General features: G+C 33.7%; 2 protein-coding genes and 2 pseudogenes across 2 annotated transcripts; 3 read left to right on the top strand and 1 right to left on the bottom strand.

Annotated features, from left to right (window-relative positions):
- The first annotated feature begins 5546 nt into the window (after window positions 1-5546).
- LOC120191611 lies at window positions 5547-8094 on the top strand. Its single transcript, XM_039194531.1, has 3 exons — window positions 5547-6712; window positions 6758-7354; window positions 7417-8094. Exons 1-3 carry the CDS (start codon window positions 6461-6463, stop codon window positions 8092-8094), a joined length of 1527 nt encoding a protein of 508 aa, XP_039050462.1. The 5' UTR covers window positions 5547-6460.
- Window positions 8095-9182: 1088 nt separating this feature from the next.
- Window positions 9183-11232, top strand: LOC120191470 (annotated as a pseudogene).
- Window positions 11233-30654: 19422 nt separating this feature from the next.
- Window positions 30655-34129, top strand: LOC120191482 (annotated as a pseudogene).
- A 151-nt stretch (window positions 34130-34280) lies between these two features.
- Window positions 34281-35749, bottom strand: LOC120191490 (histidine-containing phosphotransfer protein 1-like). Its single transcript, XM_039194429.1, has 6 exons — window positions 35621-35749; window positions 35393-35523; window positions 35237-35302; window positions 34682-34753; window positions 34576-34606; window positions 34281-34482 (listed from the first exon to the last, which is right to left on the bottom strand). Exons 1-6 carry the CDS (start codon window positions 35678-35680, stop codon window positions 34312-34314), a joined length of 531 nt encoding a protein of 176 aa, XP_039050360.1. The 5' UTR covers window positions 35681-35749; the 3' UTR covers window positions 34281-34311.
- Between the last annotated feature and the right edge of the window lie 36340 nt (window positions 35750-72089).

Below are 72089 nucleotides of genomic sequence, written 5' to 3'. Positions count from 1 at the left end.
TGCCATCTTGTCAAAGATTTATAGCTCTAGTCATTTAAAGAGTTTTTAATCCAGCTGATATTCAAAGAATTTCAAGTTGTAAATTCGATTCAATGCTCACCATCCTTAAAGTAACATGAATTTATTTAAATATCATTACAAAAACTGATGAGAGAGTTAAAAAAACATGTTCAAACAAGACGTTGCAACTGAAATAAAGCTCCATGATGAACAAAATGATCTCTTCCTAATTAGGATGCCCCATTACTCATCTAATGTAGCAACACCTGACCCAAACGGATGCTACATATTATTCTTTGATGCAGTGGCATTTAACTCGATCGGGTGTTACACATTGTGCTCTGGTACCCCACTCGAGCTCGTCATCCATTGTTTCCATTTGTTTGTTCATGAAGATGAGGAAGCGATATGAATTAATGATCTTGGTATTACTGTCACATAACCTTCCATAAATTATTTTCATGTTTGCATGTAAAATGCTTAAATAAACAAATGCGATGCAAATGCATGTATGCAAAAGGTGTCATTCCAGAGTGATCATCTTAAAATAAATTTCATTGAACACAAAGGTTTTTATACATCAAACAACTTTACACATAAGGAATAGCTTTAACTCATAACTTCTCTATCTCTCTCAAAAGTCAGGTTAACTTCCACTCATGTTTGAGTGTTGAGTTGTCCATCTGCCCTAGTTCTCTTGCAAAACCAGCTATATCAATCAACTTGTAAGCCAAATGACTTGCTTGGATCATAGTTTCTTTCATGACGTTGTCTTTTTCCTCCATCTTACGTGTCAATTCTTGGAGCTGTAAACAAAGTTGTTCATTTTTCCTCCTAAGAAAATCTTTGTTGTTATGAAATCTTTGGGTAATATTTTCAAAATTATCTACCATCTTCATCAATTTCTTTTTCCTTGCTCTAGTGGTTTCTAGCTCAGCATCAACCTCACGCTTGTGGTGCTGATATGAAGCCTCCATATTGGCTATTGACAAATTCAAAATCTGATTCTCAACTTGACATCTTTTCAAATCATTAACAGTTGTATCGCGCCTTTTTTCTGCAATATGTAAATCATAAGAGAACTTCTTGGCTCGACCTTCATGCACTTTGCAATTCTTTCTCCAGTGTTCAGCGTCTTTCTTCAGTTTAGTGACCCCTATTGTCCACTCTTTTGGGGTATTTCCAATACCAGCATTTTTAAAGGCTAGGCTTATCCTTTGAAAACCATCACGCATGGCTTCCATCACTCTATTCAATTTATTGTTTTCATTCCTCAAATGACAAATTTGAGTTTCAGTTTTTAGCAAATCTTCTTCCTCCTGGATGCCCCCGCTGATATCCTTACCTTTGAACACTTTTGGCTTCACCTTAACAGGACAATCAGTCACCAAACTCAGTCGACCTTTCATTTCAAACTCCAATACTCCACGATCTAGAAGAAGTTGGACTCGACGTTTGAAGGTCTCAATGGAATGTCCTTGAGCCCCGGCATGATACTCACAATGAACATTAACATCATACCAATTTGGATACAGAGACTGCAAAGGCTTCACATAATGCGGGGCCACCTCTCGGGCCTCTAAAAGTTTATCATACAACTCCTTGTATGATATAGGGATATAATCAAAACAAGAGCCACCTCTCGGCTTGGATTGAACTGGAGTATTCAGGTTTATTCCTCCTGACATTGTAAGTATACTCTCAAATGGCCATGAGTTCTGATTGCATTATTTCTTTTCATCTTTCTGGACTTCTGCAGTTGTCATCATTTCCTTGGGGTCTCCAGATAACTTGTTGATACGAATGGTGATTGTGCGTGATTTCTCATATTGATTAGGATTAGCTTGTTCTAAAGTAGCCCTTTGTGTACTTGACATCGTATGACTATTTTTGTCGAGCTTAAACAGAAGTCTATTTTCCTTTGGCCAAAGCAGTTATTCTATCCATTATCTTGGACATTTGCTCCTTTATCTCCCTTATCTCCTTTTTTTCTTCGTCGAACATACGATCCCCGAGCGCATAGCTCTCCATTATTCTCGAAGTTTCCTCAGGATGTCATTCCTTAGTTGTATTGTAGTTTACTTGATCATGAAACCCTTTGTCCATCATGAAAACCTTTTAATATGATGATCACTCGTAAATCAACACCTTGATTATGTCAATGAACATGTGATGCAAGCAAAAAGGAAAAAAACATATAAACTAGTTAGTACAAAAAATGATAATAAGATGACAAGAATTATTATAGAAGCCGATAGCAAAATAAATAAATTAATAAGCTAATGCAAAACGAGAATGTAAATGCTAATGCAAATGCAGAAGGTGTTAATTTCAAAAGTGATCACCATATAACAACCTTCATTTAGACAACAAGATTTCATTACACCATGTAGTCAAAATACAATTGCGACTCTTCATTACCCAAAGTTTTCGGTGTACTTTATCACCTTTGATGACGTCAGATGTCCTTAAATTAAATCATGAAATCTCCATTTTTACTTCTAATGCGAAGTGTCTTCATGTCTTTGTGAAGAGTCTTCTCGTCCTTGGTATGACTGTATCTATATCACGAGGGAACATCTTGGCCTTCGCTCCTTTGAAAGACTTTTTCAATCAATTTCAAATTTATTCATTCATTGGATGTCCTTCATGGATTGTTTGAACATCTTCGGATCTCCTGATTTTGACTACATGTTTAAGAATTTCTTTTTCATTGTGACTATCCTTCTTATTAGTCAATCACTTGTGAATTAACACCTTGATGACATGAAGATGCAAATGCAATAAATCCAAAATAAAATAGACATAAAACCAAAATGAGTTAGTACACATAATATAATCAATAAAATAATAAGTATCGTAGTCATTAAATAAAACCTACCCTCACATGCTGGCTACCCAATCATGCTTTAGTAGATCCTACCCAAACATGATTTCTACCCATATGTTTTGTTTATAGAACAACCTAACCTCGTGTCATCTAGTTCGCATGCTTACCCAAATTAAACCTAACCGTCTGATTTCTAATTCACATACATTTATTCGAGAAATTAAAATTTCACTAGAAAATGCTCAAATAAGCTTTTCCTTGTGTACTCTCCTCACAGTATCATATAGTCTGGGTAAGGTCGTATTTAGGTTCTAAGTTTACTACATGCTGGGTTTGGTTCTAAAGTAAGGGGTCCTCGAATTGTCATTTGTCGGTGCCCTTTAGGCTACCGAACCCTCAATCCTAGCCCATCTCAGGCTTTCGAATCGAGATCAATTTGAGGGGACACACTTCCTTATGTCATTGCGGAGGTGAAAACCTCACAAGGATCATAAGGTGTGAGCCCAATGAGCATTTCACTATCCCGCACGGAAGTGAAAACCACACAAGGGAGTAGTTACTTACTCCTACTTAAATAAGACGGAGTGGGGTTTTAGCTCATGTTATGCAAATGCAGTTGTGCAGTGTGTGAGGAAAAGCGAAAACAAAGCAAACAACACTGAACAGAAAACTTAAGACCCTGAAGAATTATTTAATTTGAAAACATTAGCAAACAAATCAGTACAACTATTTAGTGTTTAAACAAATTAAGAGTCAAAATGCAAACAAAACTTATTTAAAACCAAACAAGGGATCAAAAACCAAATTAGAACGAACTTGTAATTTTATTTGCAAAGATATTTTATTAATCGACTAATGGCCTGGCTCTCTAAAAAAAGTCCCCAGCGGAGTCGCCAAGCTGTCGAAACGGTCTTTTACCCGAGATTTTAAAACCCACACTAATTTTTAATTATTCTTTTCGGATTTTAAAAAAAACTCTAGTTTCGAAAAATTCGAGATTCCTTTTTAAAATAAAACGTACGGTTCGAAGAGTCGCCACCAATCTTTGATTAGGGTGTGATTGGGCACCCAAAAATAAATTTGTCATTTTAATAAAATATTAATTTTAATTAAAAAGACAAACTTGGGGTCTACGTTACCAAAATTTGAGTTCGGGAGTCGGTTACGTGTGGGGAAGGACTAGCACCCCCACAACGCCCTAAATCGGTACAAGTTCGAGTCTAATTTAATTTAAGATTCCCTAAAATAACATATTTAGAAATTTTGGATGAAAGATAATAATATTAAACTATTTCCTATTGAGAAGAACTGATCTATCATACCTTGAAGCAATCGATTCTTTCTCCAATCGAAAAAAATATTAAAATTCCATTATAAATTTGAGTTTCTGATGTAGAGTGGAGGGTACGGCTCCCCCCGGAACCCAAAGACTTTGATTTCTTATAAGGTGTCGGCGAAGTCCTAAAAGCAACATCCGTCGATCCCTGGTCGGCATCGTTTATGGTTGAGACTAGGACGGTATCTGATTGTCTTTGAGCCCCCAACTTTCTTTCTTGATCAATGAAAACATCATTGGCAAATGCTTTTGCAGTTGTTCGTCTTTCATAAATCCAAGAATTTCACCTCTGACTATGAAATACGAATGCCCCCGACTGTCCCTGTTAATCATTACTCCGATCCCGAAGGGCCAACATAATAGGATCGAAATCCTGTGATGTTATCCCATGCTAATGTATACAAGTGTAGGCCTGCTTTAAGCACTCTAATTTCTTCAAAGTAACAGCGCCGGAGGAACGACCCGGCCAATTAAGGCCAGGAGTGCATCGCCGACAGTAGGGACGAGCAGATCGATGCTCATCGTGAGGCGGACCGGCCGACCCACCCCTAGGTCCAACTACGAGCTTTTTAACTACAACTTAAATATACGCTATTGGAGCTGGAATTACCGCGACTGCTAGCACCATACTTGCCCTCCAATGGATCATAGTTAAGGGATTTAGATTGTACTCATTCCAATTATCAGACTCGTAGAGCCCGGTATTGTTATTTATTGTCACTACCTCCCCGTGTCAGGATTGGTAATTTGCGCGCTTGTTGCCTTCCTTGGATGTGGTAATCGTTTCTCAGGCTCCCTCTCCAGAATCGAACCCTAATTCTCCGTCACCTGTCACCACCATAGTAGGCCATTATCCTACCATCGAAAGTTGATAGGGCAGAAATTTGAATGATGCGTCGCCGACACAAAGGTCGTGCGATCCGTCAAGTTATCATGAATCATCAGAGCAACGGGCAAAGCCCGCATTGACCTTTTATCTAATAAATGCATCCCTTCCAGAAGTCGGGGTTTGTTGCACGTATTAGCTCTAGAATTGCTACGGTTATCCGAGTAGCAAATACCATCAAACAAACTATAACTGATTTAATGAGCCATTCGCAGTTTCACAGCCTGAATTAGTTCATACTTACAAATGCATAGCTTAATCTTTGAGACAAGCATATGACTACTGGTAGGATCAACCAGGTAGTGTAATCACAAAATAATTTTAATTATTGTTTCTGATCGAACATTATTATTTTGAAAACCCTTTGAAAACACATACAAAAGTCAAACAAATTAAAAAAGCCTATCAAACAATTGATTTATTTTACCAATATTTAATGAGAATAAGGATATTCAATTAATTAAATATCTCGAGACGAACATTCAAGATTCTCTGGTCAAGACTTGAGAGTAAATTCTCTGGTCTCGGATAAAACAAGGGAAATTTTGGACAACTTTGCTACTGCATAGAAGAACATTCAAGATTCTGGCTCTCATGAACTGGAAAATGTCACTCACATACAGGCATCTGAAGTTCATTCTCCTGGTGCTTCTGTTGGTCATGATTCAAAAATAAAAGTAACTAGTGCAATTCCAGCATTTAATCGAATACAGACTGCTGATGTCAATGATGTTGCCAGAGTGATGAAGGAAATTTTCTCTGAAACCTGCTCATCAAAATCTAGAGCTGGTGAAACTGCTGGGAGTGAGGGAAGGAATACTCCTACTGCACCATTATCAAACAAGACACTGGATGAGTTAGATGAAAAAAGTCTAGATTGTAAATCAGCTGTCAGCACACCAGCTCATGAAAAAACTGCTCCAGCTTGTGATGTTCCAAAAGAAGAAAGTAAAAGGCTATCCATTTCTGAAGCTGATGCAAAAGCACCGGAAAACAATGCATCTCTTGTGGCTGAGGCCTCTGTTCAGAGAGCTGATTCTTTGAAACCTGAATGCAATACTGGCCTAGAGAGTGATGCAAGTTCAAGACAGGTTCGAGATAAAAATTTAATTACAGAGCGTAATATGGAGGTTGATAGTACATGCCCTCGGCATGATGGTGGCAAGAAAGATGTGTCTGAAAGAACTGCTTCTGGTAGTGATCAGACAGGTTCTAGATTTCAACCTGCCTCTCTCAGTCCAATGGAACTGCCTCGAACTACTGAGAGTGATATAACCAACATGGAAGCTGGTTTTAAAGAATTTCCTAAAGCTGATAATACCAGCGATAATTACAGAGTGCCCCCTCTGTTTCAGTTACAGTGGAGCCTTTTACTAATGATTCTGAAACCAAAAAAGAAAGTCCTGGTATGACTGAAGTGTATTCGGGGAATGAAGCAAACCCTTCTTTGAAAGGAAAGACTTCTTTGGAAATTCCAAATTCATCGCCGCTTGATATTAGTTCTCCTAAAGGCTGTGTCGCTTGTGATAGTTCTGGAGAGAATGCTATGGTTCTGTTGAGTTCAGATCACTCAGCTTCTAGAAGCATTCCTGATTCAACTGTTATTCCATCTGAAAACAGCACAGAACCTTCTGCAAGAGGATCTTTGGAATCTTCTATCAATGTTGAAAATGCTGAAGGTGCTCTGAATGTCGTCAGATTGCATGATGTTACTGACCATCCAGGAGAGTCTTTAGACTCTCTAGCTATATGTCCAATTAAGTCAGGCATGGAGGAGGAACCTGCTATGGTTGAAAATAATTTCGAGTTTGAAAGAGAGCCTTCTTTAAAATCATATCCTAAAGCTGCTGCCCTAGATGTTCAAAACCTCGGAGGTGATGCAATGTCCACAAAACCTGATGTTGATGATGTACTTCCCGTGACTTCAAATATTTCTCCAAATCCTGTTCATTCAGCCATGGTGGAAAATCCTGCTGTTACTGAGAACGAATTGGGAAGGGAATCAAAACCTTCTTTGGAAAAGTCTTTGCAGCCCTCTTTAGGAATCGAGAGTGCCGACGGCAATCATGTTGACCCTTTGGAAATAGAAGCATCTGCAGAGAAATATATTACAGCTGTGTCAAGCATGGAGCATGTTCCCGTATATCACATTAAAATGCATCTTGAAGTAGGAGTTGCAAGTAGTGAAGGTGATAATATTCAGGTTGAAAACACAAATGTTAACACCTTAGAAGCACAGACAACTTCGGCAGAAATTACCATCGAGGAGTCCATGATGGAAGATCAATCTCATGAGCTCTTGGTAATTAAGACGACAGAGCTGTCCATCTTGAGACTTCAACTGCTGAACCAAACTCCTCTGAGGCGAAGTCTTCTTTATTGCGATCTGATAATAAAGAACTTGTCTGGAGTTCTGATGTTGATCTTGTTGAGGCCTCCAATGTGGAATCAAATCCCGTAGGACCTTTGTCGTCATTAGTCGTCTCTGACGAATCTACCAATCCAGAGCTTATGCAGGTGTCTTCACTGCAATCTGGCAATTCTAATGATAAAGAGCTTGTTCTGAGGTCTGAGGTTGATCTCATCGAGGCCTGCAACGTAGAATCAAATCCCACAGAGGAAGGACCATCCTCATCACAAGTCATCTCCGATGAATCTGCCAATCCTGAAGTTGCACGTAACAATAATGTTGGAACTGAGCTCCAATCCGAAGATCATGCTGAGCCTTCTCAGCAGACTAAGTCTGAAACTGCTGATGTTTTCAATATGGAAGTCGACTCCACAGAAATAAAAGTTCCTCCACCCCAACCGGAAGATCATGACAAAGCTTCTCAGCAGCATAAGATTGGAAGTGCTGACCCCTCCAATATGGAAATAGACGCCACTAAAACCGAACTTCATTCACCCGGACCGGAGGATCATGACAAAGCTTCTCAGCAGAATAAGATTGGAAGTGCTGACCTCTCCAATATGGAAATAGACCCCACTAAAACCGAAGTTCATTCACCCCAACCGGAAGATGATGCTGAAGCTAATGCATAGATCATTTCGGATCAAGATAGATGTGTGTTAACAGGCATTATTCTTTCGATCCTCTTTTTGGTTGCCTCACCATATCATTATTTCATATTAGTAAATGCTTATCTCGTCGTAGATGTACGTAGCTGTACTTTTGCTCCATAAGCCTCGTCATTAGAAACATTTGGTTATTCAATTGCTTGCCAATAGTTGAATGAATTTTCATAGATGCTGAGCAGTATGATGAAGTAACTATCCGTTTTTCTTCCCCGTTCTCTGTAGGTGAACAGGGATCATATATCCAAGAAGAGATTCGACGTCGAGGATTGATCAAACGAATAACAAGGGACATCCATTTGAGCTCCGGCTTTTCTGAAATGGTAAAAGGTAGTTTCCAGGGCAGATATGGTTTACTTTCATTATTTCGTTTCTGTTGACCTAAATCTAAGGTGTATTTGATACTGCAGCAGCTTCTGAATCTGGTCCATCATATCTCCCTTGATCTATAATCTCCAAACTTCTTTTTTGGAGAACTCGATGTTTGTTATTGTTCAGAGTATTATAAGATAGTAAAATTTCAGCCTTATATCGATGGTCGTCGTTTTTTTATTTGACGGGCTCGGTTGAAGAGCTTACGTATGAAATCGATCATGTAACGTAAACTGTGATGTGATTGCTCAGCCAGAGTTGGCTGTTAAATATCTTAATTATTCAGCTGAATTGTTTTACCCAAATTAAACCGAAAATCAAATCAAATACATTCAATTCATACTCGAACCAAAACCAAATCAAACACCACGGTTTAATTCAAATTTAGGCAGCCTAGAATGCAAGAGGCATTGGTTGATTATGTTACTAGACTCGAACTCGAATACTTCATAAAAATGAAAAGTCGAACAATATATTTGCTCGATGTCTCAGGTTTTCTTTGTTATACTTTCTTCATCAAATGAACCATAATAAACACAGAAAAGAAACCTAAGCAAAGAAGAACCTTTGAGAAATCATTGTTTTGAGATTATTCTGATGAGAGAAAAAAAAAGAGCAAAGAAATAGAGTAGAAACCAACGGGGCTTCGGCCTACGGGGTTATAAAAGAAAGAGAAACCTAAAAGACATAATACTCTTCAATGAAAATAGAATTACAAATAAGTATCTGTCGTTCTTCTCTTTCAATTTTGAGCAAAACACATTGATTAAGGTAAACAGATTAACCCACAATACAATTTTCTTTGTTTCTTCCCCTTTAATTGTAGATAATTAAGAATTTTGAGAAAATAAAGGTTGGGCTTTTTTATTGGTGCAGAAAGAAGTGATCTTTTCTTCGTTGTTGGTGGCGTTGGAAATGGCGAACGTGGTTGATGCGGCGGGCGAACCGATCCCGACATCGTCGGTTCTGATGGCGGCGGCGAAGCACATGGAGATTAATTGTATGCCGGAAAACGTGGAGTTCCTCAAGTGTAAGAAGAAAGATCCTAACCCCGAGAAATGTCTCGATAAGGGCCGCCAAGCTACTCGCTGAGCCCTTGGACTGTAAGCATTTTGATTCTTCAACTTTTTACTAATTTTTCAATTCCTTTGGTTATTGTTGTTTTCCCTTCAGCTGGATTTTGCTTAGAACAATTTCTGATAATTTGGATTTTAGTTCATGAAAAATCTAGAATTGTTTGTGCTATCTTACTAAGACTTGGGTGCGTCACAGCTCGATTATAGTTAGATTATCCTAAGTATTTTCGTGTATGTGGAGGATCCTCGGAGGTCATCTTCATTGATGTACAACTAAGAAAATGATGGTTGCTGGATGTGTATATGGTAACATCGGACAATGGCAGTTCACCCTTTCTAGTTTGCACGAAGAACCATCAAGGAATTAGTTCGACTTCTCTGAGAAATTGGATAATAGACCCGTTCTCTCTTCCTCTCCATTCTCAGGAGCGAGGGAGTCTTGTTACATACTCTATGTCACGAGTTTTTCGGTTTATTGGTAGATAGTCAGTAGTAGAACCTGTAGATAGGTCGGTTCGGGGTCTTCTGTGTCAGTTTAATATCGTACCTCCTATTTAGTCAAAGGAGGGGCTAAGCGGATTACAGAGTAGCTCCGGAGCTGGAGCCTGGAAGGTCGAGGAGTGCTGGGTTATGTGATATTCCAGTGTTGGTTTCCAGGGAGCCTTTAGGCTTGTCGGGGCCGGTAAAATAAGTCGAACATCGGTACTTAGAAAAGTGAAGAGCCGGAGCAACTTAGGTTCTATAATAAAAAAATTTGGCTAAAAGAAATGGGGATCGGTCGCATCCCTGCCAACCAGCAACTGGAGAAATGAGTAGACGAGATATGACAGTGAAGACAAATAACTAAAATACGACATAAAACATATCAACGGCTGAAATACATGGAATTATTGGATTTAGAAATGAACCTCTACTGTGGCTCTTATTTGTTAACATCAATAAGCTTTTATTAGTTTTAGATGTGCTCGAAAGTGTAAATTTAGTTTTCATGTCATAGGATTGAGTAGTAGTTTAATATTTGTACCATTGCATTGGTGCAAATGAATAAAGTTGATTATAATGTTATCAGAAAACAGTCTAAAATGCCTAGATCCAAACTCGGGTTGCAGATTGGGTTTATTGAATCTACCTTGGCTTGTTTTCATATTTTCTGTATTGTTTTATCGATCTGCTTGAATCATGCATGGTGCTAAACACCCTTTTTTTCTTTCTGGAGCTGAACACCAGTAGAACACATGATTACAATCTGTATTACTTTATTGAAGAATCATTCTCCCGCATTCGACATAAGCATTTGAGCTCGAGTACTTTATAGAGAGAGAACGTATAATCTGGATAACATAGCTTTAGTACATTTCTTTTTCTTTCGACTTTACAGGCTTAAAGATCTTTATCAGAGATGCAAAGATCATGGAAGGTTATGTCGGGTGCATGTATTACCATACGAATGAGTTTGATCTATGTCGCAAACAGCAGCAAGCATTTGAGAAAGCTTGCCCTTTGGAGTGATTTCTGGTAAACAAAACATTTTTGAGATTTCCATGCTTGAAATAACGTAAAACCGAAAACCGTATCGCTTGTGGTTTTTGTTTTACTTGATTCCGTTCTGTTTCGGCTCAATTATTGTTTAAATGTAATCGGTTTGATTCAGTTCTTACTTCGTTTACCTATCTTCATCATTACCTCCTTTCGACTAATTTCATTGTCTTCTCTTCCATTCATCTTCAGAGAAAGGAAAAGGAGCAATGAATAATTATATTAAATGAAAAATAATTAGAATTTTAATAGATAAATACATCAGCATCGTCAGTTCAATTCGTGGGTCAATCATAAAATTTTGGATTAAAATATGTCAATATAGAAATCGAAGTGATGAGTACAGTTATTAATGTCCTTTTCGTTGAAGTTTTAATAAGATTCAAGATTCTTTGTACCAGTGGGAGGCCCCAGTTTTGAAAAACTGTACATTGACATTGTCAAAGTCTAAGCAAAATTATTGTACAAACTGGGAACTCCGACCACTGTTTTCCGCCGCTAAATGGCGAAGAGGCCGCCGTCTTATTTCCACTTCGAACCCACTTCTTTTGTAGTTTGGAAAGAAAAGGGTCTACTTATTGATTCCATTCTTTTACTAAAATAGAAAAAATTGTCTTTGTACTTCAATTTGTTAAAAATTAATTGTCATATTTTATGATTTTTACTTTTTATTATTATTAAAAAGCATTAAAACTTTGAGCTTTTAAGAAATGTTATTAAAAGATTTTAAAATCGAAATAACAGTTATTTTGTCCTTATTGAAATATTGTTACCAGTTTTTTTAAAATATTTTTTTTATTAATTTGGGATAAATATAAGTTAACACCTTTTTAAAAATAATTCTCAATTATTTGGCGCGTTGAACGCTTGTACTTTTAACATTTATGATGTTTGAATCTAATACCTTAAGAAATAATAATAATTTATTCACTATAAAAATCATTTGATTTGTGCTTTTTTTTATAAATTTTAATTATTTTATTTGAAATTTTAATGTAGTAAAAAATGAAAAAATAAATAACATTGGCATTTTCATAAAATAAAAAAAATTTGACGCTAACTTCATAGTGTTACGGTTAAAAGAATTGTTAGTTTTAAAGGTATGAGATTTGAGCACCAAAGATTATAAGTGTACTTTCATTATCAAATAATTGAGAATTTTTAGAACATATATTATATTGTAATAACCCTATAATAATAATAATAATAATAGTAATAATAATAAAAATAATAAAACAATGTTACTATTATGTCATATTTCAGTCCAACTGTCTTGGTGTTGGTCACCCATAGTCGGTATTTATTATTATTCATATATTTTATTATCGCGTATCTTTGTTTTTTTTTTATTTTTAAATTTTTAATAACTCAATATTTATAGTATATTTTTCTCTATTTTTATGGTACGTTTTTCTTTGCATTTATGATTGTTCACCTTGTTTCTTAGGGTTGGATTTGACATTGTCACAATTGATCAAGATAGTGCTTATTTATTATCATGTCGATCTTCCTTGTTTTGGACCATCTGATTGGATTTGGATATGCAATTTGTATACGTGAATAATTTTTTTCACGTCGTTCGACTTTAATTTATGGTTTGTTAGTGGTATTTCAATAGCTTGATCCCCTTTTGTGGTTTGTTTGCTGATGCGGTTAGATCTGTTCGTATCAACTTTTTATTCGAGCTTATTTGGTTAAGTTTTTTTAACTTTTTCCTTATATGGTCATTGTGTGATCCTATGTAACTAGTTTTCTTTGTGTCAATAATTATAGGAAAATATCCTTATTTCGTGTTTAGTTTACAATTGTAGTTTAAACATTCGTTGTAATTTTTTTTTAATAAAACTATCGGTTTCTATTTAAAAAAATTCAAGGATCAAATAAAAGACACAATTAAGATTTAGAAACTCATGTTGGAATGCAATAGTATTCAAATATCATACATGAATATTCAGTTCATATTATATTTTGATTAAATCCATCATCTTGTGGGAACACAACTTGATAGTTTCTAGTGGTATTTATCAAATCATTTATTTGACCTATGAAGCTTTGCATAAGATCATCAATGGTGGTTCAATGTTTCCATCAACCGGATTATTATTTAATAAAAAATATAAAATTATAAGTAAACTTGATGAATACCATTTACTTATTGACCACGCTTGCTGGTGCTTTCAAAATTTAATCTTAAATTAATCATTGCATTTTAGGCGGAGAATCCTATAAAAATCTACGCTAAATATTGTCTAATCTTGCAGGGATGGACAGGGGCGGGGCGGACCGGTTTTTTGGCTGTCTCGATTTCGACCTAAAAACATATTAGTTATACTTGATCTCCTTTCGTTTTGATGAATTTTAATTTCTTTCGTCTGAATCCGTTCCACATTTTAAATTAAAACTTTAGTTTCGATCTCGATCTGAATATATTAATAATTTACAATAATTAAAATAATTTATTTTATTATAATAATTTATTATATTTTAAATAGTTAAAATAATTGATATATTTTTAATAATTAAAGAACATATTTTAATAATATAAAAATAAAAATTCTTCAAATCTTTAATATATTATATATATAATGATAAATTAATAATTTATACCGGATCAGTCGGTGATTTTTCATTTTAAATCTAATCTCGTTCCATCCTGAAACTATAAATTATATAATATTTCCCACCTTATCTCAAATCCTAAAATTTTTAAAAAATCATTACTATAAAGTCCGATAAGTCGAGACCCATCAATTTCGTGTATTTTAACCATATCTGCATCTTTCCCCAATGCATTTCACACCTTTTTTTCTTCTTTTCTTCAGTACGATTTTTGTATGTTGGTGTAGTTTTGGTTAGGGTGAGTGTGTTTGATAAGTCAAATCAATTTTTTTATTTATTCAAGGTGACAAGTTTTATTTTATAGCTCAAATTTTATTTTTAGTTAAAATTTTATTTTTTTTAATTGAGTTGAGTTTATAAAATTTGAATCAAGTCGAGTTATTCGAGTTTATATTTAAATTTAATTGTAAATATTTATGATATTATGATACTATTTTATGCAATTTAAATGATTTTTTATAACTATATACAATACATATATATATTTCTTCATATTTTTTCATATGTAATATACATATATCATACAAAGTAGAGAGACTCGACTCAAACTTGAAAAATCATCTACTAATTATTAAAACAATTCGAGTTATTCAAGTTCTATTTTATACTCATATTTTTAGTAATTAAGTCCTCAACTTTATATTTTATTCAATTCGATTTTTTATTGTAATTTTTTATATAAAATTTTCCCTTCATGTTAATTCCTTTATACTCCCATCAATGTTTTTCTCCTAAACACATTCTTAAAAAAATAAAATTATATATGATATATTTATAATTTTAGATAACATTTAATTTATTAAATTATAAAAAAAATGCATATCTTAAAGATCATGATAGAGAAACCAATTATAAAATTTTGACCTTAGAAAAACAGACTATTGAAAGTGACCCAATAACCAACCGTACGCATTTACTAGGAGACTTAATTAAATTAGATAACTGCTTTAAATATGCATATCTTAAAGATACATGATTATTATATTATTAATTAAGTTTTAAATTTCATTTAAGTATATCTCAACAAACTATGTTTTTACTCATTTTATCTTTGGATTTAAGATATGTTGGTATACGACTCATGGAGTGGTCTCTATGGGAGGTATTATGTTCTTTTATGTGATCCGAGATCGAGTACTTTAGTTTGCAGGTGTAGATGAATTTATTTATATTTAAAATCGGACATAAATATTATTTTATAATTATATTTAAAAATTATTTTTTAAAATTTAAAAAAAATAAAAGATTTAATTTTAAACTTTTTAAATATATAACTAAATCTCAAACTTTGTTAAAGTACATAGACTAATGGCTTATTTTAACATGTACATATATATCGGTCGAATTCTATCATTAGTACCTATATTATGCATAAGTTATTGGTTTAGTCTCTAAATTCTAATTTGATCAATTTTAGTCACTACATTTTTTTTGAAATTTCATTGTTGATCCAAAAACAGTACATAGACAATATGGTTAAATTAGAGGGATAAAATTAGAAAATATGAAATAAACTTATAACATATGCGAAGTATATGACTAATAACATAATTTAACTTAACAAGTTTAATGGTTATGCTTGGATTAGTACTGATTTTTTTGTTGTCCTCCCGGTTCTCAAGGCTTCACCTAGACTAATCCGGACTGATTCAGGTCACACAGTTGGCTATGGTGGGTGAGTCTCCCAGCGAGAATTTTCTGCATACACAATGACTCGAACTCGAGACACGCTTAAGTGATATCAAGTTGCTTACCACTTAAACCAACCCGTTGGTCAATACTGATTTTTTTTTAATTTAAAAACCAGAGTATATGGACTAGATTTACAAATTTATGCTTAATACATGAATTAACAATATATTGGGTAAAGTACGTCAAAGGTCACCGAATTATGTTTAAATGATCATTGTGGCCATTGAACTTTTAAACATTACAAAATAGTTATTAAATTTATCGAATTGTTATAAAATGATCACCGCAATAAAAAGTGTAAAAAGTTTGATAAGTTTAAGGCTTAATACCCAAATAAGTGCCTAAACTATACCTTTTTTGCCCAAATTGGTGCCTACAATATTTTTTTGTCCATCCATATGCCTAACGTTACAAACGTGGCCACTTTAGGTGCTCGGGTCGTAATGGCCGTTAGTTTTCTCCGTTAAGTGATACGTGTCACAATCATGTAATTTTGAAATTTATTTTTTAAAAATATTAAAAATATTATTATATTTATAAAAAACCCAAATTTATTTTAAATTACAAAAAAGCTTCTAAATCCCCAAATCCTAACACTAACCCATCGCCGCCTTTTCCGGCCACGACCATTGGCGTAGTCCCTGTCATCATCCTAGTTATATGCCACGAAGTTGTCGCTGATTGGCCGTCGGAATCGCGTGGGATCGTGATTTTCATCCTAGGATTCGTGGGGTATAAAATATCGATTCATCTTCGATCGGTTATGATTTCATAGGGATTTTGGTCATCGGGGATAGGTGAGGTCGAGTGGAGCTTCATCGACGGCAAAAGGTTGCAATCAATGTGGGTTTAGGGGTTGAAATGAAGGTTTTTAAAGTTTTAGGGTTATTTCAAAATTTATGTGTTTTCTTTTTAAAAAATATATAGTTTTTAAATTTTATATAAAATTTTAAAATTATCATATTCTGACACATGTCACTTAATAGAGGAAATTAATGCCGTTGATGGGCCGAACATGTAAAGTGGTAACGTTTGTAACGTTAGTCACCTGGATGGGCAAAAAAATATTGTAGGCACCAATTTGAAAAAAAATGGTATAGTTTATGCACTTATTTGGGTATCAAGCCTAAATTAAATGATCATTTTATAATATTTTGATAAAAATTAATGATAGTTTTATAATAGTTCAATAAAATTTAATGAATATTTTATAATCATTTGATAAATTTAATAATAATTTATAATTTTTGAAAGTTTAATAATTGAAACGATCATTTAAACATAATTCAATTATACCTAATATATTTAACCTATATACGTGTGTGTGTGACTTTTATATTGTTTGGTAGTAAGAATATTAAAATCCTTATGAAAGACTAGGGAGTAGGGTCCCTAAAACTCCATGATGTGTCCAAACACCTCATAATTAAGGATAAAAAGATGAAGAAAAAAAGGCATGTTTTGACCAATATTTAAAAAAACAATTAAGATTAGTGGTAAAAGCAAAGCTCCTTTTACTAACATAAAGGTTTTAAAATATTGCAATTTAATCCTTCTTTTTAGCTTTGCATATTATCATCTCCCAATAGATATATATACTTGAACTTTTCAAGTTCCACCATCGATGTGGGACTATTTCTCAACTTAAACCTATAAAGCTAATTATCATTCAATGGTTGGGAAACAAGATCTTTCCCTTAGTGTGATACCCTTTGAAAAGAAAAAAACTAATTACTATAATTAATAAGATTCCCAAATTGGATTCAATTCAAAATGTTTTAATTTTACCTTCTGTCCCTGTATTCTTTAAACTTTTGATTTTCGTCCCGGGAAATCAGTTCCTCTATCCACAATTGGACTTTAATTCTTAAATAAGTAGAGGGACTAGATTCTTAAAATTAAAAGGCTTAATATTTATCTTTTTGGTACCTAATATTTTTAGCCCATTTTGATACTTAAAACTATAACTATTTTCGGCTAAAAATTGATTGCAAGCCAGCCAATAAGAGCGTGATAGATGATAGATGATGTCTTCATGACATGTATAGGACATACAAGTGACGAGTTGTTATTGATTAATATTGCTATTTTTAAAAAAATATTTTTTTAATTAATCTGGGGTAAGTACAAGGTAGTATATGTTCAAAGATAACTCTTAACCATTCGACATTGAATGCTCACATCCCTGATATTCATGGTGCTCGAACCCAAGACTTCAAGCAATAAAAACAATTCTTTACAACCGAAATCGCTAGATTCATACTTAAAAAAAATAGTGCTAATGACTTTGGGTAAACAACAAAATTATAATTTAAGTGTATAGTGGACTAAAAAGTTTAGGAGAGGTCATTGAATTATATCAAATTGATCTTTTTGATCAACATAGTTTCAAATGTTATAAATTGATTATTAAACTTATCTAAATGTTACAAAATGGTCTCCATAACTTATACATAGTGATAAATTTTGATAAATTTAAGTATCATTTTGTATTAGTTTGATAAGTTTAATGATCATTTTATAATAGTTCGATATATTTTAATGATCATTTTGTAACCTTTTGGGAAGTATAATGATCATTTGGTAACATTTGAAAATTTGTTGACCAAAAAGATCATTCAATATAATTCAATGACCTATATTGTAATTTACCCAAAAAATCATTTTATTATACTAATTGCATTGAACACGAAAGCCATCTTGGAGATGTCTTGAAAATAGTCTGATTACAGTTTTCTTGACCTGCCAAAACGTGTCCAATCGAACATGAACTCTGTAATATAACATTTAGTCCCTAAAATTTTCAATTTAGTCCCTAGATTTTTCAATTCGTCCCAATTTAAGTAAACAAAAGCATGTATGAATAAAATAATGTTGAACACATGAAAGTAACAACCCCAAGTAGGCCTGTAAACAAACCGAACGCACACAACGGAGGTATGTTCATGTTTGTTCATTTAATAAATAAACAAACATAAACGAACATGAACATAAACGAACAATTTTTTTTGTTCATGTTCGTTTATTAAGGAATATAACTTGTTCATGTTCATTCATTTAATAAATAAACGAACATAAACGAACACGAACATAAACGAACACGAACATAAATGAACACGAACATAAACGTTGGAGACCCTACCTTCCATTGTTCTTTCTAGGGGTGTAAACGAGCCAAGTCGAGCTCGAGTATTGCTGAGCTCGACTCGAACTCGAAAACTTTAAGAGCAAGCTCGACTTGACTCGAAAACTCGCAAGCTTAAAATTATCAAGCTTAGCTCGAACTCGAAATATAATAATGAAACTCGACTCGAACTCGAAAAAACTCGAACTCAATAAAATTTCATCAGCTCAATAAAGCTCGACTCGAGCTCGATTAAGCTCAATTTTGAGCTCGATTCAAGCTCAATTTTGAGCTCGATTCAAACTCTATTCAAGCTCGATTGACCCAGTCCAGGTAAGTATGTTGAAAGGAGGTAGCTGCCTTTTATTTATAATGCCAAATAAGTGGTCCACTCATGTACTTCCCCAATGTGGGATATTGCTTCAGCAAGGCCACTGAGCTATCGTGGGGCTGATGTCTTTATTCTTGCATTTTCTCTCATCAGCAAGGCCAGTTACGAAAATGTTTAACCACAATGACTATGATTTTATTTTCGGTTAGATATAATATCCGTGCTTATAATTTGTTCCTGTGCATTCTGTGGGGGGAAGGCAAAAGCATCTCCTCAAGAACCTGGTATGTTTAACCACAATGACTATGATTTTCTTTTCGGTTAGCTAAAACGAAAGCTTGAGTTGTGTGATTTTGCGCATCTTGTAAAACCTTGTAACAAAAATGCTGATTGATTCTGCATTACTGGTTTTAATTCAATCTTGCGGAGTGCTTAGTTTTTCTTTTCTTGCAGTAAAACCAAAGACTGTAGATGCGGTTGAACAAGCAGGGCTCTTCCCCATTCAAGCAGCACCCGGTTTCTACAATATGAATAGCTCAAAGAAGCAACAAACAACTTTGCACCCATAAGCACGCTTGGGGAGGGCGGATTCGACAGAGTTTTCAAGTGTGTTTTAACTGATTGGACGGTTGTAGCGATTAAAAGGCTTATCAGTGGAGGGCCTCAAGGAAATAGAGAGTTTTTAGTTGAAGTTGAGATGCTTAGCAGATTGCATCATCGCAATCATGTGAAACTTGTAGGTTACTATAGCAGTCGTGACTCTTCACAAAACCTGCTTTGTTATGAGCTTGTTCCAAATGGAAGTTTAGAAGCTTGGCTCCAAAGTAATTTGCCTCTCTAAACTTGAACCACTTGGCAACTCATTAAATGATGTTATCCTCTCTTTTTTCTTGGAGGGGCTTTTAATATGTGGAAATGACTCCGATAACAAGTTAGTGACAGTCAATAACAAGTTTAATTTTACATTTATGTGAATTTAATCATCATTCTAAAGTTAGTATATTTAGCTTAAATTAGTCCTCACATTTAGGTTTCTCTTAATTTAGTCCCTATTTAGGATTGTTTTCTTTAATTAGTTGTATATATTTATTTTGCACGTTGATATGTTTATGTATAAGTATATGAATGATTTATTTAGGAGTCACATAACATCATTTTGCATAATTTGTATATTACCTTCATGTGCATAACTTAACCCCCTATTATATAATTAGATTAAGGTTTAGGGTTTAGGGTTTATGATTTATAATTTAGGGTTTAGGGTTTAGGGTTTAAAGTTTAGGTTTTAGGGTTTAGGTTGAAAACAATTTGATATTTCGATATAACAAATTAAGTTTAAATGAATTTTAAGATTTTTACAAATGATTTTCTAAGTATATTCGATTCAATTAATCGAATATCAAATTATTACTCCAACTCTTTTAATATCAATTTCAAACCTTACTAAATATGTAAGATTTGTGTTTTATACGTAAACTATTTTTAAAAAATTTTCACAAAGTATTTTGAACCGAAATCAAGCTAAAATCAATTTTTCAAAGTGATGCACCAATCCATGCATCGATGCACCAATTAATTTTTCAAACATCGAATGCATTTTACACATCGATGCACTCAATGCATTTGATGCATCGATGCACTCAGGCTTTTTCAAAACATCAAATGCATTTCATGCATCGACGCACTCTTAGTGCACCGATGCACTGAGAGTCCAACAATCAAAATATTTGAATTTTACACTGATGCACCAATGCACCTAGGGTATGCATCGATGCACTAACGCTTTACTGCTTTAATTAATTGTTTTCACACTTAAACGACTCCATTGACTCCACTAATCATCCCCAACGTTCAAATCATTTGAAGGTGTATTTAAACAAGCTTAGAAGCCATTGATCAACAACAAGAAACAACAAGCAACTAGAATCAAGAGAGAATCAAAGAGAAAGAATCAAACCTCAAGTTTGAGCATTTCAAGCTTATTTTTCATTCAATATTCATTTTGCTTTCAAGAACAATACTTGTACTCAATTGTATTCATTTTTAGTGTTCTTTTCTTTGTTCTAGAATTGTGCAAACAATCTACCTTGTGAGGATTTCCTTGTAAGTTTGCAAATTTGTAATCTTCTCTTTGAGAAAAAGTGTTCTCAAGAATTGGGTATATTCTTGAGGGTGTTGTAAGGTTATCTCTTTGGCCTCAAAAGAAAGAACAAATTAGTGAATTTGTTGGAAAATCCTTAGTGTGGATAGCTAAGGTAGTGACGTAGACTTTGGTTGAGAAAGTTGAACCACTCTAAATCGTTGTGTAAATCTTTTCAATTTTCTGCAAAAGCTTCCACCAAAATTTTAATTGCCAATTCACCCCCCTCTTGGCCAATTCCGTCGATCGATTAACTCAACAATTGGTATCATAGACTAACTCATTTGAAGGTTTAATCGCCTCTTGATTCGATTCGGGAAGAGTTACATCGAAAATCAAAGTCATCAATGGCCTCCACTTCAAACGTCGACTCCGGTCTCGATTCGATGCCCGTCAACAAGCCTCCTTTCTTCAATGGAGCTAACTATGCCTATTGGAAGAATAGGATGATGTATTTCATTCAAGCCAGTGACATGGGAGCATGGAATGTTGTAGAAGATGGATATATCAAGCCTCTCACTCATCCAAGATTGTGGAGTGAAGGAGAGAAAAGAATGTTCCAGCTCAACTTCAAAGCCATCCATATCATATTTTGTGCTCTTGGACCAGATGAATATGGAAGAGTTTCATATTGTACAATCGCCAAATAAATATGGGATAAACTACAAGTCACTCATGAAGGCACCGACGAGGTAAAAGAATCTAAAATTAGTCTTCTAACACATAGCTATGAAACTTTCAAGATGAAACCAAATGAAGATATCAAAGCTATGGCGGATAGATTCTCAACGATTGTCAATGGTCTCAAATCATATGGAGAGATCATTCCAAACGAAAAGCTCATGAGGAAGTTAGTTTACTCACTTCTAAAATCATGGCAATCCAAGAAGACTGCAATCATCGAGGCTAAGAAACTAAAGTCCTTAACTCTTGAAGAGCTAATCGGTTCCCTCCTCACTCATGAAATGATGCTTGAAGATGAGGTGGACCTCGATAAGATTGACGAGACACCAAAGGAGAAGAAGAAGAAGAAAAACATTGGAGTTGCTCTCAAATCCACTAAAGATGAGAGTGATTCGGATGAAGATGACGATGACGAGTAAATGGCATTGTTTTCCAAACGGTTCAGAAAAATGATGAGACCTTGCCAAGGATGAAAATTTAAATGAAATGAAGGCCTAAAAAATGAACCAAAAGATAAGGACCCTATCATTTGCTATGGATGCAAAAAATCGGGGCATGTCAAATATGATTGCCCATAATTGAAAAGAAAGGGTCAATCAAAGAATAAACACAAGGCTCATGTGGCTACATGGAGTGATGAAGAGGGTTCCGATGAAGAGGAACAAGAAGTAGCAAACTTGTGCTTGATGGTATTCGGGGAAGATTCTAAGGTAACCTCTAACTCATCTGAATTTGATGATTTATCTTATGATGAGCCATTAGAGGAATATAATGGGTTGGCTTCGGATTATGAGAAATTGTTTTTAAAATATAAAAATGATGTTTCAAAATTGAAAAATGAAAATAAACTCATATCCAAAACCAACAACGATCTTGAAAGTAAAATCAAAGATTTGCAAATCAAACTAGAAGAGTTTGAAAAGAAAAATTTGGATTTGCAAAATTTACTTTCAATGGTCAATGATGATCATCAAAAGAAAAATGATGATCTTAAAACCTCTTTTGATAAAGTTGGAACAAAACGTTTTGAAAGTGGAGAAAATTCAAAATCCAACTTTGTTAGAAAAGTTTTAAAAACTACAATCATAGAGGTCCTCGAAGAACCCTCTAATGGAAAAATCGTTAGAAGTATATGGGTTCCTAAAGAGCTTATTACTACTAAAGATAAGGATATCCTACACAAATGGATACCTAAGGGGACTAGGATTTTGAAAACTAATGAATATGAACCCAAAAGAATTTGGGTACCAAAAATTAGAAATTAATCTATGTTTGTAGGAAAAGGAGCACTGCTACAAGGCACGGGAAACAAATTCAAATTCATGGTACCTTGATAGTGGATGCTCGAGACACATGACCGGAGACAAAAGTCAAATTCATTGAGCTTAACGCCAAAAATGGAGGAGAAGTGACTTTTGGTGATGATTCAAAAGGTCACATTGAAGGTATATGTACTATAGGTAATACCTCTTCCATACAAATTAAAAATGTTTTATATGTGAATGGATTAAAGCATAATCTCTTGAGTATTAGTCAATTTTGTGATAAGGGATTCAATGTCATATTTGAAACTAATGGTTGTAAAGTTATTGACATTGCATCTAATCGGATTATGCTTGTTGGTCATAGAATAGGAAACATTTACATGGTGCATTTAGACTCTATCGTTATGACTAATTTATGCCTAGTTGCTAAGGATGAGCATGATAGTTGGTTATAGCATAGGAGACTAGGACATGCTAGTATGAGTGTTTTGCAACGGTTAATTCAAGGTGATTTAGTTCGAGGGTTGCCTAAACTAAAATTTGATAATGATAAAATCTGTGATGCTTGTGCTAAAGGAAAACAAAAGCGAGTTTCTTTTAATTCCATTAATGATGTATCAACTAGTATAGTATTACAATTGATCCATATAGATCTTTTTGGGCCAACTAGGATTACTAGCTTGGGTGGAAAACAATATTCATTTGTCTTGGTAGATGACTATTCTAGATATACTTGTGTTCTATTTTTAAGTACTAAATATGAAGCATTAGAAAAATTCATCACGTTTTCAAAAGTAATCCAAAATGAAAAAGGTTACTCTATAACTAATGTTAGGAGTGATCATGGAACTGAATTTGAAAATCTTGGATTTACTGAATTTTGTTATTCTAACGGTATTAGCCATAATTTTTCAGCAGCTAGAACCCCTCAACAAAATGGAGTTGTTGAGAGGAAAAATCAAACTTTAGAAGAAATGGCTAGAACCATGCTTTGTGAAAACAATTTACCAAAATATTTTTGGGCGGAAGCCACAAATACCGATTGTTATGTTATTAATCGAGTAATGATTAGACCTATTTTAAAGAAAACTCCATATGAACTTTTCAAAAATAAAAAGCCTAACATTAGCTATTTTCATCCTTTTGGATGTGAATGTTTTGTTTTAAACAACGGTAAAGACAATCTTGACAAATTTGATGCTAAAAGTGATGAAAGAATTTTTTTGGATATTCCTTAAATTCTAAAGCTGATCGAGTATTTAATAAAAGAACTTTAGTTGTAGAAGAGTCTATACATGTTGTTTTCGATGATAATCCCCTTCCGAGGAAGGATTCTTATTTGAATGATTATGTAGGTATTATAAATACAAATGACGTTAGACATGACGTTGCAGAACCATCATCAAAGGAAGAAACGAAAGATGAGGAAACTCATGATCCTTCGAGAATCCAACCATTGAAGAAAGGGAAGTATCTTACCCAAGAGAGTACAACTATGTCAAGGATGGTGAAATCATAGGTGATCCATCCAAAGGGGTAACAACTTGATCTTCTCTTAGAAATATTTGTAATTATGTTGCATTTATCTCATGCATAGAGCCTAAGAATATTAAAGAAGCATTAAATGATGAACATTGGATTATGGCTATGCAAGAAGAGTTAAATCAATTTGTGAGAAGTAAAGTATGGACATTAGTTGAAAGGCCTAGTAATAAATCTACTGTAGGTACTAGATGGGTATTTAGGAATAAGCTTGATGAGAGAGGTAATATAGTGAGAAACAAGGCTAGACTTGTTGCTCAAGGGTATACTCAAGAAGAGGGCATAAACTATGTTGAAACATATGCTCCCGTAGCTAGGATGAAAGCAATTAGAATGTTATTAGCATTTGCATGTTTTCACGAATTTAAATTATATCAAATGGATGTTAAAAGTGCATTTTTAAATGGTTTTATTAAAGAAGAAGTGTATGTGGAACAACCTCCAGGTTTTGAAGATTCAAAATTTCTGGATCATGTTCTTAAATTGACAAAAGAACTTTATGGTTTAAAACAAGCTCCTAGAGCTTGGTATGAAAGATTGTCAAACTTTTTAATTGAAAAAGGTTTTTCAAAAGGGAAGGTTGACACTACATTGTTTTTAAAGCATAAAGGTAAAGATTTCTTAGTAGTTCAAATTTATGTTGATGATATAATATTTGGTTCTACTAATGATGTTATTTGCCAATAATTTTCTAAGCTAATGCAAAGTGAATTCGAGATGAGCATGATGGGGGAGCTCTCATTTTTCTTGGGACTCCAAATCAAGCAAAGAAAAGATGGCATATTCATCAATCAAGCTAAATATGTCAAAGATATGCTCAAAAAGTTTAGACTGGAAAATAGGAAACCTCATGACACTCCAATGAGCTCTTCTATAAAGCTTGACTTGGATGAAGGAGGTAAATGTGTGGATGTTAAATTATATAGGTCAATGATTGGTTCTTTGCTTTATCTAACTGCAAGTAGACCGGACATTATGTTTAGTGTTTGCTTATGTGCTAGATTTCAATCTTGTCCTAAGGAATAACATTTACTAGCTGTTAAGAGAATCTTGAGATACCTTAAGGACACTCCTAGTTTAGGACTTTGGTATCCTAGAGACTCTAGCTTTAGCTTGCATGCCTTTTCTGATGCGGATTATGGAGGATGCAAATTAGATAGGAAAAGCACCTTCGGTACTTGCCAATTCCTTGGAAATATGTTGATTTCTTGGTTTTCAAAGAAACAAAATTGTGTTGCATTATCTACCACTAAAGCAGAATATATTTCAGTCGGTAGTTGTTGTGCACAAGTTTTATGGATGAAACAACAACTTTTTGATTATGGAATTGAAGTAGGTACCATTCCTATCAAGTGTGACAATACTAGTGCTATTTGTCTCACTAAAAATCCCATCCAACACTCTAGAACTAAGCATATTGAAATAAGACATCACTTAATTAGAGACCATGTCACTAAGGAAGATGTAGTTCTAGAATTTGTTGATACTTTGCATCAATTAGCGGATATCTTTACAAAACCTTTAGACAAGGAAAGATTTTGGACACTTAGGAGAGAATTAGGTTTAACTGACCTATCTTCACTTAGTGTTTAAAATAATTTTATCACTTTTAAGAATAAATGAAAAATGCTTATAATGGTAATTTTTATTGCATTCATTGCTATTAGTTAGGGGGAGTTTATGTTATTTGGTGAAAATTAATTTTATGTTCAAATGTTGTTTAAAGATTAATTTGATTGATTGAATATGATTAATTTTCAATATATGAGTTGCCAATACCACTAGAGCTAATTAATTTAGCATTTGAAGTGTTTAAAATGGATTTTTGATATTTTTGTGCTTCATGCATCGATACACTTAACAGTGCATCGATGTATCCCTTTGAATGTGCATCGATTCATCATGTTGATGCACCGATGCACGCCTTGAATGTGCATCGATGCACATGGTCATGCATCGATGCATCCGTCAGGTTTTGGGTTTAAAATGCTTATTTTTCTCATTTGATTCAAACCTTAAAACTAAACCCTCTCTAGCCGTATGCCTCTCTTCTTCTCTAAACTCTCCTCTTGTTCTAAATCAATGAAAATTTGTCGGGATCTTCGAGTTTTTCAACTCCTAATTTTGCATTTATCATCAAATCATGCAAAACAACATCACATTCCTCTCAAAATTTTCAAGGTAATATTTCAAAAACTTTATTTTATTGATTTATGATCTTAGGACTAGTTTTAATTAGTTCTAGGATAAACATTATATCGAGCATTGATAGTTTGATGATTACAAACTAGTTTTTACAACTAATTTCATCAAAAACTCACAAATTTTCGATGAATTTGTGAATTTTCGAAATAAATAAAAAATTTGAAAATCTAAATTTAATTTCTAAATTTGATGTTTTTTATTTAATTATGTTGTTTTTATGAAAAACTATACATATTATAATTTTACAAACATTATTTTCAAATAGTTTTCAAAACTTTACCCATTAGGATTCGGTTTAGAGAACCTTGAATTATTACGGACTCATTTGAGTTTTGGGATTGATTAAATTACATACATGTGTTTCAATTTGCAAGTTATATTTCTTATTCCGATTCCTAAACCATGTCTAATCCCAAACGCCCTAGAACTTCATCGAGTCATTCTCGTTCAAACCAACCTTCAAATCCCGTTCCTCCTGCTCCTAATAGTCTTATAGGACTTTGTTTCAACATGCCTGAACGTCGTAGAGATGACCTGTACCATAGGTATATGGAGTCTTTCCAATCCTATAGAATCCAGGAAGAGCGTATTCCTTCTCTTCAAGCCATGATTGACATTGATTTTGAATACCTCCCAATTCTTAAAACTTGGAAGTTTGATAAATTGTTTCATCTCAAACCTGTCGTTTTTCATCAGTTAGTCCGCATTTTCTATTCTAATGCGATGTGCATTCAAAATGATACTCAATGTGGGACTATTACTATTAGATCCTATGTCTTAGGCCAATATATTAATATTGACCCCATAATTATAGCCTCACGTTTTGGGTTAGATGATGATGGGTTATATAATGAAAATGAAAATGTGGATTATCCCTATATTCCAAACGCTAGTGTTAGTACCCTTCGTTCTCAGCACGATCGTTTTCTTCATTTGATAATCTCGTGGTGGTTTCGACCATCTGCTGGTAGGTACTCCACTCTTCATGCTAGGGATTTATGGTGGATGTATTTTATTAAGAACAAACTCAAAATAAATCTGCCCCACATTATTTTTAGCCAACTAGTAGATATCATAAACATTGTTCCTTCAAAACATGTAGAAACATTAGTTTATGGATGTATTCTTAGTAATCTCTTTATAAAACTTGGTCTAGACGTCTCTCTCGATAATCTCATTCATCTCCAAAATCCAATCAATCTAACCTCGTTAAAGAAAACCTAGTGGAAACTAGATGAGGAAACCGGTCAATGAGTCTTTAGACCCGGTAAGCAAACTCCGGGAGCTAGCTCTTCTCGTGCTCCTCCTCCTCCTCCGGGCTCCAGCTGCTGACGATGATCCTAAATTTCAACAACTTATGCAAAACATCGACGATCACATACCAGATGATGAGCCTGCTCCACAAGAGGATCAAGTGCCTCCATATTTTCGTTCGTTTTTGGAGACATTTGATCTACGGTATGCTTCCATCGAATCCCACTTGACTACTACTCACGAAGCAGTAAATCAACGCTTAGACACTTTGGAAGCTCGACAGATGGAGTTTCAAAGGGAGATGCTTGCACGTATGGATGCTCTCTCTCTTGAGATGCAAGCCCGCTTTCCTCCTCAGCCTCCCGATCCTTCTATGGACGAGTAGACCTTGTTTGTTTTGGATCTTCGTTGAACTTTTCTTGTTAAAACATTTTGAATATTTGAGGATTATTGTTTTCTTTGGATTGTTTGACTTTGTTTGGAGATATGATTTGGATGTTTTATGGATTTTAAACTTAATATATATTGGTTTGGTTTGAGCTTAATGTTTATTAATTTTTGCATCATTTACGTATTAGTTCATTATGACCAATTATCCATTACATATTTATGAATATTGATTATGAATCTAATGACTAATCTCTCTTTTGATCTTTGATCTTAGCAGCTTAAGCTATATTTAAAGGTTTAATCAATTGGCTAAATGTTTTTCACAACCTTGTTTAAATTTTTGAGTCTTTTTGATTTAACAAAAAGGGGAGAAATAAGTGTTAATGTTTTAAAAGGGGAGAAGTGTTATAGTAAGGGGGATAGTAATTTCAAAATTGATTTCAAAACTTATCTTAAAAGAAAATCTTAAAATTACACAAGTGTTTTGTTATATCAAAAAGGGGGAGATTGTTGAAAACATTTTGATATTTCGATATAACAAATTAAGTTTAAATGAATTTTAAGATTTTTACAGATGATTTTCTAAGTATATTCGATTCAATTAATCGAATATCAAATTATTACTCCAAGTCTTTTAAGATCAATTTCAAACCTTACTAAATGTGTAAAATTTGTGTTTTATACTTAAACTATTTTTAACAAATTTTCACAAAGTATTTTAAACCGAAATCAAGCCTAAATTCAATTTTTCAAAGTGATGCACCGATGCACCAATTAATTTTTCAAACATCGAATGCATTTTATGCATCGATGCACATACCATTCATCGATGCACTTAATGCATTTGATGCATCGATGCACAAGACCATGCATCGTTGCACTCAGGCTTTTTCAAAACATCGAATGCATTTCATGAATCGATGCACTCTTAGTGCACCAATGCACTGAGAGTCCAACGGTCAAAATATTTGAATTTTACACTGATGCACCGATGCGCCTAGGGTATGCATCGATGCACTGACGCTCCTAACTGCTTTAATTAATTGTTTTCACACTTAAATGGCTCTATTGACTCCACTAATCATCCCCAACGTTCAAAATCATTTGAAGGTGTATTTAAACAAGCTTAGAAGCCATTGATCAACAACAAGAAACAACAAGCAACTAGAATCAAGAGAGAATCAAAGAGAAAGCATCAAACCTCAAGTTTGAGCATTTCAAGCCTATTTTTCATTCAATATTCATTTTGCTTTCAAGAACACTACTTGTACTCAATTGTATTCATTTTTCAGTTTTCTTTTCTTTGTTCTATAATTGTGCAGACAATCTACCTTGTGAGGATTTCCTTGTAAGTTTGCAAATTTGTAATCTTCTCTTTGAGAAAAAGTGTTCTCAAGAATTGGGGTATATTCTTGAGGGTGTTGTAAGGTTATCTCTTTGGCCTCAAAAGAAAGAACAAATTAGTGAATTTGTTGGAAAATCCTTAGTGTGGATAGCTAAGGTAGTGGACGTAGACTTTGGTTGAGAAAGTCGAACCACTCTAAATCGCTGTGTAAATCTTTTCAATTTTCTGCAAAAGCTTCCACCAAAATTTCAATTGCCAATTCACTCTCCTCTTGGCCAATTCCGTCGATCGATTTTAGGTTTTAGGGTTTTTAATAATTAGATTAAGGGTTTAGGTTTAGGGTTTTAAGTTTTAGGGTTTAGTATTTTTAATATATTTTTAATAATATAATTTTAAAAAATCTAAAGTTATAATATAACATTATAACTTACAAATTTGTCACCAAAATTGATTTAAGAAGATTGGGTTAAACATAAATGAATGAAAATAAACGAACATAAACTAACATAATCGAACGAACATAAACGAACATAACCGAACGTTCACGAACATAAATGAACGAACGAGACCTATGTTCATGTTCGTTCATTTAATTAAACGAACGCAAAATATTGTTCATGTTTGTTCATTTAATAAATAAATGCACATAAACGAATTTCCCGCCGCACGGTTCATGAACGTTCGCTGAACGTTCAGTTCATTTACAGACCTAACCCCAAGAAGTCAATTATGTGCCCAAATAGGAAATCATCAAAAACCAGTTGTATTTTTACAATTTTCAACGTTTATTTTATCTTACCTACTACGTATTAATCGTATGTTCGACATCGGTTATACGAATACGAATATTGAACCATATATATATATATATATATATATATATGTCATGCTCAACTTCTATTTGATGTATAAAAAGTTGTAAGAATCTGATGTAATACTGTTAGAGAGGAATGAAAATGGTATGACAGCTGAGAAAATCTTGGATGCTTATGATTTTGATCATACAAGTCATTGGAGTAAAGTTGTATGCCGTCAAGGCCGAGCCTCATCGGATTCTGTTGGATACCGATGTCGATACCGACGACTTCTTCGCTCTCCTGTACCTCTTGAAGCTCAACAGATCGGAGTTTCGATTGGAGGTGAACTTTTATTTTCCGTATTAAGAAGGAAAAAAATGCAGCTATTTAAAATCGGATTTTGCAGGCAATCACCATCAGTACAAATAGATGGACTGATGCCGGGCATGCAGTGAATCAAATTTATGACTTACTTTACATGATGGGGCGTGACGATATCGCAGTCGGAGTAGGAGGAGAAGGCGGTATCATGGAAGACGGTAACATACAACCGAATGTTGGTGGATATCTTCCGATTATCGAACAGGTACTTGGACGCGAGTTTCAGTGGTGGATAGTACTGTAAGTGTGTATGTATGTTCAGCTTATGTGTTTGTAATTTGCTTACTAGTGAATGACCACGTCCGGAAGTTGTCGATATAGGCAAGCATTCTGGTAGGCCTCGGAGGACGATTATATATCGACACGAACTACGGCATCCGAAAAGCATTCCTTCCGCAGGGTAGCCGGAAATATACTCCTCTTCGACAGCCTACCGCTCAGCAAGTGTTGATCGAAACAATATCTAAAGGTCCCGTTAATGTTTTCATCACTGGAGTTCATACAAATGTTGCCATTTTTCTAATGAGTAATCCACACCTCAAGAAAAATGTTGAGCACATATATGTCATGGGTGGTGGAGTGAGGTCTGAAAACCCGACGGGTTGCTGCCATGGAAAAGAAAACTCGTCGTCTTGCAAGACTCGGCAGTGTGGTGACTGCGGTAATCTGTTTACGGACTAAAACACGAATCCTTATGCCGAGTTTAATATCTTTGGAGATCCTTTTGCAGCATATCAGGTAGCTGAAAGAAGTTGATTTTGTTGATTGCTTATGGATATAGAGTTCTGAGAGTGTAACATATGTATGCTAATGTTGTAGGTGCTTCATTCGGGCATTCCGGTAACCCTCATTCCCCTTGACGCAACGAACACCATACAGATATCCGAGGAGTTTTTCAAGGCATTTGAGGCTAACAGGGGCACCTATGAGGCTGAATACTGCTTTCAGTCATTGAAAATGTCTCGCGATACTTGGTTCGATGACCAATTCTACACAGTAATGCTAATACAGTTAGTCAGTGTCGAAAGAATTCGTGTTATGTCGAGTTAATGTCATTAACCGTGGTGTTTCTGCCTTCTGCAGAGCTATTTCATGTGGGATTCCTTCATGTCCGGTGTGGCAGTCTCGATCATGCGTAATTTGCACACAAATAACGGGGAGAATGAGTTTGCAGAAATGGAATACATGGATATAACAGTAGTTACTTCGAACAAGCCTTACGGAATATCCAATGGCTCTAATCCATTCTTTGATGGCCTTAAAGTTCCGAAGTTTAAACTGATGAAAGGTGGAGTTCATAGTGGCCATGTCCAGACTGGTCTTCGAGATCCGCTTTGCTTCGTCGAGAATGGAAAAGGAAAATGCGAGGTAACTTCATTGTCAAGTTTTCACCAAAGCAACCATTTAGTACACGCATACATATCTTTTACAAGTATCTAAAGCATTATAACCAAATAGGATGGTTACACAAAGAAGGTGACTGGTCCAGACGCAGTTCGTGTTCTCGTCGCCACAAAGGCAAAAGCTAATAAGGACATTGGCAGCAAACTCAACCGAGAATTTTACATAAGTTTTCTGGATGTATGTAAGATTGGAATGTCACATTTTACTCGAATTTGTCTGATATTTATGGATGACATGTTATTAACATTGCTGGAGCCTGGAATGCAGGCCCTAAATAGTCCAGAGCATACAGGGCGGTTCAACCGTATGACCGAATTTCCGCATTACAGAGAAGTTCTTTTCAAACCGGATTTCAGAAACAAAAAGTTGGGGAAACCGGTCGTTTTCGATATGGATATGAGTTCCGGAGATTTTGTAGCTCTATTTTATCTCCTCAAAGTACCTGTGGAAGTGCTCAACCTCAAGGTAATTGGTTTCGGTTTCATCAGTTTCGGAACCTCTTTTGTTAAATGATTGTGTTAAGATTTAGTACTGCATTCTCCTTATCCAGGAAATATTAGTGTCTCCGACCGGTTGAGCTAATGCTGCAACCATCGATATAGTCTATGATGTACTGCACATGATGGGCCGTGACAACATTCCGGTTGGTCTGGGAGATGTATTTGCAATGAATCAATCCGATGACGTTTTCCATCCTGTTGGAGAGTGCAAGTATGCTAAGGCTATCCCACATGGAAGTGGTGGATTCCTCGATTCGGATACTCTTTACGGGTTAGCTCGGGAGTTACCGCGAAGTCCTAGAAGGTGTTTCACTACATCCTTGTTCTCTCTAACTCTATTTCCTGTCTGAAAAGCTTGGAACTGAACTGAAAGATGTCGGTTTTCATTGCAGGTATACTGCAGAAAACTCGGTAAAGTTCGGAGCTCCCAGGGATACTGATCACCCTGAACTGAGACAACCTTTGGCACTGGAAATTTGGAACTCGATATTGAAAACTTTGGATCCTGGATCCAAAATTACAGTATTGACAAATGGACCTTTGACTAGTTTGGCAAAGATTATAACTCAAACAAGAACAGCTTCACTGATTGAGGTACTTGGATTTTCGGAAGTTGATCAACGTTGTCCCGGAATCAAACTTTCCATCGATATTTAATATTTTTCATTTGCTGTAATTGCAGAACGTGTATATTGTTGGAGGACATATCAGCAGAAGTCAGCTCGATATAGGAAACGTCTTCTCTATTCCTTCCAACAAGTACGCTGAATTCAATATGTTTCTTGATCCTTTCGCCGCGAAGACGGTCTTCGAATCGGGGCTAAACATCACACTCATTCCGCTTGACAGTCAACGCAAAGTCGGTCGGTTTCCGGAGATACTTGAGAGGCTGCAGTTGACAAGGAAGACTCCTGAAGTTCAGTTTGTCAACCGTTTGTTGTTCCGGCTACACACATTGCAGCAAACTCATCACAGATATCACCATATGGTAAAGTTTAAAACAACTTAAAGCTAACCAGTTTATGCTTGGTTTCTTGTGCTATAAGTAAACCGAATTCGATTGCAGGGTTCATTTTTGGGCGAAATCCTTGGTGCAATATTCATGCCCGAAAGTCATCACAATCTAAAACCCACCACGGAAGAAATGGCCATTAAAGTCGTTGCTGAAGGTGTTGAATCGATGGACGGCAGGATTTTAATCGATGAAAACAGTGAAGATATTGAAAAATGTCGATCATATGGCCTGTTACGATATATTTGCCAATAGATTGGCTAGTGAAAAGCAATCTGCTGCATTAGGAAACATGATGAGCAGAGAATAACGTGGAAAACACCACCTAATTGAACTTAGAACATTCCGACATGAATCGGATTTTTGATTCCCAGAAGAACAGAATTCCAATTTTGTTTCATGCTAGTATTGCTTCAAATAAAGTTCGAGATAAACGAAGATAACATAGGAGTCATACGCATACTGATATCCGACAGTCACATTCTAATCCAAAATATTTTTTTCATTCATCAAAGTCATCGTACAACCAGACAACATATGATAAAATACGTCATTACAGAACAATATTTGCTACTTAAAAAACCACCCAAAATTCTTTCTTTTTGTTCTTCATCTTTGATGGTCTTCAAAGACCCATCTCGGTCATCGGAATCGACCCCATCGGATGCGATAACCTGTTGCTCTAACTGCAATAAGAAAAGAAACCCACTTTTCTCAACTGAAAACATATCATGAGTGAATGAATCGATTGGCAAAAACTAGGGCTCTTAAGTGCAAACCCTGAACAAAGTTTCGAGCTTGTTTAGGCACCTAAAATTATAAGCTTTCATAAATTTTGAGTAAAAAAACCAAAAAAATGAGAGACTTGAAGTAAACTAAGTTCACCCTTCGATGTTCTGCACCTCGCAGAAGTTGCGGAAAGCAACGCAAGCGTTTGTAACCCTTTGTGCACCAATGCTGTTTTTAAACACACACAAGAACAATGAGCATACACAGCCTTGAGGGAATCGAGTGACAGAAGTTCCACAAATTCAAGATTAGTTTATGGAGAGACAAGCCGTTTATTGTGACATATCAAGTGAAAGTGAAAGTGACATTTGAAGCTCAGGCATAATAAATAGAAAAACATATCAAGTGAAAGTGCAGTGACATTTGCAGCTCAGGCATACTAAATAGAAAAACAATGGGAACATGCAGCCAAGACCATATGCGGTTCTCGGTCCCTACGGGAATTGAATGATAGAAGTTTCACGAATTCAAACGAAGATTACAGCTAGATACAAGTGAAAGTGCAGTGATGTATATAGCTGAGATATACTAAATAGACCGGTAGACTCGAACCTTGTTCCAACATGATCCAGATCAATTCAAGTTGTTCTAAAGAATCACAACAACCAATTACATTAAGGCTTAAGTTGTGAAGGGAATTTTTAAAAGTACCTGGAACAACCTTTCAATTGATGAACATAGTCATCAACTTTTTTGAAGTCAACATTTGGCTGATCTCTGTGAAAGGAAAGAAAACAAGGGAAATCAAACACTAATCCCAGGCAATAAATCTAAAAAAAGACAGCTATGGTGAGTGTTTTTTCTTACAAAGCAATGGTGAGTTCATTGAGAAGTTTCTCGGAATCATCAAAGACAAGGGAAACAACTTCAACAACAAAATCTGGGTTGCTCTCATCTTGAAGCTGCTGAAGCTGTAAGAACTGACTGTCCAATAAACCCTTTTCTCACCATCAGCAACAACAAAAAAACACAGAGATTTTTGTTAACAAATTTGTATATATTAAAGTTCAAGTCTTGTTTTTTTGGGGGGATTACCTCCATAAACAAGGATTTTGTGTAGTCCACCAATCTTCTCTGAAACTGAACCACCTCCATTTCTCACAGATAAAAAGGGTGGAAATATGAGTATTGACCCAACAAAGATGATAGCCTGTGGCTTATAATTTATAACTCTGCGTAAAGGAATTAGAGCACAATCTAAACCCAGAAAACAAACAAACAAACAAAAGGGTATAAATGCTTTCTACGAACCTTTTAGAAAGTGATTTGATATTCGATGAATTTGATGCTTTCGAAACTAAATTCCAAAGCCCTTTTATTTGTCTTGTTTAGAAAGTTGATTATTTGAGTTATTTGAGTGATGAGTTATAATTTAAAATTGATTTAAAATTTGTTAGAGTCGAGTCGAGTTTATAAAATTTGAAATTAGTCGAGTTTATGAAATTATAATTAATAGTCAAGTTGATTTGAGTTTTTTTCGAATAGAATTGAGTCAATTTTTGCTTATATATAGGGTAAATTATATATTTAGTACCTAATTTTTTAATTTTTTCAAAACTATACCTAATTTTTTTTTGTTTCATTTTAAAACCATGGTTAAAAACTTAACTTGTTAGTACCTAAACTATCTTTTTTGATCCGTTTTAGTACCTAAATTTTCAAAAAAAATTCAAAACTTAAGTATGATTTAGGTACTAAATGTGTTTTGGTACCTAGATTTTCATGTTTTTCAAAACCTAACGGTGGGGTACTAAAATTAAACAAAAATTAAACTTTAGGTATGGTTTTAAAAAAAATTAAAAATTTAGGTACTAAAACGGATCAAAATTGATAGTTTAGGTACTAAATACGTAGTTTACCCTTGTATATGTATAAACAATAAAAATAAAATAAAATGTGTCATGTTATTATCAGTAAAATTAATGAAAAATTTTAAAAAAGAAAAGAAAATAAAAGAAAATTTAATTAAAAATCTATAAAAAAAATAAAACCTAATAAAAATTTTGAAAAGATAAAAAATAATTTTTTTAAAAAATTAAGAAGTGAAATATTAATTTTCTAAAATTTTAGGGTCCACAAATCACTATCATTGTGACCCCCTTACCGCCAATCTTTGATTCTATTTCTTCTTGAATATAATTATTTTTTACAAAAAAATAAATTTAAACAAAATAATGATATAAATTAAAATATGTTAATACCAAATAAAAGTTATTATAATTTAAAATCCAAATCATGAATTAAGCTCCAATGAGGGTGTAAAATTTCCCCTAAGCGTAATTTGATTGCCACGTCTCAATCGAATAATAAACAAAATAAAATGGTCCTGCAGAGGCATAAGCGAGTGAAAGTTCACATTATATGTATTTTCTTTATAGTCCCACGTTTTATTCGAGTTCGAAATAATCAAATATTAGATCGATTATCTCATGTTATATGGCTAAAATCATCAATGCCGGCCACCAAGCACTAACTATTCGATAAAAGAATACCGACAAATTATAATTATATTTCATTTTTAATTGAATTGATATCCGATTATTAATGATATTGTTTATCCGAAGATAGTTGGACTAAAGTTAATTTGTTTCTAAGTTGAAATTCAAGAGAAACTAATGACATAAGAATCATTTTACTTAATTAATTATTTAATAAATTAACTTGTTGTAAATGGTTTTGTATAAATATAGGTTAATTCTTTTTAAAACATTAAATTAGGAGAATAATTTCTCGAAATTAAATGCTATATATATATTATTCGTGTGGACAAGGAGACAAGCATGAAAGTGGAGAAATAATCCTTATCTTATGCTATATTTTATTTCTAAATAAATAAATAAATTAGTAAATTGCCCATATCATCTACAAATAATTCGGTTTTTGAATAAACGAAATCAATAAATATTAGACAAAATGTTAATCCAATATAATAATGATGATAATAATAAACAAATATTATCATATAATCGAATGAAGTAAAATAAATACGAAATTAAAATAGAGGAACATGATTTGTTTACTCGTATGTAGACATATAACCGAATAGAAGAAGAATTTTGTTGAGGCCTGTATGAACGATTTTCTTAAGACATATTCGTTCTTTCCTCGGTACTTTCAGTAACGTTGGATGTCGGTCTCCCAGGACATAACAACAAACGATCACAATAGTAAGCACAACCGTAGTGATCAATCAAACACAATTTTGGATTTCTCTATCATCGGAAAGAACGAATTTGAAAGGAATTTTCTAAGTATTTTCCTATTCCAAAGTTCTAAACTTGTTTCTAAGATTTGCCCCTCAACTAGTCTATATATAAGGAGAGTTGCCCCTCAACTAATCTATATATAAGGAGAGGAAGTTGATTGACGGGTTAATACCTTTCGATGAAAGGACTTAACGTTTTGATAAAAAAAACTTAACCATTCCATGACTGGATTTAATCTTTTCAACTTTAAACAAAAAATTAAGTCTATTTATCAAGTGTCATAACTTATTATTAATTAGTTATAAATAACATCAATTCATTCAATTATTTTTTCAACAATAAATAATCTTTTTTTTTTGGTAAATAAAGCCTTATATCTTAATAAAACATAAACATTAAACTAGTCCTAGACCAGTACACTCCAGCTGGAGTAAAGGTTTCACCCCCATCGGGGGAGTGATGAAGATGGAGCAGTCCATCGTATCGAACCTGGCTAGCTTGGCCAGTCGGCCTGCAATCATATTTCCTTCTCATGGGACATGTTCTATTTTCACCGTCCAATCTTTTCTTAACAACTCTTCATCTTTCTTACCAGCGTGAAAGATTGTCCCCTGTTTTGCGGGGTTTTAGCAGTTGCGTCACTTCTAGATTGTCCACTTCCAGGATGACATTCGTTTCTCCTAAAAACCATGCTTGTTGTAGCCCTATTAAGACCCCCCATACTTCCGCTTCCATTACAGTATTCCGATGTGTTTAGTAAACCTATAGCCCACGCTCCTGAATTCCTACGGATAGCTCCTCCGCATGCTGCTTCACCATCTTCATTCGTCCTTGCGCCATCTTTGTTTACCTTGACCCAACCTTGGGGTGGAGGCACCCACTTCGTTGGAACTCTGTCAGACGGTCCCTTCCTTTTCATGTGTGTTACAGCGATCATATCATTCTGTAGTCTTCGGCTGTGCTCCAGCACTGATTATTTTCGTTCAGCATCCGGGTTGAAAATGCTATCGTTTTGGTTTAGCAAAATCGACCAAAGAATTGCTCCGAATAGCAGGTCCCATGCTTCAGGCTCCCTAGCGAAACTCTCTGGATTTTCGAGGTTCATCTTTATCCACTCCTTGGTTCCAATTGCCATGAATTCTCCGTTTTCACTAGTTCTATCCATATCGATAAGGCTGTTGGACATTCCCTGAATAGATGGTACATCGACTCCACTCTTCTCCACATACTCCGCAGCTTGTGTCCGTCGTTAGATGGTGGCGAGCTCTTTCGCTGTTAGTTAGAATTTTCTCATGCGCGAGGAATGTTTTAATTCTTGGGATACCTTTGTATTTAGCAATAGAGTTCCATGCGTGGTCTCCTTCTTCTCCGGGATGCTCTGAAGTGGCCCATTTTTGATCGTATGCAGATTTAACTGAGAATTTCGATTCGCTCTCCATTTCCAGCCAAGTTTGTCGTTAACTTGTTCTTGATGGGGAGCGATCGTAGCAGCTAACTGTAGCTTTATTCTTTGGGGTAGTAAACCCGTTAATTCACTCCATTTCCATTGTCCCTCATCATCGACCATGGCTACAACTTTCACATGTGATAAGCTTGCCACTTTGGTTTGATCTATTACCAAAGAATGGGGTACTCCAGCATCCCCTAGCCAAGGATCCCACCAAAAATCTGCTAACTTTCTATCTCCTATGTTCCATGTCAGTCCTTCACGTACCTCGTTCCAAACCAAGCTGAGACCTCTCCATAGTCTCGAACAAGAACGCCTCTCTTGTGATTCCGGAACACCTTCACTCCATTTGTATTTCGTTCGGAGCACTCTTACCCATAGTTGATCTTGTCGTGGATTAGGTTATAACCTAGTTTTGATAAGAATGCTACGTTATGCATGGTCAGATTCTTGAAGCCAAGACCCTCCTTCGATGTTGGCTTGCAAAGGTCTTTCCAACTAACAAGGTGAGTGCCACCCTGCTGCTCCGCTTTGCCCTATACAAACGTTCTTATTAATTTCTCCAGTTCCTCGCATTTTCCTTTTGGAATCAATGTTGTTGATTGCATGGTATTGTATGGGATCGTCGACAAAACTGCTTTTGCCAGTGTTATACGACCGGGTTGGAAAAGGTACCTAGCAGTCCATCCGGATAGGCGATCTCTTACCTTCTGCATAATATATTGATAAGACGTGTTTGTAATACTCAAAATTTGATCAGTGACTAAAATTTAAGTTTTGAAAATTGAGAGTTAAAGTATAAACTTTGTAAAAGTTCAGAGACTAAAAATATAATTTTAAAAAGTTATAGATTTTAGCTTTAAATGAACATTTTGGCCTAAAACAAGAATTTTTGTGGGAATTGGATTTTCGGTACGAGATTTGTGTTAAAAGCTATAAAGCGATAAAGTTTAGTATTGAAAATCAGATAATCGGACCGAACCAAATTTTATGAAAATTTGAAGGATGTTAGAAAAATGGTTGGAAATAATATTTCCATATTTTATATCAAAGAAATTTGGCTCAGAACAATGTAATTTTTCAGATTTGGTTGAACAGTGAAATTTTAGTGACTAAAAAAGCAATTTTTAAAAATTTCATGGCTAAAGTGGAAAGTTAAAGCCAAGTTGATTCATCATTGACCAAAGAATATTTTAATAGAGAATGTGACAACGACATTTGGTAAATTTTAAGATTTATTAAAGGCAAAAATGAAAATTCTCAAGAATTGAATTTTTAATTCAATTAAATTGGTTAAATTGCCATGTGTATTAGAAAATTACTAGAAAATTTTAGAGTTCTTCTTCCTCCATCAGATGCTGCCGTGAACCCCCTTCAAGGTAAGAAAATTTTTTCTTCTCATTTTTTGAGCTATTTTAGTAAGATTTTAGAAAAAGTTGTGAAATAGAAAAATGTTTTACATCTAATTCTCTATCATTTGGTGTAAGAAACTCATGCTAAACATGCTTGGATGTTGAGATTTGGTAATTAGGGTTTATAGATTTTGAAGATTTAATGAAAGATTTTTTATGTTTTTGATGTTAGTTATTAATCCTAAGACATGTATGATAATTAAAATAGCACAAATTTGATGCTAGGAAGTTGAATTCATGTTTGAAATTGAATGAAAATCAAGTTTGTTTGTTCTTGGGGTGTTTGACCATATGAAGAAATTAGGGGAAAATCATGGAAAATTTTCCTATGGTCTAGAATTGATATAAGAAGTGTTATATGTGACTTGGAGATCAATTTGGACCAAATTGGAGCCTTGAGTTAGTAAGAGAGTTAATATACAATTTTTGAAAATTGTGGGATATTATTGCAAGAATGTAATATTTGAAGGGTAAATGCTGATTTTTGATAGTTGAAAATGCTGGAATTTTAAGTTAGAAAGTTGTTTGGAACCAAATTTCAAATTTGGTAAAATTTGAGGTGGAATTAGAAAAGTCTCAATATTATGGGGACTTGATTTTAAGTTTATTAAATGTGGAAGTATCATTTGAGTAAATTATTGTAATGCTGGAAATTTATTTAATATGCTGATTTTTGGGTTTAATTCTTAAGTTGAGATTTAATTTCAAGTTTATCAAGTTGTGTGGTTGAATTTAGAAAGTCTAAGAAAGTTTAGGATGAAATTGCAAGCTTTTGAATGTTTAAGTGTTGATTTGAATATTTCATTGAGGTACTAGAAATTTTATGTGATTAATGTGAAATGATCATAATGGTGAAGGGTCATTATGGATTAAATAGGAAAGTTGGTACGAATTCTAAAAAGAATTCATAATTAGTGGTTGAATTATGAAATTAGTAAAAGTTGAAGAGTTGATAGTGAAACGAAATATTCATGGAATTTAGGGAATATTTTGAGAAGTTTGAAATTATGATGGAAGTACGATTAGTTTTATATCAATTTAAGTATTGATTTTATTTTATTGAATTTTATATTTAAGTTTAAATTATATAAGTTCGATGCTAATATAAAGCTTGAATATTTTATGACTTTGTCAGACTACGGTAAATTTAGTGATCCAAGTAACTCAAACGAGAAGGAAAAGATGTGGAATTAGAAGATTATCGCGGAGAATATTCAATAATGAGGTAAATATGAGTGCATTTCATTTGTATATATGTTTCAACCAAACATTGGCTTGTGATCAGCCAATGTCGGAGTTACGTTAAGAAGTGACTCCTAGTGTTATGTGAAGTGTGATTCAAGGTTATATGTTTATTTAGTAAGCTAATAGAACTAGTGAATAAGTCAAGGAGACTGGTTGATAATATCTGCCTAGAAATTATGTTTTGAACAATAAGTTAATAAAATCATTAGAAATTCTATGAAAAAACGGAAACTAATTTCAAGGAGTATACAAAAAGATATGAATTTTTATTCAGTGATAGGTAAGAAAACACGACAATAGATGCTGTCCAAAATAGCTTATGTTAGTCAATTTTGAAAATTTGCTATAAATTGTACAAGTGGAACTAGATGGAGTGACTTATATGGTTAGATTCATATTCGAGTATAGTTTTTAGTGGTGCAAACGAAATAATTTTTAAATATATATATATTAATACAGAATAATATTTATTTGAAGGTAGTGCAAACTGTCAGAATATAAAATTTTAATAAATTGTGTAGTGGAAGCAATTTTTTAAAGCTTAGTGAGGCTTATATTTGATTTATAAGTAAATTGTTCAAATGATTCTAGTTTATTTATTTAATTACTTTGATCGAGGACGACTTGCGATAAGTCAACCTAATTTTATTTTCTAGTATGGTTTATAAATTTTCATTAAGGAATATTTCTATAATATTTCATCAGTTTTATGAATGATTTTGAGTATGAACTACCCAAGTATGATATTTATGATAATGAATTCTAAATGTTTACAGTTATCAGATATTTCACCGTTATCAAATATATACAGATATCAGATGATTACAATTATCAGATATTTATAGATATCAGATGTTTTACAGTTATCATATACATATTAATAAATAATTCTATGATGATACATATAAGCCCATTGTATGTTGCATTGAGAGTCATAGGTACATTTGACATGCCATTTAGTGAGTACTTTTCAGTTATCAATTATCAATTCAGCTTTGGTGCATTCATGTACCAATGTTCAGCACCGTTGGTGCTCAGGTTATGATTGCACTGAAGTGCATCATATCGCAGTTTCAGTTATGATTCGACATCGTGTTGTGCCTAGTGCGCACCTTAAACCCACGTACCTTATATTCTCTTACATATACATTGGGCTATAACAATAAGTGTGAAAGTTATGACAATATATAAAAGAAAAGAATATAGAATTGAAAAGAAAGTTATGAAATACGTTCAAATGAAAAGAACAAAAGTTATTTATGATATTTAATGATGATTTACATAATTTTTGATAAAATCATGAGATGATGATTTTCATGTTTTCAGAAAGAAAACGGCTTGACTAGCCTGGTTTGAAGTTTTAATTATTTTTTATTTAAAATTTCAATTTATTGTTTATATTTTATGGATTTTATGTTTTGCCTCACTAAGTTTTACTTAGCGCGTGATGATTTTCATGCATAGGTTCGAATAAAGTAGAGGGCGTGTAGAGAGGAGTTTGCGAGCATCTTCTAGAAATCAAACCTAACGACAATATCAGTAACACATCCAAACTTTGACTTATTAGTGGCATTTACATTATATCTATTGGGTTGCTTTATCATATTTATTTTAAAAGGGTTTGTAATAGTAATTAGGGATTATTTTCTTTAGTTTTGTCTAATTTTAATATTAATCGTATATATTAGTGAATAGTATAAATGTTATATTTGAAATGGTTTAAATCAAGCGATATTAAGTAGTTGTATTTGGATATGAAACAACACTGAATTGCCTAATTAATGATTGAAATCAGATTAGTTTCAATGATCAAACAATATTTATAAATTTATATGATTAAGGAAAAAGTTTTTAAAGTTAAAAAGGAAATTCTTAAATGAAACAAATTTTTTAAGCATTTAAGTTCAACAAATATCAGTTGAGTTGATGTGACATATTTAGCTCGTATTACGAGACATATACGGACTAAGGGTGTTATATTTATTGGTATTAGAGCAGTAGATTTAGTCGATTCTCAGCCTAAACCGGGTCTATGTTATGTTAGAAATATGCACATGTAATACCCCACTTATTGAATTAAGGACTTTATTGAAAGGATTTAAGATTTGAGAATTTATTTGATTAATTTATAAAAGATAAGAATAAATTTGGAAGAATAGTTTAAAACTAAATTTTAGTAATGGAGGATTAAAAGGATATTTTAGTCAATTGGAATTAGACGAATTTAAGATTCATTTCTTTTAAGGTATTAAAGTATAGTGTAAGGGAAAAAGGGAAGTAAAAATTTGGACAACTCCTTTCCTTCTTCTTCTTTCCCGTTCATATTCTCCTCCGTAGCTCAAAGGTGAGTTTTCAATTTAGTAGTTTATTCCTTTGTTTTTGGTTGGGTTTTGAAGCATTGAGTATGTTATAAGATTAAGGAAGGATTTAATGGGATTAAAACTAAGTTATGGATGAGATATTAGAGATTGAAGAAAATGGGTTTTTGAGTGATATGTTAAAATAAGAGTGTTTATGGATGTTTGCTGGTAGATTTGACCTGCCAAAGAGATATATAAGAGATTAGAAGCCTTGGATTTCATAAAGAACAAATTAGAAAAAGTGGTTTGATTCTTAGAATCGAATGTTCTTGAATGACTTTAGGTGTTCTAAGAGGCTAAATGAAGGAATGTTAGTATGGATAGTTAAGGAAGAGTTTAATAGTATTGTATAGGGTAAATATAATGAGAATTGACCACATTGGGATGAAAATCGAGTTGAAAACTGAAAATTCTGGGCAAGGGTATCGGTACTGCTAAGAACAATACCGATACTATAGTAAAAAATTAGGTTGAATCAGATGAGAAATATCGATATTGATTCAATCAGTATCGATATCAAACGAAGAAGTATGGATACCATGGTAAGGGTATCGATACCATGTAACATCGGATCTAATTTTGGTATTGATACTATATAGGGTTATCGGTACCATAGTATAGTAATATCTATATCATGGTAAGGGTATCAATATTGGGCCACTTCGAATCTAATTTGGGTATCGATACTGGAAGAGGGTATCGATACCATTGTAGGGTAGTATCGATATTGTGGGAGTATCGATACTGAGGAACCAAAAATTTTAAGTTATGCTAATATTGTTATAGAAAGGTTAACAATAAGTACTTTTGATTAATGTTTAAGTTATGATTGTTAGGAAATACACTAACAATTGATATTATACATGTATTTAATGAATATGTGATATATCGAAATCAAGCTCCCGAGTCGAGTAAGGCAAAAGGTAAGGGCCAATTTCCGGAGTAATCATCTTCCCAGTTTGGATATCTAAGCAAGGCGAACTAGGTGAGTGCATTTAATTATGTACGTATATGTTATAATAGTTATAATGGTATGAAATATTGATGTATGTATGGTGATTACGAAAAGGGCACTTAGTGTGCTAACATGAGAAGGAATTCATAATAAGTGTATGAATTTCCATATAGGGCACTTCGTGTACTAACATGAGAAGTAATTCATGCCAAGTGTATGAATTTCCATATAGGGCACTTCGTGTGTAAACATGAGAAGGAATTCATGCCAAGTGTATGAATTTCCATATAGGGCACTTCGTGTGCTAACATGAGAATGAATTCATACAAAGTGTATGAATTTCTGTATAGGGCACTTCGTGTGCTAACATAAGAAGGAATTCATACTAAGTGTATGGATTTCCGTATAGGTCACTTCGTGTGCTAAAATGATAAGAAATTCATTTTAAGTGTATGAATTTCCGTATTGGGCACCTTGTGTGCCAAAAGGATAAGAAATTCATACTAAGTGTATGAATTTCCATATGGGAAATAATTTGTGTTTAGAACTTTACTTGTGATTAATTATGCCTCACTAAGTAATACTTAACGTGTGTTTATTTCACTCGTAGGCAAAATACTAGCTGAGTAAGGAGATCGTCAAACATCAAGTCAGAGTCGCCTTATCAGTAACAGTATGACATACTTGTCTGCTTTTGACATATTTTGGTTGGCTTGTAATAGGTTTAGTAAAAACACTTTGAAAATCTATTGAATTAAACTAATGTATAACGGTGAAATGTAAATCATCTGTTTTTATTGTATATGTAAGTTTAATGCATGTTTTCATTATAAGTAAATTATAATGGTTTATAAATGGAACAAAATTGTACGGATTTTCAAATAGGAAACTGGTCTAAAAGTGATGTGACATCTATATCTCGTATACATAATGGTATACGGGAGATGGGTATTACATTTATTGGTATCATAGCTATAGATTTAGCTGATTCTCGACAGAAAACGAGTGTAGTTTGATATAAAAATAGTTTACATGCCACTAAGATTTTAAGGTTACTGATAGGGTATATAATGAATATGAAAGATGTCTCTCCTCACTAACTTAAGTATGATTCTTATGAATGTTGTAATAGATGTCGAAATCTACTAATTCAAGAAGAGCGGCTGGTCAAGAGAGTAGAGATGAATCGGGTAGTGAGAGCTATGAAGAAAATAACGAACATCCGATTCTGTCTGACAATGCTAGTGCACCGGCACCTCAGGGCATGCATACTGACACGATTTAAACCTCCTCCGCCTCTCCCTGCTCCTCTAGTACCTCGAATACTAATCCCAAAGGAGTTTAGAAGTTTGGGAGCTCCTAAGTTTAGGGGAGAAGAAAGTGAAAGCCCGATGGATGAGACGTATGGTTAAACGATGTAAAGGCAATATTGGAAAGTTTGCAGTACTCTGATCATGAGAAACTGGGTGGAGTTGTATCATTACTCATAGGATCGACCCGAGTATGGTGGAAAAACATAATGATGTATGCGTCGCCCGACCAAGTGAACTGGCAGTTCTTCTAAGAGGAGTTCAAGAACAAGTATATCGGGGAGCAGTTCATGAGATCGATGTTGTTGAAGTTTCTGAACTTGAAAAAAGGTGATCGAGCAGTTCACGAGTATGAGGCTGAATATAACAAGCTTAGTCGATATGCTAGCGAGGTAGTCCCTAATGAAAAAGCTCGTCGGGATTGGTTTATTGAAGGTTTGAGGCCTAAGCTGAAAGAAATAATGTTGGCCTTAAATTTGTCTAGTCTACAAGAGGTTATAAAGATAGTGAAGGCTATTGCAAGAGATCAAGAGGAGACATTAGTAGCAGAATAGAGTTTTCAGACGGGAAAAAGAATTGGAACGTCTTCATCTGTATATTATGCAAAGAGGGGCAAGGGTTCAGGTTCTCGATTCACAGATAGAACTGATCATTCTAGAGCTTCGCAGAAAACTAAGCAATCCAATTCCTATGCTGCTAGCTCGGGTAGATCTCAGAGAGAGAAACCTCTATGTGAGACGTGCGGCAAGTCACACGAGGGAGTATGTAGGTTGCTTTCCGGTGTTTGTTTCAATTGTGGTGAATCTGGCCACTTTGCTCGAAATTGCCCAAAGAAATATAGGGATAGATCAGTACAATCTGAGAGATCAGTAGTAGTACCTAATAGAAGTAGAGGGAGAGGAAGATCTGACGGTCAATCTGAGGCTGGTCAAAGACAAGAGACTCGGGGAGTGGCCCAAGTATATAATATAAAGACTAATGATGATCGGGATGATCCAGAGATCATAATAGGTACATTTCACCTTTTTGAAGAGCATTTTTTTGTTCTAGTCGACTAAGGTTCTTCACATTCATATATTAACACCAAATTGATTAGAACTAGAGGAATTCCTTTAGAACCAATCGCTAGTGAAATGATAGAGATAAATTCTATGGGTCAAAGTGAAAGGGTGATTTGGGTGTGTAGAAAATGTCCAATTAAGATCCAAGGGGTAGTATTCTTGGCAAACTTGATGGAGTTGCCCTTTGATGAGTTTGAAATCATTTTGGGGATGGATTGGTTGTCTCCACACTATGGAGGGTAGATTGTCGTTAGAAACGATTATTCTTGAAAGATGTGGAAGGCTCCGAAATTGAGGTGATGAGGGAGAAGGCGAAATCCATATCAAATGTGATATTAGCTATTACCGCAAAGAAAATGATGTCAAAAGGATGCGTTGCTTTTCTTACTAATGTGTTAGATACTAGATTGTCGGGAGTGCGATTGCATGATATTCCCATAGTTAGGGAATTTCCAGAAGTTTTTCCTGAAGAGTTACCGAGTTTACCTCTGGATCGCGAAGTTGAATTAAACTAAGGATATATGAAGGTTTCCTCTAGCTTACAGTGTCGAATTATGAAAATTAAAGAACCTAGAGGCATAAACCTAAAAATGTAGGCTCTAATATTAATCCTACTTGGTTTTAACCCATTGTTGAATCGAACAATTGAGATGGTCCCTTGTGCATTTAGGTGAGGGCCAATTCGAATTATTCCTTAAATTAAAAGCACTAAATTGAAATTTTACTAAATTAGAGGTTCTAACATTAACTTAAATTAATTTTAATCAATATTGTAATTCAGATACTTAAATTGGAACCTCGAGCAAAAGTGAAGACCAAATTAAGAATTCTCTTACTTTAATGACTAAATATGAATCAAATAATTAAAAGATTATGGGCTAAATCTAAAACGGAGATCCGTCAAGGACTAAATTAAAAGGATACAAATATTAAAGGAAATTAAAATATATAAAAGTAATAAAATTAAAGTACAAAAAAGAAGGGTAAAAATAGATAATAAAAAAATAGTAAATTAAAGTAATGAAATTAAATAAATAAAAAGTAAAGGGAATAAATTTAAATGTGCATTAAATTAAACAAAAAAACTAAAAATAAAAGAGCAATAAAAATAAAATGTTAACCTTAATTTTTAATACTTAAACTAGATCGTAAATAATTCGAGTCGTACCCCGGGTGGGTCGTCGTAAGGTCGTACGATGTTTCGAACATAAAGTAAATAAATAAATAAATTAATTAAAAGTTAATGGTTAGTAATTAGAGGTTAAAAAGTTAGAAAAGCTAGTAGTTAGAAAAACTAATTGTTAATAGAATCCAGACCGTAATAATATGGGTCGTACCCCAGATCGGGTCACCGCAAGGTCCTATAATAAATCAAACAAATTAATAGAAATGTTAGAAGTTAATAGAGTTCGGACCATAATAATGTGGGTCATACCCCGGATCGGGTCACCACAAGATCGAATCGAATATTTAATGCAATAAATAAATAAACAATGATTAGAGTTAGAAATTAGAAAAGTCCGAATCGTAATAATGCGGGTCATGCCCCGGATCTGGTCATCACAAGATCAAATCAAACATCAAATAAGTTAATTAAACAGTGGTTAAAATACAATAAAATAAAGAGTCAATGGTTAATTTGAAATAATGAAAGAAGCATAACAAATGGCCTTATTGTAAATAAGCAGAGTAGTGTATCAAAATTAAAATAAAAAAATGTAAATAAAAGGGTCAAAATATAAATAAACAAAAACATCACATCAAAACTTAAATAAATAAAATGTAAACATGTGACCAGAATGTAAAATAATGAAATTAATACGTGAAAATCAAAATAAATAAAACTTGGTGACTAAAATGGAAAAACACGGTAACACTGGGATCTAAGATATATTTTTTTCTATTCATTCTAAGCTAACAAAAAGATGGAAAATCATGCAAATAGTGCTCATACATTCAAATTTAAAAAAACAAAATAAAAGCAAGCAGGGACGAATCCGTAAAAACGAGCTTAATTATTGATGACCTATGTGTAATTCTCCTTTTTTTATCAACCTGAAATATCATAATAGGTAAAATTGCAAAATTAGGCCATAAAGATTAAAATAATCGTGAAAAAGTCACAACAGGTGACTAAAATGCAAATATGTGGCTAGAGTAGAGGGACCTCAGGCTAATTTACCCATAAATATTTACTATATAAACCCCTTTTTTGTTTGGACTCATTTTGTAAACCCTACCTAAAAGAATTCCCCTTTCTCTCAACACTTCTCCAACCAAGACTCACCAAACCCGCCATAATTCAGTACTCAATAGTCGATGACTACCACACCCGCGCAGTCACTAGTGGCTATTGAAGCTCGAAACACACCGTTCGACTCATCCTGACACTGCGATTATAGATCGGGGCTTGGTTTTACGTGATTCGATGCTTAGCCCCACGAAAGTACTACGAAACTTCTTGACTCCCTCGAACTCAAGTGACGCTAAAATCCTCCTAACCTTACCACTCTCCGATCTACCCCACAACACCTAGATCGAAGCCTAAAAAGGACATGCACAACTTTCCCGAAACAAAACCCGACTCCCTTCCATCTTTGTACCCAGGTAACCCCTACGCTCTTGGTTTTCCTCATTCTCCGGTGAGGCCTCGAATAGCTATAGATTGAGACCAACGAGATCTTACCGTGAGTCCCACTCGATAAGAAACTCAAAACCCTCCCCACTTCCTTTATTCAAATGGTTATAACGTTGCTAAAATAGAATCCCTATTGCTCTATATTACTGAAAAAAAGGAGAAAATGTCTTATATTTTGAATAAAAAATTTTTGTTCTGAAAATGGCTTTGTATTACCTTTTTTGAATCAAACATGGAGAACCTTGGAATATCTCTGGTTTTTCTTTAGAATCCAGAGTTCCTCCTTTATATACATTTCTTTGGGTTTTTATAACCCAAAATATTACAATTGTGAAAAAAAATCTGACATTTGTTGTTGTGGACTTGGACGGGTTGATTGGTGGTGGCAGGATATGATGGTGGCGTGGAGCAGCAATCTTCTTGCATTGGGGTAGAAAATAACAGCATCTGAGTGGAGATTGGGGTGGCAACACTAGAGCTAGGGTTAGGTTACAATTTGGGTTTAGGTGGGGTCTAGTTTGGGTATGGTTCGGGTCTAGTTTGAGGCATGTTTGAAAATGGGTGTTGAAATGGTAAAAATGGCGATTACAGTTACCCCTCTTTGCTTATTGTTGTGGAATGGGAATGAAGCAAAGATTTAAAGCGCCATTTTTTTTTTCTTAATCTCTGTTCTTCAAGCATGAGTTCTTCACGTTATGAGCTCTCTACTGGAAATGTTGATCCCTCGAGTGAAGCATCGCTGATTCAACTCCAAATGTGATGAATCGAGCTAAGGTTGAACAAGTTCTTCTCATTATGAACTTCTTCTCTCTCATCGGATGAGTTATTTTCATTATGAGCTCTCCACTGGAAATGGTAAGCCCTCAAGTGAGGCGTTACTGATTCAACTCCATATGCGATGAATCGAGCAAAGGTTAAAAATGTTCTTCTTGTTATGAACTTTTTCTCCCTCTATCGGACGAGTTCTTCTCATTATGAACTCTCCATTGGAAATGTTAATCCCTCAAGTGAGGTGTCACTGATTCAACTCCATATATGATGAATCGAGTAAATGTTGAACTAGTTCTTCTCATTATGAACCCTGCACTGGAAATGTTAATCCATCAAGTGAGGAGTTGCTGATTTAACTCCAAATACGATGAATCAAGAAAATGTTGAATAAGTTCTTCTCATTATGAACTTATTTTCCCCTCTATTGGATGGGTTCTTCTCATTATAAACCTCCAATGGAAATGTTGATCCCTCGAGTGAGGTGTCGCTGATTCAACTCCATATACGATGAATCGAGCTAAGGTTGAACAAGTTCTTTTCATTATGAATTTTCTCTCCCCTCTATCAGATGAGTCCTTCTCATTACGAACCTTTCTATTGGAAATGTGGATTGGTTTATCCTCTTATTGAAGAGTTTTAAACCCGCAAAAGATTATCATATGTTAGTGATTTGTATTTAAAGTACCCAAAGGCAATGATTCGGTTGTCGTCAACTTTTTTGAGATCCATTTCTTTCGATGATGAAAAATATGGACGTATTCTTTGCTGAAATCATCTTCATCTTCATGAAATTGTGAAATGAAATCATTGTTGACTCTTTGAATTCCTTAATGTTACAAATTATATCATCTAGTAAATCTTTGCTCTTTTATCTTCGCCGAGTTTTTGTCTTTGTTGGGTCCATTCTAGAAATGATACTACTCACTCGCATTGAAGCAATCTGAAAAATTCAAGTTCAAGAAAGGCATTATTGAAAAGGCTTCTAGGGAAAACCTTAAGAAGGACTCAAGAGATATCCCAGAAAAATGGTCCTAATGACTCAAACAATGTTATAAAAAATGATCCTAAGAAGGACAAAATAGTTTTTCAAAATAGATTTTAAGGCATCCTCATGAGAAGAAAATCAAAATTTATCATGTGAATGAAATGATGAAATATAGATGCAAAGATTCGAATTCATGTAGTATGTATGAATGAATGTTTTCTTGATCTATTGGAAATGGTTGTAAGAGTACTCCTCATTGCTAGAGCAGTCCTTATTCTTTTCCTAGTTCAACTACCTTCCTTATCCGTCACACCTGAGTGCATTGTTGCGAACATTGACTTGTGAACGGGCGCATCTTGCCTCCGTAAATTTTAGCCTTTGATAAATTTGCTTCTCCTATCTTAGCTTGTGTAGAAATCTAATAGAGCTTTCATCTTGTATAGGAAGTTTTGAAAAAGAGAATCTATCATTCCAAGCTCTGGAGACCATGACTCACTACCACCTTTTGATGGAAAATCAATAGCCACTGTCTGGAACTAACCACCGTAGAAACTGACAGAACATTCACATTCCCTGACAAGTCAATACGATACATCCATACCAAGGATGGTAGTTGGAATATTAGAAACAACTGGAATTGAAGGTGTTTGCTCAATTGTTAACATCAAATTCAGCCCTCCAAGCTTTGCATTGATTTTTCAAAGTTCTATACCCATTTAGCAGAAAGAGAACTTCTAGGTTATCTACTTTTAATCTTGGCACATACAACACACAACCTTTAAATTGGGTAAAATTAGAATTTATAGAAACCCCTTACGAACTCAATATTGGCGCAACATCATAACTGCTGGTACATGAAGCATTCATCATTTATTGTGACTTTGACATTTATGTACAATAAATCACCATAATAATGCAACTGTATGTTACAAAGCCTGAAGAACTTATCAACGAGAAACCTTTGAAAATCAAACTTGGCTTATTCAAAAATTTATTCATGGTTATCATCAAGAAACTCCAAAAAATTAGGCTTAGATTATTTAAAATTCATTAGAAGTAACAAAGAAACCCCTGAAAATAAGGCTTAGTTCCTTCTTATTTAAAAACATCGAGAAACCCTAAAAATTAGAATTAGTTATTTTTTTCAAAATTCATTTGAAAACATCACACTATTTGGGTAACATGCCCCATATCAAAGTGATGATTCTTCTTGATTGGGCTCCTCGATCCTTGAGGCTTAGCCACTTCGAACAAAATCCCCTCCATTCGAGGCTCGAATTATGCTCTTTCTTCGCTCTCTCATTTCTTTGGACAATCTGTAAAGTCTGCCTTGATGCATGAAATATGAATGCAACAGATATGTATCTATATGTAATGCATGAGGTTCTTGAATACATAAATGTTGATCATCAATTATTCTTCTAGATCAAAGTAGAGACCTCATTCTTCATTCACTTGGTCATATTTGAATGGATCCTACCTCAAAATCAAGGTAGAAACTTGTCATCCCATGTTTGTAGTCTTTTAAGGTTCAACCTGATCATCTTAAGGTATTTATTTTCTATCTTCACTTCGGAGGAAATTTTCTCTCTCTCAAATTCTTATTATGACCAGTTATATTGCCTTGGCGCCATTTTTATCCTTGACTCGACCGCTCGATCGAATTTGTTTCTCAAAACTCGTCTTTCAACTGAAACATGAATGATCTGTTTCTCTAGATAAGCTATGTTTGCTTTCATTCTGTCCTTGGCAGTTCTAATGGCTAGGCTCATTCACCATGTCTGTTTGATTTGAATCTTGTGATCTCTGCGAGGTCTGGTTTTGGTAATGCCTCAATGTGGGTACTCATGGCTCTCTTTGTGTCAAAATCTTAATCTCGAATGGTTTTACTCTGGTGTCACTAATCAACAATGTTATCGAATAACTTGAGGGTTTCTTTTCATGATGCCAAAATCAGATGGACACTTAAGAAGTGATCAATTCTTCTAACCTAATTATCTTTCATTTTTGCTATGAGCTGTGATATGTGTCACTTTCAACTAAGGCGATCAGCTTCTTCTGACAACATCATAAGGAAGTGTTAGAAGTTCTATCCTACAGTCATAATGATCTCTCGAACTATTCGCTTTCAAGAAATGCTTCATTATTCTGGCATCGTTTGTTTATTTTTCTCCGATTGAGGCAGAATGAGCCTCACCAGCCTCAAGGACCTTTTTCACTTGAGATTATCATGTTTGAAAATATTTTACTTTCTCTTTCAATTTTAGAAATGTGAAAAAAAATTTGTTGAATAAATTTAAAAAATATTGTTATTTTCTTCAGGCTCAAAATAAAAACAAATTGTAAAACTAAAGTTCATTGAATATAAAATAAATCAAATTTTCTTTTAATCCTTAAAAAATCATATACATTTCACAAGTGTATAGATTAATGCTGATATAAAGCTTAGGCTGACTTGGGAAGGTAATATGTTTCAGGTTAATTTGGGGAGGTAATATGTTTCAGGTTGGCTTCTTGCGTCATTGATCTGATGAAATAGTCGTTATGCTTATCTTCTGGAAATGTTCACTGGTTCCCAGCCCTCGTGAGCACCTTTGGGTTGTGCAATACTTTATCAAGAGATGTATAAGATCATGTTATGTGTAGTTGTTGACAATATTCGTGTTCGAGCTGCATTTTTAGGTTTTCAACTCGAATTCTCCTTTGGTTTTAAGAAGTTATCTAAAATTTTACGTCTTGAACACTCATTTTATTATTTTTCCTTATCACGTATTAAAGAATTTATAAAACTATTTTTTGCAAATAAAATTAACCCTAAGGGGAGGAATGAAATCTGAAGATAGTCTCTCCATTTAGAAATCCATGTATGATTAGAAGGGACTTTTCAGGCACGTAACATAGACTAGGGCTCACAGTTATGAAAGAAAGGGATAAATAGGCCTAAACAAGTGTTTAAGGGGAATTGAACCAAGGATCAATTCGTTCTGCTGTCTTCAGTCTTGTCTTGCTCGATTTGAATATGCTCGTGTGTCTTTTATTTTATTTTGTTTTGTTGTTCCATGATCTTATGGTGAATTGATTTTAGATCTTTAAACCAGTTGTACTTGAAGTATTTGATCTATTTTCTTTCTTCTTTAGCTCTTTTTGTTTTTTATCTCTTTTGCTTCAATTTCTCTCTCTTCTTCCTTTTTTTTCTCTCTTTCTCTTATTTTTTCTTCTTTTTTTGCTATATCTTTTCTCTTTTTTTTTCTGTTGTCAACTTGATTTGACCTTCGAGTGCTTTGTATTTGGTCTACCTTGCGGTATATTGTTATTTCTCACCATGACTTGCCTCTATAACAAAATCTGGATTGACGACTTTCATTCTTACAAGTAGATTTCCTTCACCTTGCCCCCAGATGTGGAGGGTGATCCTAGGTTATGGTTGAATCAGAAAAAAATAATTTAGGCTCAAATGGGGACAACAAGGGATATATATTTTTTCTTTTATTTAAAAAAAAGATAAGTGAAAAAAGCCGTTCACCATCTCATACACGGAAGTCCTTGTAAAAGAAGTATCCCCAAGGGGACGAGTATTCAAGATTAACCTTATTTACATGAAAACAATGTAATTAATGTATGATAGAATTATTTCAATGATTTCCCTTTTTTCTACTTCACTTTGCTCCTAGTATGCCCCAATTATTCGAATTCTCTTGTAAAAACTTGATCTATAACACTCAATATTGTCTTTCTTGCAGAAATGTTTCTCGTACACACGACCATCTTGTACTTTAAGCCTCCCGATTTTATTGAGGTTGGTAAATGAATGCTAGTTTTGTGTCTAGGAAAGGAAATATGTGACTTTAAAGTCATAATTCTGTAAAGGTAATGTTATGGAAAGGTTATTTCTGTATGAGAAGGTAAAAGTGCAAATTTTGGTGCCTCGGGGAGGATAAGGGCATGACTTTATGGTTTTAGAGGGATGTGATGTCAAGGTTCGGTCTCTTGGTAGTAAACATGTGTTATTTCGGGTAAGGAACCAAACAATGGTTCTTTCAGCTTTGGATGGGGTATTGAAGGTCTAATCTTGCCACTTGTCAAAGATATATAATTAATATTGAAAAAGTACCTTTAATTCATTCGATATTCAAGGAATTACAAGATTAAAACTTGATTTATTTCTCATAACCTTGGAAAATGACATAAGTTCAATCAACAAAATATATATTGAGAAAATAAAGAAGGAACAAAAGCACGTTCAAACATGACAAAATAGTGCCATAAGGTTTCACAGTGGATGAAAGAATTTTTCCTTATTCGCACCAGAATGTCTCATTATTAGAGGTTTTGCTCATGGGTTAATTAAATTCTAAACATTGCTCTTTGGTGTCCCACAGATCTCTATGATGGCTGGAGCGCCTATGGGAATGACGAAGTAAAGACTGGCACTTGAAATAATAAATTTTCAAGACTGTGGCTTTTCGCAATAGCGCTTTCTTTCTAAAAGTTCCTCTTGTTGTGGTCTTTTCCTTTATTCCGCCATTTGTTTATTGGAGTTGGGCTTTCACCCCCCCGCAATTCCGCACTCTTAATTTCCAGAATTCTAAATATAGGGTAACCAAATCGTGGCTTGACTCTCAAGCTGTTTTGGAAAAGAAAATGTCCTCAGTGGAGTCGCCAAGCTATCGTCACCATTTTTTACCCGGATGGGAAAAAACTAGTACGACTTAGGGGTTTTTCTTTGAAAAGATTTTTCAAATGTGAGGAGTCACCACAAATTATTTTAAGGTGCGATCGGGACACCATAAAAATTGTGTAATTTTAATAAAACATTTTTTTATAAAAATACGAAGTTTAGGGTCTATAAAAATTTAAAAATGGGTTTGGGAGTCAGTTATGCATGGGAAAGGATTAGCACCCCACAAAGCCCAAAAATCGATACCTAGTTGATTACTCTATATTTAAAATTGAAAAATTTGAGTTTGAACTTTATTTAATAAAAAATTCACTACAAATGCACAACTTTTATTTAAGCTAATAGTGTTTGCTCCCTAGCATGAATGCAGGAGATCAACTATTATGCCTAATAATCGGACACTGCATTGATTTTAGGAAATCATGTTGAGACCTTGAAATGATGTCGACCTACTTCGGGAATCACTAGTAATCACCCCCTGAGCATACTTGCGGGAGATATACCATTGATTCCTTGGTAAATCAACATTGCCTTAGTTGTGAAATTAGAATGCAATCGAAAAATCAATTATGTCAACCTAATTGTACTAGGTAAATTTAATTAAGGCTTCCCCTAACCTACAATGTCAAATTATGTAATTTAAAGAACCTAGAGGACTAAGCTTAGAAATGGAGGTTCTAATATCAATCCTATTATATTTCAATTAATTATGCAATATGAATATTTAAATTGGAATCTCGAGCAAAAATGAGGATTAAATTAGAAATTCTCCTAATTTAAGGAATAAATATGAAATTAGGCCTAAGATGGAGGCTCTAACTATTATCCTACTCGATTATGCCAAATTGGAATTCTAATTAAAGTTTAGGGACTAAATGTGATTATATAAAGTTAAGGGACCAAACCTATGACCCAAGACTCTGGCCAACCCTAATTATAAACTAAAGTAAACCTAACTAAATGTTAAAGGACTAAAGCTAAACTAAGGCTTTAAATCGGAGACCATTTCATAGTGTTGGAGAACCAAAGAGTCTCGACCATTTTCACAGTGTTGGAGACCATTTCACGTAAATCAGAGCCTCGATCCAAACTCCCCGCGTCGAGAATAGCCAGCTTGAAAGATTTGGGCTCGAATTGTCACCGTAAACGGCAATCAACGGTGTCTAGCGTGGCTGCCAACAGCTGAGCTCTCGCCGGATTTTGGAGAGGCTTAGAGAGAAGGGAAAGTTTTTTTGTAGAGAGAGTACATATGAAAATGAAGAAAAAAACAAAAAATGGTATTTATAGGCGACGACGATCAGAGCCTTGGAGAACCGAAGAGTCTCGACCATTTTCACAGTGTTGGAGACCATTTCACGTAAATCGGAGCCTCGATCCAAACTCCCCGCGTCGAGAATAGCCAGCCTGAAAGATTTGGGCTCGAACTGTCACCGTAAATGGCAATCAACGGTGTCTAGCGTGGCTGCCAACAGCTGAGCTCTCGTCGGATTTTGGAGAGGCTTAGAGAGAAGGGAAAGTTTTTTTTTGTAGAGAGAGTACATATGAAAATGAAGAAAAAAACAAAAAATGGTATTTATAGGCGAATCCAAATGGCGCCGTTTTGGCCCCCATACGTCTTATTTTCTTCGGTTCTCCAAGGCTCTGATCATCGTCGTCCATCGTTAGATCGGGCCGAGTTTGAAGTATGTTGGTCTAGGGGACTTGACGAAGCTTCCCACCGTTTGGATTCACCAATGGAAGCTCCCAACAGCGGCGAGGCTTAGGCCGAGAGATAAAGTTTCCCTTTTTCTATCCTTTTTTCCTTTTATTTTCTGTTTGGTTCATTTTCCTAGTTTCGAATAGGTATTACTTTTGTGTGGATTGTTTTATGGATTTTTATTTTCAAAAAGGAAAAAAATGCTTTCTTGGTGATTGACTTGTATTATTGCTTGATAAGAAATGAAAAAAATATCTATGTATTGTTTTGATTGATAAAAATAGGAAACCCCTTTTTACAATCTGCTTTTTTATCATGAACCCCTTCCCTTTATAATATATTATGGGTTTATATAACCCTAAATTAAAAATCTTCATTTCTTTTATTTTAATGTGATCTGTTATGGCTGAGCTGGGATCGGTTGGTGGTATAGTGATGGTAACAGGGGAGTGAAGAGCCATCAACAGTAATCGGGGCATTGAATGCCCCGGATCTTCAGGGACTGCTTACTGTTGTTTTCTAATTTTTTATATTTTTAATTGTTTATTGATACTAATATAATATATGTAGGGTGAAAATTGGTGATTACATTTACGATTATGGTAATAGGAGTAAGATTATAGAAATGGGAAAGTATATGAAGAATGAATTCAAGTGATATAGTAGTAATTTATTGTTGAGAATAGAATTTATGAATAAGTTGTGTTAATAAAAGAATTGCCTTAAACATACATTCTCTTAGAATTTATTTATAGTAACGAAATTGTTGAGTCTTAGCGTTAGAATAAAACATATAAGTAGGAATTTCCTGACAAAATTCAAGGAATGATATTTCCAGCAAATCTAATGGAATTTCCATTTGATGAATTTGAGGTCATCATGGTAAATGCAAATGAAAACCGAACAACTGAAGTTAGATTAAAGGATATTCTGATTGTTTGAGAAATTCTAGATGTAACCCTGATGAATTAACTCGATTACCTTCTGATCAAGCAGTTTAAGTTTTATATTTTTCGAGAGTGCCAATTTTGATGGTCTCATATTAGATAGCTCTGATAGAATTTATAGAGTTAAAGGTATAACTACATGAGCTATTTGACCATGGTTTTATCAGACTGAAAGTATCTTTGTGTAGTATACTGGTACTTTTTACTAAAAGAAAAATGAATAGATGTAGTTATATATAGATTACCATCAACTGAATAAAGTGACAGTAAAGAATAAGTACCCCTTTTCAAAGATCAATGATCAATTTGATTAGTTCAAAGGTACATTAGTATTTTCGAAGATCGATCATAGTATAACTAGTTAAAGATTAAAGAGTAAGATATTTTGAAGATGACTTTCAAAACCTGATATGGATATTGTGAGTTTGTAGTGATGCTATTTGGATTGACTAATGTTTCCACAATATTTATGGATTTGATGAATCAAGTGTTTCAGCCATACTTGGATTAATTCATAGTAGTGTTCATTGATAATATTTTGGTTTATTCGAAGACTAAAAAAGAACATGATGCAAACCTCTGCATTGTGCTTCAAACGTTACATAATAAAAAAGTTATATACTAAGTTGTCAAAATGTGAAGTCTGGCTGTCAAAAATTACTTTTCTGCGCAACATTATTTTAGCAGAAGGAATCATAGAAGATCCCAAGAAAGTACAAGTTATAGTGGATTAGAAAATCTCAAAGAATGTTTCAAAAGTTCAAAGCTTCTAAGGATTTGCAGGCTATTATCGGAGATGGTGAAGAATTTGCAATTATTACATTTTTCGCTTACCAAATTACTTAGGAAATATGTACCATTTGTTTGCACTGAAAAGTACCAAGGAAACTTTGATATGTTTTAAAAGATTCTAATAGTAACACCAATTCTAGTGCAGCTAGAAGCAAGTAAAGATTATGGAACTTGCAGTGATGCATCTAAAAAGGGATTGGGATGTGATTTAATATAATGAGATAAAGTGATAGCCCAATATATGATTTGGAGTTACCAACTATAGTATTTGTTTTAAAACAATTTGGTGTCACTACTTATGATGAGTAGTATTATACAAGTTATAAAATGTGAAGTATCGATTAACTTAAAAAAATTGAATTTAAGGCAAAATAGTTGAAATAAGTTTTTAAAATATTTTAATGTGATTATTGATTGATTTTCAATGAAGAATGATGGTGCGATTGTTGTAGAGTTAAAATTGAGATTTACATTGTTAGATTTAATTAAATATTTCAATGCAAAGACATGAAGTATTAAAAAAAGAATCGAATATCAAGGAAAATTAAGTCTGAGGTTCATTGACCATATGATATTATAAAGAGAATTAGATCGGTATCTTATTAGTTAATCTTTCCTCTGGAAGTGGATAAAATTTATAATATATTTCTTGTATCAATGATTCGGAAGTATCGATCAAATCCTATTCATGTGATTGCACCGGAGAAATTTGAGATTTAGCCAGATTTGTCATATGAAAAGGAATTAGAAAAGATTCTAGCTCATGGATTCAAAGAACTAAGAAATAAGACGATTTCACCGTGAAAGTTCTTTAATGAAGACTTGGGAACGAGGCAAAGACACGAAAAGAAAATTTGCGTATCTCTTCACTTCAGGTATGTAGATACATATAGAAAATTCGAGGATGCATTTTCTTTAAGGAGGAGGAATTTTAATCTCCAAATTTTGACTAGTGACTAAAATGTAAGTTTTGAAATTTAGAGCTAAATATGAACTTTGTAAAAGTTCAGAGAGCAAAAAAGTATTTTTGAAAGTTATAGATTTTAACCGTAAATGAATAGTTTGGCCTAAAACAAGGATTTTTGTGGCAATCAAATTTTCGGTACAAGATTTTTGTTAAAAGCTATAAAGAGATAAAGTTTGGTATTAAAATCGGATAATTGGACCGAACATAAAGTTTATGAAAAATTGAAGGATGTTAGAAAATGGTTGGAAATATTATTTCCATATTTTAGATCAAATAAAATTTGGCTCAGAACAGTGGAATTTTTCAGATTTGGTTGAACAGTGGAATTGTAGTTACAAAAATGCAATTTTCAAAAATTTCATGGCCAAAGTGGAAAGTTAAAGCCAAGTTGATTAATCTTTTACCAAAGAATATTTTAATGGAGAATATGGTAATAGAATTTGGTAATTTTTAAGATTCATTAATGGCAAAAATGGAAATTCTCAGGAATTAAATTTTAAATTCAATTAAATTGGTTAAATTGCCATGTGTGTTAGAAAATTACTAGAAAATTTTTGAGTTCTTCTTCCTCCATCAACTGCTACCATGAACAAGGTAAGAAAAAATTTCTTTTCATTTTTTGAGCTATTTAAGTAAGTTTTTGGAAAAGAGTTGTAAAATAAAAAAATGTGCTACATCAAATTTTCTATCATTTGGTGTAAGAAACTCATGCTAAACATGCTTGGATGTTGAAATTTGGTGATTAGGGTTTATAAAAGGTTTATAGATTTTGAAGATTTAGTGAAGGATTTTTATGTTTTCGATGTTAGTGAATAATCATAAGGCATGTATGGTGATTAAAATTAATTATACATGCTTATATGATATTCGACCATGCTAGAGTTTTAGAGAGCGATTGGATTTTGATGTAATTTGATGTTATTGTGATTAGAATAGCAAGAATTTGATGCTAGGAAGTTGAATTCATGCTTGAAATTGAATGGAAATCAAGTTTATTTGTTCTTGGGGTGTTCGACCATATGAAGAAATTAGAGGAAAATCATGGAAAATTTCCTATGGTCTAGAATTGATATTAAAAGTGTTATATCTGACTTGAAGATCCATTTGGAGCCTTGTGTTAGTAAGAGGGTTAATATACAAGTTTTGAGAATTATGGATGTTATTGCAAGAATGTATTATTTGAAGGGTTAATGCTGATTTTTTATAGTTGCAAATGCTGGAAATTTAAGTTGGAAAGTTGTTTGGAACCAAATTTGAAATTTGGTAAAATTTTAGGGTGGAATCTAAAAAGTATCAATATTATGGGGACTTGATTTTAAGTTTATTAAATGTGGAAGTATCATTTGATTAAATTATTGTAATGCTGGAAATTTATTTAATATATTGATTTTTGGGTTTAATTCTTAAGTTGAAATTTAATTTCAAGTTTATCAAGTTGTGTGGTTGAATTTGGAAAGTCTAAGAAAGTTTAGGATGAAATTGCAAGCTTTTGGATGTTTAAGTGTTGATTTCAATATTTTATTGGGGTGCTGAAAATTTTATGTGATTAATGTGAAATGATCATAATGGTGAAGGGTCATTATGGATTAAATAAGAAAGTTGATATGAATTCTAAAAAGAATTCATAATTAGTGGTTGGATTATGAAATTAGTAAAAGTTGAATAGTTGATAGTGAAACGAAATATTCATGGAATTTAAGTAATATTTTGAGAAGTTTAAAATTATGATGGAAATACGATTTAGTTTTATATCAATTTAAGTATCGATTTTATTTTTATTGAATTTTATATTTAAGTTTAAATTATGTTAGTTCGATGCTAATGTAAAGCTTGAATATTTTATTATGTTATATGACGTTGTCAGAATACGGTAAATTTAGTGATTCAAGTAACTCAAAAGAGAAGGAAAAGACATGCAATTAGAAGATTATCGTGGAGAAGATTCAATAATAAGGCAAAGGTGAGTGCATTTCATTTGTATATATGTTTCGACCAAACATTGGCTTGCGATCAGCCAGTGCCAGAGTTACATTAAGAAGTGACTCCTCGTGTTATGTGAAGTGTGATTCAATGTTATATGTTTATTTAGTAAGCTAATAGAACTAGTGAATAAGTCAAGGACACTAGTTGGTAAAATCTGCCTAGAAATTATGTTTTGAACAGTAAGTTTATAAAATCATCAGAAATTCTATAAAATGATTAGAGGATGAATCTTATACGTTGGATTTGTCTATCAATCTAGTTTTGTTTAGAATAAATGGAAACTGATTTCGAGGAGTATACAAAAAGATATGAATTTTTAATCAGTGATAGGTCAGAAAACAGGACAACAGATTCTGTCCAAAACAGTTTATGTCAGTCAAAATTTGTACAAGTGGAACTATATGGAGTGCCTTATATGGATAGATTCTAATTCGAGTATAGTTTTTAGTGGTACAAGCGTAATAATTTTTCAGTGGTGCAAACAGAATAATTTTTAATCAGTTATATGCTACTAGTTCGGTTTGAAGTTTTAATTGTTTTTTATTTAAATTTTCAGTTATTGTTTATATTTTATGTATTTTATGTTTAAGTTATATTTCTGCCTCACTAAGTTTTACTTAGCGCATGAAGATTTTCATTTGTAGGCTCAAATAAAGTAGAGGGCGTGAAGAGAGGAGCTTGCGAGCATCTTCTAGAAATCAAACCAACTGACAATATAAGTAAGACATCCTAACTTTGACTTATTAGTGGCATTTATATTATATATATTGGATTGATTTATCATATTTATTTTAAAAGGGTTTGTAATAGTAATTAGGGATTATTTTCTTTTGTTTTGTCTAATTTTAGTATTAATCGAATTTTTGAGTGAATAATATAAATGTTATATTTTAAATGGTTTAAAATCAAGCTGTATTAGGCAGCTGTATTTGGAGATGAAACAACACTGAACTGCCTAATTAATGACTGAAATCAGATTAATTTCAATGATCAAATAATATTTTATAAATTTATATGATTAAGAAAAAAATTTAAAGTTAAAAAAAAATTCTTAAATGAAACAAAATTTTAATCATTTAATTTAACAAATGTCAGTTGAGTTGATATAAAATCTTTAGCTCGTATTATGATATATATACAGACTAAGGGTGTTACAGTCTTGGTAACTCGGGACTGGAGAAGGGGTACTCTCAAGTATTTCCCCTAAGTCACTAACTTATTTTAAACCGAACTGAGAGATGATCATTTGATGCGTATCCTTATCAACATTTTTAGAGAAAAAAATAGTAGTTTTCTCAATAATAACCTTATGTCCGGAAACTTGACAGAATTCTTCTAATGTGCTCTCCAGGATCGATAATAGATCTAAACTGGCCGCCGCAAACAGTACCATGTCGTTTGCAAAAAATAGATGCGATATTTCGGGACCATTCTTCACCAGTTTAATTCATTTCCAATCCTTGTTTCTTACATTGACCTGAATAGCATGTGTTAGCCGTTCCATACATAAAATGAGAAGGTGTGGAGACAGTCGATCATCCTGTCGAATGCCTCTTGTCGGTTTGAACGTCTCCGTAATTGAATCGTTCCATAGCACTTGTGTGGACACAGATGAGACACATTTCATGATCAGATCTCAGATTTTTTATAGGATGCCTACATCTTTTAATGTGTCTTCAATCAATGAACGGCCATTCTAGTCGAACATAGGTATGGAGACAATTTAATTGGTTTTTCGTCCTTGTTTCTTACCTTGACCTGTATAGCCTGTGCTAGCCGTTCCATACATAAAACGAATATTTATGGAACAGTGATTCACCCTGTAGAATGTGTCGAAAGGAATTTTCCTTTAAATGAGATTTTAAAAATCACACAATTTTTAATTATTTCTCTTTGTGATTGATTTTTAATTAAAAGTAAGGCGATTTTAAAAACTCTCGTTTTGAAAATTTTGGGGATTCCTTTTAAAAATAAAAACGCATGGTTCGAGGAGTCGCCACCAATATTTGATTATGGTGTAATTAGGCACCCAAAAACGTTTTATCATTTTAAATAAAAAATAATTTTAATTAAAACGACAAATTGATGTTTGCATTACCAGAATTCGAGTTCGGGAGTCGGTTACGCATGGGGAAGGATTAGCACCCCCATAACGCCCTAAATTAGTACCTAGTCGATTAATTAATATCTTTGCAATGAATTTTACAAATTCGACTTTAATTTAATTTTTTATCCCATAAAACAACAAAATGTGAATTTTAAAATGAATTATAATATTCAAAAGCATCAAAACAGATTAAATTAAAATTACCAAGCCTTTTAGAAAGATGAAGAATATTCGATTATTTAAAAATATCGAGACCATATCTTAGATAAGTTCTAACAATCTTTTCTAGAAATATTTAAATAATCGAATATTTATTTTTCTTTCGTTCCCAAATTTTAAGTGATGAATCAATTTTTTAGATGTCACTGATGAGATACACTTTTAATTTAAAATCGTCAAAAGTGAATCTATAATAAATTAAGACAATCCACTCAAAAAAATTAAATTTAAAGGGTATTATCCTTAATCTAATTATGTAATGATGTCGAGTTATGCACATGAATTTAGCATACAATTATATTTGTTTTTTTAACAATCGCATAAAATTCACTGGATTTTAATCACATTAAATCAATCACTGTAATTAAAAGACGAAAACCCACTAATATAACGACTATTATTTACTATGGTATACCAGTATGTTGCATACATATATATGACTATTCGCTATGCATGTGTTCAAGAAAAACGAAATACCCATTTATACGCCTACAATTATATACACACATATATATCTACAAGTTATATAGCACGCTCATGTATATAAGATATAGGAAACAATCATTTGTAAATCACGCATATAGGAAAAAGATATATATATATATATATATATACACACACTTACTCAATGACTATAAACAATACTTAGGAAGTAAGAAGCAAATGACATGCGCAACACATATGTATATTTGTACCTTATGAACACTAAGTTTATTACATATTAAGGGCACTAAGTTTATAATAAAACCAAAACATGCAGGGACTAAAATAAAAAATAACAAATAACAAAATTATGAGCCAAATTTACAAGCATGCGTAAACTTAAGAAAAATGATCTTAAGAACCAAAATTAAAAGCGCGTGAAATATAGAGACAAAATTATAAACATATAAACCTACGATTAGGGACTATGATGAATTACAATGAAAACCATAGTGGCCCGTGTAATAATTATTCCAAAAATCCACCAAACACTAAAATCTTAGTTTTTTACCTTTGAAGATGATAAAATGGAAATAACTTATAACTTCTCTCTTGGGATTCGTATACTTATTACAGCTTCCTTGTATTTGTTGGAAAGCAAAGTGGAAACCTTATTCAAACCTTGAATAAGTCTTGAACTCCAACGATGATGAACTGCGACTCTGGCGACGGTTAATGACGAAGAAAAGAAAATTTCAGCGGTAATGGATCAATCGAAACTTCATTCTCTTTTTCTCCCTTTTACCTTTCCTTTGTTTTTTTTTTTTTGATTTGCAGGAATGGCTATTTATCCTCTTCAAAGAGATCTTCTTTCCCTTATTAAGAGATTTGAAAATCTCTCCTCATAAAAGAGAGATTATTTTCTTTCCTAGATTGATTTGGATCTACTGTACTGTAGGAAATAATAATATTCTTTTCAAAAGATTATTATTCTTGCCATAAAGCTCATATTATCTTCATCGATAGGTATATGGAAACATCATCGGCATGTGACAGGTCACGGGACTTGTAAATGGGTTGAAGTCGAATGAAATTTCGGACAAAATGAACATCTACAGCTGCCCCTCGTTGCTCATTATCGTGCAACAAGAATAGAGCAAAGATCATAATATGGTCAAATTTGTCCGACCATGCTAAATTTAAAAGATTAATCCCCTCCACTGGAACTTCAGAATAAGTGAGACTTGAAAAATCTTTGAAGAACGGGTCCGCTCCATCTTCGTTCAAGGATTATAGGACTCGAACAATCTTCGAAAAACGGGTCTGCTCCCTCTTCTTTCAGGGAGTATAAGACTTGAAATTTTTTTGGAAAAAGGGTCTGCTCCCTCTTCTTTCAGGGAGTATAAGACTCAAACAATCTTCGGCAAACGGGACCGCTCCTTCTTCTTTCAATGAGTATAGGACTTGAAAAAATCTTCGGCAAACAGATCCGCTCCCTCTTCTTTTAGGGAGTATAGGACTTGAATAATCTTCATAAAACAAGTCTTCTCCCTCTTCTTCCAGGGAGTATAGGACTTGAACAATCTTCAGAAAATGAGTCTGCTCCATTATTCCTTCATGGGAGACCAGACTCGAGATTGATTTTCTTTACTACTCTTCCTTGAAGGCTAAGATTGATTTGCTTCCCTAATCTTCCACGAGGCTTAAGATTGACTTGCTTCACTACTATTTTGTGAAGGCTTAAGATTGACTTGCTTCACTACTCTTTTGTGAAGGCTTAAGATTGATTTGCTTCACTACTTCTCCGTGAAGGCTTAAGATTGATTTGTTTAGAAAGTCAAACCTGAAAATCAAACATTACCAATCATTAATGTATGCTTGAAAATATTATACTCAAAAGTTTAGAATTTGAGAAAATTTTTGAAAATCCATCTCTGTTGTGGGAACTTGTCTCGCAGACACTAGATATATTAATCTGCTTTGGATCAATTGTCATCTAAACATCACTCTTTTCAAGATTTTGAAACTGGTTATCTCCATCTTGATGTTCCAATATCTTTCATCTTCAGTTATCTTTGGGAAACCTTTATATATTTAAGTCTCATGCATTTATGAATGACATGATCCTATTTATGCCTAAAATGTATGCAATCATGAAATTTTAGTGCATTTCCTTTTCGAAAGAACACCATCTCCTTTTGATCTCATTGGAACTTAGTTTCATGTTGGGCACAAAACATTTGACCAATTCACTCTAGTTAACAATCTCAATACCATATCTTTCGGTTCAACAAGACCTTGATTCCTTTCTTTCTTGAAAGCCACCAGTACCCATGACCATCTTCCTGATTATTGACAATCCTTTTGGGTCATCCTTTAATGGTCGAGACCTTTTATGTATTCCAAAGTTTTAACTTCCCATAACCATTCAAGCTTACATGTTAAAACTATTGGCACTTCAGAATACCTATATTTTCCAAAACTTTTTACACAATAATACATAATGATTTCATGTACTTCAAGTTAAGATATATGTTTTAGTCTTCAAAGTAAGATGCTTGCAAAAGGGAATTTAACGAGAAAATATCTCTTTTTATTTATATAAAAAGTTGAGAATTTTTTAGTAACTACATGGAAAACGTTTAACTGAAAAAAGTAAAAGAACAAGAGAGTATGCGTCTTCATATATCAATAATGCAGATGTTTTTGAACTGGCACGCCGTTAGAATGACTCGAGTGTAGCTGATGTCAAAAGGATCTATAAAATTGTGATGATGCGTAAGGGTGTGAAGCTCATTCTAAATTACCAAATATCCAAATTTGGATGCCATAAACCAATATTGAATCTCATGTGCATTCAATTTCTCTCCTGGTTGTTTCAATCGAGACTCATTAATATTTAATCCTAACCCTGATAACCAACTGACATTATTACCACCCATATCAGGAGCTCTTTCAACTTCCAAAATCAATTTAGAACCTCCACCATGCATGAATTCTGAATTTAAACAAAACTCAAGCCGCCCTTTGCCGGGTTTCATCTTGAGACCTCCTTTGGTTTCAAGACGCCCTTTTTGGTTTTTATCTTGAACCCCCTTTTATTCTTTTTTCATTTTTTTCTTCAACAAAAATATCTCTTAATAATGTCGGAACCATCCATCTCAGTTAGGACTAGAGCTCCCCTAGAAAAGGCTTTCTTGACAACATAAAGTCCTTCCCAGTTGGGCATCCATTTTCCTCAGAAATCTTTTTGAATAGGCAATATCCTTCTAAGCACCAGATCTCATTCTTGGGATTATCGAAGGTAAACTTTCTTTTCATATGCTCGTATCATACATTTCTAGTACATCTGACCATGACAAATAGCTTTCAATCTCTTTTCTTCAATTAAATTCAATTGGTCTTATATGGCTTGTACCCATTATGCCTCATTTACCTTCACCTCTAACAAAATCTGAAGTGAGGGAATTTCCACCTCAATAGGTAGGATAGCTTCCATCCCATATACTAAAGAAAACGGAGTTTCCCAGTTGACGTTCGTACTAAAGTTCGATAAGCAAAAAGAGCAAATGATAACTTCTCATGCCAATCTTTTAGGTCTTAGTCTTCTTCTCTATGAGCCTTTTGATGTTCTTATTAGCTGCTTTCACTGCCTCATTCATCTTTGGGCTATAAGTGGTGGAATTATGATGTTTTATTTTAAATTGGTCACAAACCGAGTCCATCATCTTATTGTTTAAATTTAATGCATTGTCAGAGATAATCCTCTCTGGTAAACCATATCTACAAATGATTTCCTTATTTAAGAATTTATATAATGTCGATTGGGTAACATTTTCATAGAAATTTGCTTCTACCCATTTGGTAAAGTAATATATTCCTACCATAATGAAACGACAGCCATTTGAAGCTTTGGACGAGATTTACCCAATAACATCCATGCCCCACATTGAGAATGGCCACAGAGCAGTCATCACATGCAATAGATGAGGAGGGGTATGTATCCTATCTCCATAAATCTGACATTCGTTACATTTTCAGGGCATAATTGATATAGTCAATTTCCATAGTTGACCAATAATACCCAAATCTCATAATTTACATAGCCATTACATGCCCATTGGCATGGGTACCACATATTCCTTCATGCACTTCTTCAAGAATTATTTTGGCTTCTTTAGTGTTCACACACCTTAATAGAACATGATCCAAGCTTTTTTTATATAAGGTCTTTGTAACACCCATCTCCCGTATACGTTTCTGTACACGAGATACAGATGTCACATCATTTTTTTAAAACATTTTGCCATTTGAAAACCCGTAAAATTTTGTTTCAAATAGTAAAACCCCACAATAGTATAACATTCATTGAACCATATTAATAGAACTGTCACTTTAAATACATTATAAAATATTTTCTTAATTTCAATTACATGTCAACTAAGTTTTCAAAATGAATAAGATTGTCCCAATGTTACTGACGAGTCAACCTTTAATTGATGATAGATATTGTTATTGCAATCTTTACTCGACAAATCTTTGATTGTTACATACGCATGAAATCAACAGACATTAAGTATTTACTTAATGATGCATAATCTTGTAAAAGAATTACTATTTATACATAATCATGTCATGACTATCAAAACCATGATAAATTGTCTACTTTGTGGGACTCCTTTAGAATCATTTTAGTTAAATCAATGAATGACACTGTTTATGTCAAACAACACTGTTAAGCATTTAATCTTTTACTCAAAGGCATTTAACCTTTTATCTAACTGGCATGATTGGCACCTTTCTACCAAATACACAGCTAGGCATTTAATCTTTAACTCAAAGGTATTTAACCTTTCATCTAACTGGCATAATTGACACCTTTTTATCAAATGCACAGCTAGGCATTTAATCTTTAACTCAAAGGTACTTAACCTTTCATCTAACTAGCATAATTGACATCTTTTTGTCAAATACACAACTAGGTAAAGGTATTTGACCTTTCATCTAATTGGCATAATTGACACATTTCTGTCAAATGCACAGCTAGACATTTAATCTTTAACTCAAAGGTATTTAACATTTCATCCAACTGGCATAATTGACATATTTCTGTCAAATACATAACAAGGGATTTAATATTTAACTCAAAGGTATTTAACCTTTCATCTAACTGGCATAATTGACACATTTCTGTCAAATACACAGTTAGGCATTTAATCTTTAACTCAATGGTAGTTAACCTTTCATCTAACTGGCATAATTGACACATATTTGTCAAATGCACATCTAGGCATTTAATATTTATCTCAAAGTTATTTAACCTTTCTTCTAACTGGCATAATTGACACCTTTATATCAAAGGCACAACTAGGCATTTAATCTTTCATCTTAAAATAGTTCCTATGAAAAATTATTCACGAAATCAATTCCACACACATTATATACATATATCATATACAGTAAATCATACAATAATTAAAACATTTGAGGTTGACTTATTGTGAGTCTCCCTCAACCCCTATAATTACCATATATGCACTCACCTGATATGTTGTAGTGACGTCCAACTACTTAGCAACTTTGTCCTTGCCCTTTTTCTTGCTTGACTCGGGAGCTTGGTTATAATCTGCAAAAGCACCCATTTAGTACACATTCCATACAAATGTTAGTATATTATCTAACATTTATACTTTAATAATACTCAAAAGTACTATTAATTTCACTTTTTATAGTAATTTCAGCCTATCTTATAATTCCTGGCTCGATAGTATCGGTACCCATACCAGGGTAACGATACTTATACACTATGGTATCGATACTCCCTTTCAATATCGATACCATTTCGACATTCTAGAATCCCTGATATCGATACCTTTCTCATAGTAACGATACTCACATCAGTATCGATACTAATTACATTAGTATCGATACCGCACATCCGATTTCCCTAATTTAAACATTGTCCAGATAAATTAAATCTGGTCAGATTTCTATCTCTTCAGGCATGATGACATGGGATAGATCTGATATATACCTTCTAAGCATCGATATGTGAAAAATATTATGGATCTTGTCCAAATCCGGAGGCAAAGCTAATTGATAAGATATTGGTCTGACCCTTTTCAAGGTCTCATAAGGTCAAATGAATGTCAAACTCAATTTTCCTTTTCTTCCAAATCACAATACCTTCTTTCAATGTGATACCTTCATAAATACTTTGTCTCCCACTTGAAATTCGATTTCTTTTCTTTTCAAATCAACATAAGATTTATATCGATCGGAGGCTATTTTCAAATTATCCT

This window comes from Hibiscus syriacus, unplaced genomic scaffold (genome assembly GCF_006381635.1).
Source record: "Hibiscus syriacus cultivar Baekdansim isolate YM2019G1 unplaced genomic scaffold, ASM638163v2 tig00116970_pilon, whole genome shotgun sequence".
NCBI lineage: Eukaryota > Viridiplantae > Streptophyta > Magnoliopsida > Malvales > Malvaceae > Hibiscus > Hibiscus syriacus.
The sequence above is the reverse complement of the archived record's forward strand: the minus strand, read 5'-3'. Positions and strand labels throughout refer to the sequence as shown.

What these genes read in the sequence shown, in the direction of transcription:
- LOC120191611 (XM_039194531.1), top strand. Translation starts at nt 6,461, where the DNA reads ATGACTGAAGTGTATTCGGGGAATGAAGCAAACCCTTCTTTGAAAGGA. An exon ending in GATCTTTGGAATCTTCTATC is followed by an intron (nt 6,713 to 6,757) that starts AATGTTGAAAAT and finishes GTCAGATTGCAT; the next exon opens with GATGTTACTGACCATCCAGG. An exon ending in ATCAATCTCATGAGCTCTTG is followed by an intron (nt 7,355 to 7,416) that starts GTAATTAAGACG and finishes AACTCCTCTGAG; the next exon opens with GCGAAGTCTTCTTTATTGCG.
- LOC120191490 (XM_039194429.1), bottom strand. Translation starts at nt 35,680, where the DNA reads ATGGAGGTGGTTCAGTTTCAGAGAAGATTGGTGGACTACACAAAATCC. An exon ending in AATGAACTCACCATTGCTTT is followed by an intron (nt 35,303 to 35,392) that starts GTAAGAAAAAAC and finishes TTCCTTTCACAG; the next exon opens with AGATCAGCCAAATGTTGACT. An exon ending in AGCTCGAAACTTTGTTCAGG is followed by an intron (nt 34,483 to 34,575) that starts GTTTGCACTTAA and finishes TTCTTATTGCAG; the next exon opens with TTAGAGCAACAGGTTATCGC.